Below are 69,666 nucleotides of genomic sequence, written 5' to 3'. Positions count from 1 at the left end.
GGCTTTCGGGAGAAACATTTGACCCTGTATGTGTTTCCAGCTAACCTGGAGGGGCAAGGGTCGGGCTGGCCACAGATGCAAATGTGCCCACATGCCTGGGGGAGCGCATGTGGCATTGACAAGGATGCTAGCAAGTAGGGAAATCACAGGGACAGGGCATCCCCTCGGGGAAGTAAGAGCAGGTGAGGGGCCATTACCATCCAGGGTCCTCATGGGGCAGGCAGGCAGTACCTGGAACCGGGAAACAGCTGAGTGGAAAGGGGTTCCTTCAAAGCCATGACCTGCTCCCAAGGGACACAGCCAATCTACATAGACCCCAGGGGAGGGCCCCTCCTCCTCTCTCCCTGTGATTTCCTTCTGGGACTCCCCAAAGTCCAAAACTGACCAGAGGCCCAAGGAAGGTGGAGGGTGCCTATGATCCCCGGTGGGGCAGGTGGGGGTCCTGCTGGAGGAGCCCAGGAGCACAGCCCCCTGTGAAGGCCTGAGCCCAGCACAGCTAATGACAAAAAGATGCGGCCACGGGCAAGATAACTCTCATCAGCTGGGGAAGTCAGGGCTGAGCCCGGGCCTCAGGAGGAGAAATGGGAGCCAGAGAGGAGCACAGGTGAAAAAGGAGGTATGTTGGGGGGAGGCTGTAAGGAGAGGCTGCAGGTAGGCTGGGACTGGAGGAGAGAGGGCTGGCTGGCTAACTGGGAGTACTGGGAGGGGCCTGGTCACCCCAAGACTCAGTGTCACAGTGCAAGGGCGGCATTTAGGGCAGCCTGGCCACTGGACCAGGAACTGAGCCCTTGCCAGGGCCATCCACTTTACAGTGATCCTGTGTGACGTCATTTATCTTAGCAGGAGAAGGTAGAGCCATGAGGCATGGCTGGAGGAAGAAGGACCTCCAGGGGATCCCCCTTCCCGCCTGCGAGGAGGCTTCGTGGGGTCACTGCCACCTTGACCAAGCCCATGGCCAACTTGAAAATCCCTCCAACAAACAGGCCATCAACCCTCACCATGAAAACCCTGGAACATTTTAGAGACGGGCCAGAGGTATGGAATTAGAAACACCCCGTCTTCTGCCCCTTCCCACTAGGAAAACAAACACCACACACCAGAGCGTATGCTCATTTGCTAGGGATCCTATGAAACCTTACAGGGCACTGTGAATTTCAATGACTTCCTGGACAGTCCCGACTTGGCAAACACCCCGAGTCAGAAAGCAGGCTCTGTTAACAGGTGCTGGGTGGGTTGGGGGGTGAGGCGACACGGGACATGCCCCAGAGAATTGCTTCATCAATCTACTCAGAGACTGGCATGGTGAGCTAAGATAAAGCAGAAGTCTTCTGGGAAAGCTGCTGCTTCTTACAGAGGGTATAGGTCGTGTTCTTCTGTGTTTCCCCCCAGTCCCTGATGCAGCTTCTAGCTCCAGTTGCAGACCTGGAGCTGTGGCCAGTGTTTCTAGAGCAAAACGCCAACATTTAAAGATGGTGAAGGGGTAGGGAGAAGATGCTGGGCCCCCATGGGCACCCTGAGCACTTCTCCAGCCCTGTCATCTTCTGATGGGAGATCCCTGTTTATTTAAGTGACTGTTGACTGGGTTCTGTTACTTGCAGCCCAAAGCATTTCCAACTGATCAGCTGGGCTTGGAATCCGGACAGGGCTGCAACCTAGGCCCTAGGTGTGACTTGGTGTGGCCCCTACGCCTCTCAGAGAGGGCTTCCCCTGTGCAGTGGGAAAGTTATCCCCTCCTCACAGGCTGCCTCAGTCAGCTCTGGTTGCTGTAACAAAATCCTGTAGGTTGGGTGACTCAGACAACAGACATGTACTTCTCAAAGCTCTGGAGGCTGGGAATCCAAGATCAAGATGCCGACAGTTTCAATATCTGGTGAGAACTCTCTTCCTGGCTGGCAGACAACCAGTTTCTTGCTGTGTCCTTACTGGGTGGAGAAAAGAAGCTCTGGTGTCTCTTCTACTCCTGATAAGGGCACTAATCCCATCATGGGGGCCCTACTCATGACCTCCTCTAAACCTAATTACCTCCCATCTCTTAATACATTGGGGGTTGGAGCTCCAACAAATGGATTGAGGGAGACACAAATATTCAGCCCATACCATGGGGCCATGGTGGGGACCAGAGAATAGTGCTTGGTGTCATCCGTGAGTGGACAAATGTAGACTACTGATTTCTTCCAGACATAATCCCCTTCCTTCTGGAAGGCAGTTTGAGGGAGGGGATGGGTGTTCTTCTCTATCTTTATAAGAAGGAGTGAGATGGTGACCAGGTGGGGACAAGGCTACAGATGGCTAGGGGCCTGAGGGCAGCCCTGTGGCTTGAGATAGTCCAGGTCTACAGTCTAAAGCCTTGGTCTAAAGACCAAGCCGCTTAAAGGCAGGAAAACCCATGGTTCCTTTGTCAGGGCTCAGCTCCATCCCTTCAGGGCCAGACCAGGATAGCAGGGGGACAGTGAGATATCCTGGTCCCTGGTGACTCCCTCGCCACCCCCCACCCAGCGTCAAGGTGGGCAGGCTCCATAGAAATACCTAAGGTAGGGCGTGTTTGAGTGAAAGTGTGGCTTTCTCAGTTTGATTGATAAAGAAGAGATGTGTGGCTAGAAAAAGAGCTTAAAAGCCATTGCAAAAAACTTAAATATGGTTTGCATATTATGTAATTGTCATAAAAGGACGATGAACCTCTTAGATGCAATTATGGCTTTGTGGCTTCTCAAGGAGCAAGTCCTCATTTTTGGAAATATTTAGGAGTAAGGTGTCATGATGTTAACAACATACTTTCAAACAATTCAGGAAAAAATAGATACAGAAAGATATATGGAAAGAGAAATAAAGGGAAGCATGGCAAAAACTCAACAACTGGTGAATCTGCATAAAGGGTGTTCAATGCATTCCTCTTTCAGGGTGAAAACTTTCAAAGTAAAGTGTTGGGGAGAAAAGCAAGAGCTGTTTGACCCTCTGTGGTGCCCCCGAGTTTGAGGGTGTCCGGGACAGTCCAGGCGTGGTTCCACCCACACCCTGCCCTCCTGCCCCTTCTGCTACCACTGGTGGCTGTCTCCCATGGGTGGGGCATCATCTGAGCCCTTTCTAACACTGGGGTGTTTATCCTCTGATGGAGGAGGATGCGGACGCCAGGTGGTATAGGTGGTCCAGCTGGGTCTCCAAACCAGACCCCCCCTCCCCCTCTGCTGGCTGCATCACCCCTCTAGGAAGCCCCCTGGCTCCAGCTACACGCTTCTCCCCATGCTCCCCCTGCAGCAGGGTGGATCCAAGATACTCAGCGGGCCAGCTGCTCTGCTGACCAGGGCCCTCAGGAGGCCTGCTGTGTGAACCACCCACCAGCAGGACTGTCCCTCCATCCATCAGGCCTCCTCCTGGGGCTCTGTTCCCTGGAGACTCTGTGCACAGCAGGTGGAGAGAAGCAGCCGCAGTGCCCACAGAAGGAAGGACCCAGAGGACGGCCAGGCAGCTCTGCTGTCCACATGTCCCACTGTCGTGCTTCCCCAGGCCTTATCCCTCCTGGCCTTCCCACAGGAAGCCCCGGCACACACGGCGAGAGGAAGGTGACAAGGGTCCACCTCTCCCTGTCCTGGGGTTTCTGAGATGCCATATCTCCATGGGCCCCCTAAGATCCCACTGGTCCAAGTGGAGTCAGAGGCATGCCCAGCTCCAAGGGAGGCTGGGAAGACCAGAGATTAAATTTTCTCCTGTCTCTCCTGCAAAGGCCCTGGGAGACACATCCAGGGTGCAGCAGGGCTCTGTGGGGGGCATTCTCAGCATTCCCTCTGGGAAGTGGCCTTGGGTACCATCTCAGAACTCACCCTCGGACTGCTGGAGCCTCTCTCCCGCTGGGGCCAGATTCCACAGTGACCACAGTTTGAAGTGGAGACGTATCTCACCTTGACACATAAAATTATAGTTTATCTTTAAAAGAAAATAACACCTCTTTTTCTCAAAAAGAGCTTCGGTTTCCCGGGAGGAGGGAAGGGAGATAGGGCTGTGGCTTTTCAGGCCTCCCCAATGTCCTTATGAACTGCTGTAGAATTAGACACCATCCCACTTCTGCATGGAAAGGCCTCTGGCACCCTCACTCCCTATGGCAGGTTTTATTTCCTAAAGAATGCCACAGAAATACATCCCATCCCATACACTCCTCTAGAACCTTGCTACTCGCCCATCAAGAGGTGTCCTCCCTGAAGCAGGGAACCCTGTGACTGCCCCAGTCCAGAGAGTACTGTGGAAGTAAGTACTGCCATGTGACTTCTGGGTGCCAGGTTTTTAAAATGCTGGTGGTGCAGTGGTTGAGAGTCCGCCTGCCGATGCAGGGGACATGGGTTCGTGCCCCGGTCCGGGAAGATCCCACATGCCGTGGAGCAGCTGGGCCTGTGAGCCATGGCCGCTGAGCCTGCGCGTCCGGAGCCTGTGCTCCGCAACGGGAGAGGCCACAACAGTGAGAGGCCCGCGTACTGAAAAAAAAAAAAAAAAAAAAATGCTGTGCCCTTCCATCTCCATCTCTTGGGACACTTGCTCTTGGAAGCCAGCCCACCAGACCCACTTTGGAGAGGGTCCATGGGCCCAGCCCCACGGCCCTGTCTGAGAGCCCAGTGGATAGCCAGGACCGACTTGCCAGCCCTGTGAGTGAACCATGTTGAGGCAGATTCTCCAGCCCCCATTAGGCCTTTAGATCAGTGGTCCCCAAACATTTTGGCGCCAGGGACTGGTTTCATGGAAGACAATTTTTTCATGGATGGCGGGCGGCGGGGATGGTTCTGGAGGTAATGCGAGTCATGGGGAGTCATAGGGAGAGGCAGATGAAGCTTCGTTCACTCACCTGCCTCTCACATCCTACTGTGAAGCCCGGTTCCTCACAGGCCGTGGACCTGTACTTGTCTGTGGCCCGGGGTTTGGGGACCCCTGCTTTAGATGACTGTAGTCCCAGCTGACGTCAGGACTATGATCTTGTGAGAAAGACCCCCAAGCCAGAATCCCCCCAGCTTAGCCACTTCCAAATCCATAGAAACTGTGAGTGATAGTAAATGTTTATTGCTATCTTGAGCCACTGAGTTGTGGGGCACTTTGTTACGCAGCAGTAGCAGAGTAAGACAGGATACAATGAACGATGATTGTCACAATGAGTAAATAGAGAACACTGATCTCTAGATGGAAAAGATGACAGAAAAGAACAAAGAAGGGATTCATTTCCTGGAGAGAATGGAGATTAATAACAATTAATTACTTTTTAAGCTTTTGAATATTTTTCAAATTAAATAATGTTACAGTAAGGACGCTATTGAAGCCATTTTCCTGGTGGCACAGTCAAGCTCCCAATGCAGGGGGCCTGGGTTCAATCCCTGGTCAGGGAACTAGATCCCACATGCACGCTGCAACTAAGGAGCCTGCCGGCGGCAACCAAGTAAATAAATAAATAAAATAAATATTTTTTTAAAAAAGGATGCTTTTGAAGCGTGGAGTTTTAGAGAGTGTGTCAGAGGGGCTAGGCCTGGGACAGCCATAGTCCCAATCACCTTCCTGAAGACGAGGCTGCTGCAAAGACCCCAAACGGGTCATGTGCCAGATAGAGGTGTGCCATGGAGATGGGTCCACATAACAGCCTCCACCCAGCCTCTCAGAGGAGGGTCTGAGGGTCTCGCCACTTGGGGTCTCTCTCTGAGCCGTGAGGGGAGTCTCAAGTCAGTCTCTAAGTCAAACAGAATAGGTCAAGTTCCTTGAAAATCCCTCAGTTCACACGTAGAGTCCAGACCTCAGACCCAAGCCCACCATCTTGGTCTTTCCCTCCCCAGGATCAAAAGACATCCCTTTTCTTTGAACCAGACTAGGTCAGTCATTTCTTGGTTTAACCCTAGATGTAATAGCCTAGAGCAACAACCATTGTTCTGTGGATCAGGAATTTTGACGGGGCCCAGAAGGGATGGTCTGTTTCTGCTCCACCGATACTTGGGCCTCAGCTGGGAGGTCTGGAGGTGGCAAGACCTGAGAAACAGCTGCAAGATGCTTCTTCACCCACAGGCCGGCTTCCAGATCAGGGTGGTTGGAAGTCTTACATGGAAGCTCAGGGCTCCAAGAGGGAGCCTGTGATGGGTGCACTGCAGGACAGCCTGGGGAGGCTGCCGCCTTTTAGGACCAGAGGTCACGCCACTCCCCTTGCGCGGGGCTCTATGGGTTGAAGCAGTCGCCCATTGCCCAGAGTCAATGCGAGCGTTATCAAAAGGTTTGCAGCCATTTTTAAAAACTGCAACAATATTTTAAACTGCCTTGTGATATTGCAACAATTTCTGACTTGAAGAGTGAGCTCTCCTTTAGCTTGGCAGCCTCAGGGGATCCCCAGGTCCCTCCCATTTGCCACTGTGTCCCAGGCACGCTGAAACTGTAGGTAGAATTGTGTGCATCACTGGGATGGTTCAGATGAGCCTGGCTCCCTCCCTCTCCCCACCCAGGAGTCTGGGCTACAGTCTCTGAGTCAGGCCCTCCCAGCCTGGGAGTTACTGCTTCATAATGACACGTGGGTGGATAAAGGTCTTTAAGGGGAGACTTCAAGGACACGGCAGAATGTGTGGACCCATTCACTGAGGACCCATTTCCTGAGGGGCTGCATACCCCGAGGCACTGAATGTCACGGAGCACCGTCCAGTGGCTAGCCCAGAGCCAGGGGCATCCTTGTCCCCTCGGAGAGGAGCCTTTGGAGGGCTTGCCTCCTGGTGACCCACCAGAGCCAATGCAAACCACTCAAAGGGCCTCCGTCAGCCGTTGGCAGTGGGAACTATTTCTGGACTTTCAGGAAATGACTTCTGGTTAGAGATGGCAGCCTCTTGGCTGCTCTCAAGTTACCTGAAATGTGATTAAAACTAATTCATTTTCAACTTCTCCTTTCCTTTTCCTTGGGGGAAAACATTTCTTTTTTTTTTTTTTTCTCCCTGGAACATCAATAGCCCTGGTTGTGCAGTTCTCTGCTTTACATGCGAAAGAAGTTTCATACGAAAGACCAAATCCCAAGTCAGAAAGCTCCGGTTCAAAGAGCCTCGAGTAGAAAGAACCAACTCATACTACATTTGGAAAAAATTTTAAATCAACTAGTTGAACTGTAAAATCAGGTCTAATAGCTACTGACTCTCTCAATGTACCGTCCTACGTAGGAAGCCCAAGCCCAGAAAACCAAGTGAATGCACGAGGATGTGATCCGGAAGGTGACCACAGACCCCCGGTGCCCAAACTGAAGTACACACCTGACTGGGCATGACCCAGCCCCACTTTCTAACTCCCTTCATCACTAACAAAAAGAATACTGCTTCCCTTGTGTCCTGTCAATCATCCTTCAGTTCTTCACTAAGTCCTACATGCAAACAGCCAAGAATTAGAGTCTTTATCCTACATCGTTCATGGCAAATCCACCCATTCCCATTAACGGGAATACTTATTAGACAGGATTCCCATGAGAGCCCAGAATGGACTAACCTGGCTCTTATTTAACGGATCTGATAAATCCCCACATTAATTAGCTAGCTTCCCAGAGGCTGGGGATGCAGGCACCATGGTGAGGCCAAAGAACCTGTCCTCTGCATCTTGCCATGTATGGCCTTGGGGAATTCTCTCTGCCTGACTGAGGCTCGGTTTTCTCACCTGTAGAGTGGGAAGGAGTGGCCCCTTTCTTGTGCCTTTTCCACGTGTGTCAATGTGTCAGGGGAGCTATGAAGCGTTACCTGAAGGTTGGGACTTATAGTCCTTGACTGGTGCTGGGAAAGAATCTCAGAGTCAACTCAAAAGGATAAAATGCAACATCTGGCCCAGAGCATCCACCAGGGAGGGGATTACGAGTTACGAGTGGCAGACTACTAGGGGTTTATTGTCGGGGCAGAGAAGGCGGTTCACAAAAGAACAGACAATTACCATTGAGACCAGAGACCCTCCCAGGTCATCGTGAAGTAGGGGGGGGTCCCACGTCACTTGAGCTCAGGAGTGGGAGCCATCTGCTCCAGCAAGCCTGGAAGGGACTATCCATCATTTTAACATGCTTTCCTCATGCATTTGTTGCCGACCCTGTAAATATCTCTTCAGTCTTTCGATGGCTGGGTCTCAGAAGCATTTCTGGTTTTAATCTTTCCCCATGTAAACGTGCACCAGATGTGAAGCTGGCTTTCATCATTTGGGCCCTGATGAATTATTCTGCACTCCAGGACCACTGGGAGACAGGACGTGGAAAAGGTTTTCTGCTCCACCCCCATGTCATACAACAGAGAATGGCTTGTTCTCCTATTAGCATGGCAAGCCATCAGTGACTCCCTGGGAAGGAGGAAGGATGATGCCCAGAGCTGGCAACCCTGGCTGCCACCAGGAAGCCAGCCCCAGAGAAGAACACTATAGCACAAAGCACAGACCTCACTCCACATGCCACCAAGCCCTCTCCTCATATGCCTTCTTCTGTTGTTTTCCTTCCATCCCCTCCACTCCCTCCCACCTTTGTATTAGTGAAGGTAGGCTAAGCTGCAGTAACAGGTAGGCCCTGGATTATTATGGCTCAAACACAGTGACCATCTGCGAGCACCCTGAGCCAGATTTCCGGGTTCCAGCCTCCTCTATTTCGTGACTCTATCGTCCTCTAGGGCTTTGTTTACATAAGCATCCAGCAGGCAGAAAGGAAACGAGAAGATGCAGGAGAGAGATCTACTCTCTTAAAAGCCCACAGCCCCTCTGCTCATAGTCCTGTCCTGGGGACCTAATTACCTGGTCACACCTAACTGCACAGGTGTGTGGGAAGTATGGTTGCTCACTGCTGTGGAAAGAGGCGATGGATTTTGTTGATGTCTTAGTCCGTTTGGGCTGCTGTAACAGAATACCATAGACTGGGCGGCTTATAAACAGCAAATATTTATTTCTCACAGTTCTGGAGGCTGGAAGTCCAAGATCAAGGTACCAAGCATGTTCGATGTCTGATGAGGACCTGGTTCATAGGTGGCTGTCTTCTCACTATGTCCCCACACGCAGAAGGGCTGAGGGAGCTCTGTGGGGGTCTTTTATAGGGACACTAATCCCATTCATGAGGGTCCCACCCTTATGACCTAATCACCTCACAAAGGCTCACCTCCTAATAGCATCATTGAGGGTTAGGTTTCAACATATGAATCTGGGGAGGACACAAACATTCCATTGAAAGTAGTTGGGAGGCTGGTAGTCTCTGACATGATCTTTCAATTTTAGTTTTTCCTTACATCAAAGTTCTACATGCAGATAGCTTAAAGCTGCAAGGTTAGGAAACACAGCCGTCCCTAATCCCTTCCCTTCCCTCCTTCCTCCTCCCCAGGGACAATCCTACTTGCCTCTTTTACCTGATCGTTTCTACAACTCAAACAGTATATGCATTTGTTTCCTTTCGCTGCATAATAAATTGCCACAAGCTTAGCCGGAAACACACATTTATGACCTGCGGTTCTGTAGGTCAGAAGTCTGGGCATGGTGCAGCTGGGTTTTCTGTCTCAGGCCAAAACCGAGGTATTGCCTGAGCCCATGTTCTCCTCTGGGGCCTGAGGCCCTGTTCCAAGCTCAGGTGGCTGTGGCAGGATTCTGTTCTTTGTGGTTGTAGGACTGAGGTCCTCTGTTCCTGACAGTCTGCTGTCAGCTGGAGGCCATTTCCAGCCCCCCATGTTCCTTGCCATGAGGCCCTTCTACCTTCAAAGCCAGCAACAGAGAATCTCCCGTGCCTCAAACCCCACTCCTGCTTCCAATCTCCCTGACCTCCCTGTCTCCGACCCTAGACCCAGATGAAAGGGCTCATGTGATTGGGTCAGGCCCACTCAGAGAACCTTCCCCATCTTAAGGTCAACTCATGTGGCTCTTAATTCACATCTGCAAAAGCCCTTCACAGAAACACCTGGGCTGGTGTTGGGCTGACTGGGAGGAGGTGTGGACACCAGGGGTGGGGAGGTGGGGGGCCACGGTGGAATTCTGCCATCACACACAATCACACTGCCGCCTCCCAAGGTTTTGGTCTGGGGTGATGTTGGTTGATCTCTGAGATGTAGGTGTGGACTTGGCTCCCTTTCCTCCCGCCGCCTCTGCCCACGTGGGCATCTCTGGGGGCCTTGTTCCTCCATTAGATCAATGTTCCTTGTTTACAGTGATCATTACGGAAATCCTGTCTGCAACTGAACCAAGTGGTTAGTGACAATGGACTTTCTTTTGTTCTCTCTGGAGCTCTTGATTATCTTCCGTTTGCTTAGTTTTCTATCTCCTTACCGTTAATCCATCCCCAAACTCTTTGCCAGTTTTCTCAATAGCCTCTCAGGTCACATCAGGTTTTGTGGAAACCATTAACGCTTTCAGCACAGCTCAGCTCCTTGCCTTCTGGGGACATTGTGGGTCTGCCCCTGGCTCCCTGTGAGCAGAATGGTCCATGTGACTAGCTAAGAGCACAAGTGATGTGCGTCATTTCTGGGCCAAGCATTTAATTGCCAGACCTTCCTTCTTCCCTCTGCTGTGGTGACTGTCAGTGTTCCAGAGAGGGATTGCTCTGTCCATCTGGGTGCTGGGGTGGGACTGATCATGCCACAGAGCAGAGTGCTCAGCCAACCCCCCAGCTACTAAGAACTAAACTTATGGTATTTGAAGCCACTGAGTTTTGGAACTATTTGTTACTGAAGCATAACTTAGCTGCTCCTGACTGATACAGAAAACGGTAACCAGGAGTGGGGCAAGGCTGCAATAGAAAAAAAGGCGTGTGACATTGGCATAAAGGCTGGTCCAGTGGGCGGTGAGGACACTGATTGTGGAGGCTGCAAGGATGGCCATCACATAGCCAGCGGTAGAACGTGGGGTACATTGTCACCTGGGATAACTTAGAAGTTTCGGAGACTAAAGAGACTTGAGCGTGTTCCTCTACCATCAAAGACCAAGAGGCTGAAAAGAAGCTGCAATTCAGTTGAGACAAATGTGTCTTGTGAGGCCCTTGAGAGTGGCCATTGACAATGAAGCAAGCTGGAATCGAACAGATTAGGTAAGACATTAACTAGAGTGTTGAGGAACTAGTAGGGCAAAATAAACCATGTACAAGCACTAATACAGTTTGTGGCTGGAACTTAAGATGACCCTTCATCTCTAACCTTCTACAGGCTGAAAACGGGCTGGGGAAACTGCTCAGCCTCCAAGGAGGGCATATTCCCATTGCCCCTCTCCTGCAACATGCAGCCAAGGAGGATGATGGTGGAGGAGGAACCCCGCAAGGTGGAGCAGGGCCTGTAGAACAATTGGGTGGCTGGGACTCCCAGGGAGCGAGACCGGGACTATTCACCCAGTCACTCCAAGATGAGGGGCAAAATCTGCCCAGCAGGGTCTCAGTATTGCTAATGGACACTGTCTGCTGGGATCTCCCCCTCCTCCCCTTTCTGAATTGGGCTGTTTGTTGTGTCATTCTGTCCCTCTCCATCACTGAATGTTGAGATTGTGTATTGGAGCTGGGAGCGGGGTGGAGCCGCCTACAGAGGTCCTCGATCGAGCAGGATGCTACCTCCCTTGGCCTCGAATCCCTGTTTTCCTTCTCATCTCCGATTTCCCTCTCTCTGGCCCCTAGGTCAGGATTTAAAAGTTTTCCCACCTGGGGAGAGGGACAATGTATCTTGTGTGAAAGAAAGCATGAGGGACACCTCTGGGTCCCTCTACCATGGCGACCAGCATGTTCTAGACAGAGGCTGCTCCATCAACCTGGGCGTCCCCAGGCAACTCACGATGGACGTGTAGCACGGCCAGAAAAAAAAACCTTTTTTTTTTTGCGGTACGCAGGCCTCTCACTGCTGTGGCCTCTCCCGTTGCGGAGCACAGGCTCCGGACACGCAGGCTCAGCAGCCATGGCTCTCAGGCCCAGCCGCTCCACAGAATGTGGGATCTTCCCAGATCGGGGCACGAACCCATGTCCCCTGCATCGGCAGGCGGGTTCTCAACCACTGCACCACCAGGGAAGCCCAGAAAAAAACTTTGAGATTTGCAGGTGATTTGTACTTTGGGCCCAGCTTCTCCTGATGGATACAGGGATCCTGTCTATTTCACCTCCTGAAGAAGTGTCCATGGAGCATTTGACCTGCTCCAGCCTGGCCTGGTGGCCCTCTGCACCCCTCCCCTCACTTCTGCATTGAATGCCTCCTTCCTGGATCACATGCCTCCCTCTTTCTCCGTTGGCTTCTTTATTTTGGTGAAGAATTATCTCTGGTAGCATCCTACCATGAGAAAGAACCCATGGGTAAAATTTTTGAGATCTCATTCATCTCAAAGTACTTGGTTTATATTTTCACTGGGTAAAGACTGGAGAATAATTCTCCTTTAGATTCTCAAGGCTTTGCCTCTCGCCTTCTGGCTCCTGACCGTCTCTATGTGACCTACTTCTAATGTCAGGACACTTTGGTCCCCATTATTCTGAACTTCAACAGTGATGTGCCTTGGGGTAGAACTATTTTTTCCCGTTGAGCTCCCTGTGGGCCCTTTCAGTGCATGCCCCTGAGTTTTAGAGATTTTTTTAAGGATGAATTAAATGATGATTCCCCCCACTTCCACCCCCTGCCACCTGTGTTTCTCTGATCACTCTTTTGGGGTTCCTATTATTTGATCGATGGACTTTCTGGATGGTCCCCCTTTATTTTTTTCTCTCCTACTTCCCATTTTTGGGGTTCCTTTTGTTCTTCTTTCATAGAGATTTCCTCAACTTTATCTTCCAATCCCTCTCTGGAGGTTTTCTTTTTTTCATTTCTGCTACTTTAAATTTCCAAGAACACTTTTTGTTTGTTCTCCGAATGTTTCTCTATATGTGGCCTCGCTTCATGGGTTGCCATATTTTCTCTGATGACATTATTGATGACGACGTTGCCATGTACTTCTCTCTGCATAGTCTCTGTTTCCTCCAAGTTGCTTTAAAAAAATCCATTGGGGCTTTAGGTTTCATGACACAGGCTTTCCTGAGATGCTGGGTCAGCTTCGGCTGCCTGTGAAACCCCGATTAGAAGCTCTGCACACGTTGGGGCTCATTACTTGTGCCCTTCCCTCTAGGGTGGTCTGGCTGCTCCCTTGGGCAACCACAGGTGTCAGAAAGTTTAGGTGTTCCCCTCAGCCTGGTCTAATGCCCCAGGAAAGACCCTTTCAGCCTCCTGGCTGCGGGCATTCTGAAAACCCAGAAGAGGGGATGGGGCATGTTCTCAGCATCTAACACCTATAGGTTCATTTAACCCCTCTGTTCCTATTACGGCACCTCTGCCCTTAATTGTGAATGGTATCTCTCAGCCCAAGATGTGTCCTTTTACCTTCTTTAGATGACAGACGTCCAGTCTTTTATCAGGATGGGGAAGGCAGCACAGATCTGGTGAGAGGATCTGGGCGCTTCTTAAGCAGACTTTATGCCAGCTATTATCTTAGCCTCCATTCACACCCGCATCCAGAGGTGCCTAGTGCCATCCATTGGTGAACCTTCGGGGGACTCCAGAGTTTGTTCTTGGCTTTCCTTCCTGGCTACCATTTCAAGATTTCGTTTTCTCAGGCCTGCTGAGTATTTTAGCTTCAACAACCGTGTTGCAGTTACTTCTTCCCTTGCTTGTCCCATTCTTGCCAATTTCTGCCTTAGAGCAAGCAAACTTACTGCTGTGTCAGGAGGCTCCAAAAGTCAGAGTCAACACATACTGTCAATCCACCACCTCCAGCGGAAACCTCAGCCCCCTTTCCAGTCCAGCCTCTTCACTCCAGACACATCCCCATCCACTTTCTCTGGGCTGATCCTCCCTACCCTGCTTTTGTTTATCCTGTTCCTTCCATCTGACACTAGATCCCCACCCACCTCATACATACAGAAGCCACCTCTGTCAAAATCCTCTTAAGCAAGGAAAACACGGGCCTGTGGCTATGGTGAGATTTTCCTCTGGGGAAGACAACTATATGTATCTGGAAGATACTCCCATGTGGGATTGGGGTAGTCTGCTGGGCCCTGGGGCCTCCTTCCATAAACAATCATTTATTTATTTTACTTTGTAAAACATTTATTCATTTATTTGGTCGCACCGGGTCTTAGTTGCAGCAGGCGGGCTCCTTAGTTGCGGCATGCATGTGGGCTCTAGCTCCTTGACCAGATATGGAACCTGGGCCCCCTGCATTGGAAGCGTGGAGTCTTAACCACTGGACCACCAGAGAAGTCCCCATGAACAATCATTAAAGGCCTGAGAAATAAACCAAGGGGCTGAGTTTTGCCTCCAGAATGCCATGGGGGCACAGCCAAAATCCTCAGGGAGGCTGCGTCCATGCGGAGGCCTATGGGCTGTTTGGGGCTGTGGATGGGGGTGGGGTATGTGTCAGTGCAGATGACCCTTGACCCAGGCCTGCCTCCCCTCACCCAGGGCAGGTGTCTTGTCAACGGCCAAAGCCTCATGTCTAGAAGGGTGCCTACTCCTAGGTGTGTGCAGGCTGGGGTGTCCTGAGGGATCATGGAGAAAGTGGGGAGATGTGGTACCTCGAAGACTTGGGCAGAATACTGCTGGCTGGAGAGGGATGGGGAGGGGATGGGTGGCTGGTAAGTCAACGTAGGGCCAGCTCCATCCTTAATGAAGTGACTGATTGTGACATGTGGTGAGACTGCAGGAACATTCTGAATCATTATTTGGTCAGAACACAAATCTCTTAAATGTCATCAACACAATCTGCCTGGGAGAAGAATGACTACTTCCTGCCAACAGGAGACCATCTTAGAGGAACCTGACCCAGCTGGCTGGTACAGAGACCCCCCTGAACAGCATGCTGTGTGGTCTTCCCGGGGCATGGACTCCACCAGGGAGAAGGAACTTTAGGGTTTTAGTCACAGATACCCAGGGCGCCCAAACGTCCACACCAGTTTACAGGTCACCATGACATGCAACGCAGAATGCCTGTCTCCGTTCCTCCTTAGTGACCTGACTACCCAGGCCCCAAATTAATTCTGCGACAATGGCTGCTATTAATTTTGTGCGCAGAATGACTTTGTCCCACCCACCCCTCTTCTCCGGTCCGCAGGGATCCAGTGCCTGGGCTGCCCTCCCTCTCCAGGCTCCCCGCGGGCAGCTGACATGTTTGAACGTCCATTAAGAGCTGCAGACGCCGGCCAGTCTCCCCGGGTCAGGGGCTTGCTGCGATCGGTTCCGGTCTCTACCCTCTATGGTGATGGCCTAGGCCTGTAGCAGAACGGCGGGGGGGCGGGGCCTAGAGAAGAGTGAGGGTGAGGGCGCCGGTGAGGGCCAAGGGCAAGTGGGCGGGGCGGGGCAGGGAGCATTTCCTCCGCCAGGCCCGACAGTGGGTGGGTGGGGCGCGGTGGGCGGGGTCCTCGCAGCCGGTGGCTTTTGAAGCCTCCCCGGCCGAGGTGGGAGAGGGGCAGCCGGGAGAAGTTGGCAGCGGGCCTGGGAAGGGGAGGCAGAGGAAGGGGCCCTGCGTTCCCTAAGCGGCGGCGCCGACGCCCCGGCACGTAGTTCACTCCTGCGAACAGAAGACGCGGTGGACACATCACCCGCGCTGCCAGGCTAACCACCAGCTTGCGGCCAGTCGGGCTCCGGATGACCCGGGCTCAAGGGCAGGGCGGCGCGGCTCGATCCCCGGCCGCCGGACGGTCGGGGAGCTCCGGGTCCCTCCGGCGGCAGTTGCCCCTCCCCTCCCGAGACCCCGCTCCCGGCCGGGCAGGGCCGAGCGCCGGACTCAGCAGGGGAGGAGCGTGCAGCGGGCAAGCGGTCTTTCTCGCGGCGAGGCCGCCCAAGAACCCGGCTTCGGCGGGGTGCGGCGGGGTTGTTCCGCGCCGGCTGGAGCGGACACGCCTCCTCGCCGGGCACCTCACTCCGGAGAGGAAAGGGAGAAGCGGAGGCGAGCCCCGCAGGGCGAGCTCTCCGCCGCGCCCAGCACAGGCGGGGCTAGAGGGACAAAGGGGCGCCCTTCAGAGCGCTCGTCTCCGCGCCGGGGTTCAAGGCTGTGACGGTACAAAAGCTCCGACAGGAAAATACCCCGCGGGGTCCCCGCCGCAGAAAGGAGGGGGCGCGGCCCCGCCCCAGCCCGCCGCCCTCGGACGTCGTGCGTCAGCGTGCCCGGCTCCGGGCTCCAATTTCCGCCCCTCCTCCCGCCGGCCAAGGGGGCACGCCCGTTGGCACGCGCACGCCCCGAGGCCGGGTGGGCGCCTCTCTCTGTACGGATTGGCCCTGCCGCGAACCTGAGGACCAATGGCGTCCACCCTTGTCCTCGGCCACGCCTCCTCCCCAGGAGTAGGCGCGTGACCGCTCCATCCCGCCGATGCGCGCTCCGGGATCCCCGCCCCCTCCGCGTGCGCAGCAGAGCCGCCGCCGCCGCCTGTAACCTGCGCCGCCAGGATGTGGCTGGGGGCTGACGTCGGGTCCAGATGTGGCCCCGGCCCCGCCCACCCCCGGGGCCGGGCCGCCCACACCGAGCCGCGGCGCGCGCGGCGGCTGTCCCGCCTGCCACAATGCGCGGCGAGGCTGCGGCCGCGACTTGGCGCGGTCGTCCCTAACGTCGCCACTCGGCATCCTTAGGGCAGGCCTCCCCTGACGCCCTGCGGGGACCCCACTCGCCCGCGCCCCCCATGCGCTCACTCTTCGGTGCCCAGCCAGGCGGGCGCCTCGCAGACGCGGAGCCGCGCGGGTGACGGCAGAGGCGGCTGCGCGCCCAGCCCAGCCCGCGGAGAGGGCGCGCCGCGCCCCCGCCCCCCGCCAGCTCTCCGGAGGCCGTGGGTGCGGATGCGCCGCTGACGACTCGCAGCGACCAGCAGTGCCGCCCGCCCGCCGGCCGGAGCCCGCAGCATGGCAGCCGCCGCCTATGTGGACCACTTCGCCGCCGAGTGCCTCGTGTCCATGTCGAGCCGCGCGGTCGTGCACGGGCCGCGGGAGGGGCCGCAGCCCGGACCCGAGGGCGCGGCCGCTGTCGCCGCCACGCTGCCCCGCGTCGAAGAGCGCCGCGACGGCAAGGACAGCGCCTCGCTCTTCGTAGTGGCGCGGATCCTGGCGGACCTTAACCAACAAGCGCCGGCGCCCGCCCCCGCGGAGCGCAGAGAGGGCGCCGCGGCCCGGAAGGCGAGGACCCCCTGCCGCCTGCCGCCCGCGCCACCACCCGCCCCCGAGCCCACCTCCCCCGGCGCCGGTGGCGCGGCGGCCGCGCCCCTCAGCCCGGCGTGGAGCGAGCCCGAGCCCGAGCCCGAGGCGGGGCTGGAGCCGGAGCGAGAGCCGGGGCCCACGGGGAGCGGCGAGCCCGGCCTCAGACAAAGGGGCCGGCGGGGTCGAAGTCGCGCCGACCTCGAGTCCCCGCAGAGAAAGCACAAGTGCCACTACGCGGGCTGCGAGAAAGTTTACGGGAAATCCTCGCACCTCAAGGCGCACCTGAGAACTCACACAGGTCAGTGGGGCGGCCCGGGGCCAGTGCGAGTTGCCCGGCCACGCCCCCGGAGCCGCCGGCGGGTAGCGAGGGGAGGTCGGGCCGGGAACGGTAGGGGCCTCGCCCCTGTCCGAGCCGCTTGGGGCTGCGGGCGACACCCTGCGCACCGCGCGAGGCGGGTCCCGGCGCTGGGAGCCGGCGCCCGCCCGGCGACCGCGCCCCCGCCGGGCACGCCCCCTCCCCGGGCGCGCTCGGGCGGGGCCGCGGGGGCGATTGTCGTCATCAGGGCCGGGGCCGGGGGCGGGGACGCCGCCCAGGCCGGGGGGCGCAAGGGCAGGTGCCGGCTAGCTGGGTGGGGGCCGCGGTTGCTTCCCGGGGAGGTGGGCGGCCCGGGAGCCGCGGGGGAGGGGTGTCCTCGCCCGGCCCCTCCCCCGCCGGCCGGGCGCGCGCTCGGGTGGGGAGGGGCCGGCCCGGGCGCGCGGCGGGCGGAGTTCACGCGGGGACAGGGCTGCCTCCAGCCACTCGACACATTCTTCGCTCTTCTCTTCCTGTAATTTTTCCAGCGCTCTAAGGTTTAATTTGTCGAAACCAGAGCCAGCGGCGGCCGACGCGGGGGGCGGTCCCGGGTCCTCTCTCGCGGCTCTTTGTGGGAGCCCCGCCCATCCGGCCGGCGGGGGCGCGCCGGACCCGAGGGGCTCCTGGGGCCCGCTGCGCTTTCTCCCGAAAGGAGCACCCTGCCTCCTGCCCGTGGGTCTGCGCCGCCTTCCTCCCCGCCGTGCTCTCACCTGCCGGGGCCGGATGCGGGCAAGCAGCACCTGCACGGGGGCGGGCGGGCGGCCGGAGCCGGCAGCCTGGGATCCGCGGACCGCCGCCCGCCCCCGACCCCAGGGCAGCATTTCCCTTCGCGCGAGTCCGGGACTTTGTCGTTGATTCCTCTGTGGTTGTTTTTTGTTTTTTAAACACAAAAGTGGAAACAACCTTTTAATGGGTAAACAACCTTTCTTTCCCAGTTTGGTTTAAAGAATCGTGTATTTCATCTGAGCTTACGCGAACTCTTCTGGACACTTAGGTCTTCCACCTTTGGGACAGTTTTTAAGCCTTTGTACTATTAACTTCGTGATCAAACGTTTCATCTTCTCATTTGTAAAATAACTCACAAACTGATTACATGACTGATTTAAAAACCGCAGTAGTCTTCAAGAACCTAGAGCTGAAAGGCTATTTCTCCCGGTACATTTGGAACTGAGTCGGCCCAAGGTCTGCGGGTGTCAGGTACCGTGGATCTCACGACCTCTTCCCCCACGAGGCTGTCCCCGCATTTCTGGTCCCACGCTGTGGCCGCTCAAACCACGTGGCAGGTGGTAGGGTCGCGGGTGAAGGCGGGCCGTTTCTAGGCTGTCTGAGTCAGAGTTCGGGCTGTGTGGACTCGTGAGGGGGGTGGGGACGTTACTGCAAGAGTGGGTGTGGTCGTGGGGGAGGGGCGAAGCTAGGTTTGGAGCCAGGTGGACCCCAAGTACCCGGGCGGGGCCAGCGTTTGGGGTGCGGCTGGGGTTGAGTACCTCGTTGAGGCGAGGCCAGTACTGGGTAGGGAACTTGACTGGAAAACCTTTCTGCAGCCTCTTTTACTGTGGCCTTCCACCCGGGAGCACCCGGTAGACAGCTTCGCGAATTGCGGAGGGACTGGCCCGGGGCGGGGCTCGCCCGGGCCTCCGCCGCCGGGGGATGCCTTCCGGGTTGCCTCAGCCCCCCTGATCCAGGGTCCATGTGCCCTGCGCAGCACAGGGCAGGATGGCTAGATGCTTGAGTCAGGGGCGCTGGGAACCCGCGCCTTCACAGTGGGGTGGAAGCCAGTCTCTCTGGGGTGCCTGTAAGCCCAAGGCAGCCAGAAGAGGATGGAGCCATACTTTGCCTGCAAAGTGCTGTGTCTGTTCTTAGAGCAGGAAGCCGGCCCCAACCTCCAGGTGTGCAGAAACCCTGGAGCTCCACCTCCAGAGCAGTTGTAGACCTCCAAGTCAGGAGTGCACAGGGTTCCCTTGGGGCCTTCAGAAATGCAGATTTCCAGGTACCAGATGTTGACTGCAGTTTAAGGGGTCCCCCAGGTGAATCTGCTATGAACCAAGAATCTACCTCTGGTCCAGGGTACCTCCAGGAAGCCCATTTCCAGGCTAAGCCCAGGTGGGTGTGCAGAGCATAAGTCACTGGTGTTCATAGAGGGGACAGAGGTAGCCCACAGAAGGGAGAGGAAAGGCAAGTTGGCTGCAGGGGGTGACCGAGAGGTGACCCTGGGAAGACCCGAGCAACAGACCCTGGTTTGTGGGCTCCCAGAGTGTTCTGTGGTGGGAGGGGTGGTCTCTGCAGGCAGTGGCTCAGGTCATGCCAGGCCTTTCATTAGGGACCCCCCTACTCCCATAGCGATTGTATGGTGGGGAGTGAATACCAAAATGACCTGTAGCCAAGGAGGCAGTTGGCACCTTGCTCTGCCTAGCTTTGTGACCAGGGACTGGTTCCCAGGTCTCCCTGCAGCTTGGTGATGTCTCCCTTGACCTCCTGGAAGGTTTGCAGGAAACGAGGATGTGTGTATGTGAAATTAGTTTGAGAGTTCCTAGGGTCATCTTTTTTTTTTTTTTTTTTTTTGATGTGGACCATTTTTAAAGTCTTTATTGAATTTGCTACAGTATTGCTTCTGTTCTATGTTTTGTTCTTTTGGCTGCAGAGCATGTGGGATCTTAGCTCCCCAACCAGGAATTGAACCCTCACCCCCTGCATTGGAAGATGGAGTCTTAATCTCTGGGCTGCTAGGGAAGTCCCGTAGGGGCATCTTTGACTCTGGGGGAACCTGGGCTTCCTGGCTCTGCTCTGATCTCCCACCCCCACCCCTAACCGACTGCACACAAAGAGCTGCTGCTTGTCCTGGTTAGCTCTGTGGCCGTGTGGTCCCCCAATGGTCATCCTAGGAACTCATGACCCTCTGTCACATTTAGGTAACTGTTGATGTTATAGCAAGCTCATGATAAAACAAAACAGAGACACAAACGTCTTTGCAACTTGAGCCCCTGGTTATTTGCTTGTTTGTAGCTTCCCAGCCCAGACCTGGGAGGTTTGCTAAGACTCGCTTTGGGGACTGCCTAGACCAGGAACAGATTTTCTTGGAGGCTGAAGGGCTTTGATTTGAAAATTCAAGGACTTAGAGAAGGAAAGCTCTGGACCCCTCTGAGGGCAGACTCCCCGCCCGCCCCCCGCAGCTGTCCAGGTCGCACATATTGGAGGAGGTTCCTGCCTGTTGCCCAGGATGGGGCGGGGGGCAGGGGGTGCTTGGTGAGCACCAAGCAGAGTGGCCGCAGTCTTTCTAGGCAGACATATCACAAATACATTCCTACCTATTTGTTCCCACAAAGGATTGTTTTCACGATGCCTCTGTGCCCTGTTTTCCCTCCGGCGCTAGTAGCTAAAACCTCTCCTTGCACCCTGGGCTGGGCCCGTCTCAGCAGCTCCGGGGGCCTGGCCAGGAAGGTGGGCACTGTGCTGGACACAGCCCCTCCCTCCTGCAGCCCCAGAGAGATGTTCCTAGCCACCTGGCCCTGTGTGGGGTGGGGTGGAAAGTAGAGTGAGACTTCACTGTCTCAGCCATTTCCTGTGATAATTGGGGGCAGGATTTGTTTGAAATTTACCCTGACCCACTGAAGGAGGGATTCGATCCCCAGTGAGATTACTGGGGCAAGGATTTAGGTCCCCTCCCCCAACCCGAACTCTGGCTTTAGAACATGGTTTCCAAGCACACTGCCCGCCCAGACCCCTGGCAGGTGCTCCCCTGGGCAGCTGCGTTGGAAAGGCAGCCTGTCAGAGTGGAGGGTGGCTGGCCAGGATCTCCTTCGCCCAGAGCAAACCAAGCTGGCACAGGGCCAGCACTTTGTCTAGGACATGGCCAGGCCAGCAGCTCCCGCCCCTGCTCACCCACAGTCGCAGGCTGCCAGTGGGCCTAGTTGTGAAACTCTTCAAACAGTGCAGAAGTGTGTAGACAGAATGTGCAACCCTCCCCTCCCCCAGCTAACCACTGTTGCCCTTTACTGGTGCATCCCTTTCCAGCCCCTTTTAATGGATTTTTGTGTATACACGCAAGCACATGCATCCATGGAGTAGGTGATTTAAAAACACACATGTAGGATCCACCAAACACATTCCACCGAGGCTTTTGTCCTGTGTATTTGCTCAGTGAGGCAGCTTCGTTCTTTTTCCTGGCTGCATAGTACTCCAGGGTGCGGCTGCGTGGCTGTAGTGTCACTTACCCAGTCTTTTACCTGCTGGAAGCACAGCTGCGCTGCTTTTCTTGTTTGTTTGCTGTTAGAAGCCGTGCAGCAGTAGACTCTGGTGCGTGTCCTGGTGTCCAGCTGGCATTCATGTGGGATTGAGACCTGGTGGTGGTAGTGACGGGGGCATAGGCAGCGTTTAAACGTGTGGTAGAGCTACTCTGTTGACTTAAAGGACACATTATGTTTTGAAAGGAAACAGGCTGACAGATCTTGGTCTCCCCGGTGCTAAGTTTCCTGCTGTGTCTCTGGCTGACTTTTTTTTTTTTTTTTTTAAACTTCTCCCAGTTCTCCTTTTGTACACGTGAAAGCATCATATTGAGAACATTTGCAACAAACTCAACAAAACCATTGTTACTCTTGCATCCCTCACGACCGGCTGTCCTGCCATCCTGACTCAGCTTACCCGGTGGCCCGCAGCCCCTGCCGCAGTCAGGTGTGCCCCCGGGGGCCTCCTGGCATGGCCTGCACTGGGCGGGTGTGGGGGGCACCGATGTGATGCTATTTGCTCCCCCCTCCCCTGGCTGAAAGCGGATTTGAGGCCCCCCCTCCTGTGTGAGCATCTGATTAGGACCACGCTTCACTTAGCCAGAGGCCCTGTGTGTGTGGCTTCAAGCCTCTGGAACCAGCAGGGTTGGGGGCTCTGCCCCTTCAGAGAAGGTGCTGCCGAGCCCACTCGTGGCGGCCCACACGCTTTTAGGGCCTGCCTGCTCTGACAGGCTGAATCCTGAATCCCGGTGGTTGTTTGATTCCTAGACGTGGCATATCAAAAGGGCAAGGGTAAGATACGTTGCTGGTGCCTAAAAGCAAGGGAGGAAGCAAACCAAAGGGTTATTCACACACACGCATGTGTGTTTAAATATATAACTTGAGAAACCCCACAAAACCCCACAGCACTAGAGCAGACCCAGGGCATCTGCAGAGGCTGCAAGGTCCTCCCTGCCGTGCCCGGGGCCTGCGCTCCGTGACACCTGACTTTCCCAACAGAGATCTGGAGCTCTCAGGGCACTGTGAAGGTGTGTCTGGTTTGTGCCCTAAGAAGGCAGTAAAAATAGTTTTTAAAATAAAAACTTGTAGGATGACACACTCAGTGCTCACGCTGTGTCCTGCACATCCACGCGGCTTGCCAGGGGCTGGGCCCTCCATTTGCAGTGCTTTCCAGTACACTGTTTCATCTCCACAAGGACCCTATGGAACAGGCAGTGTAATTATTACTGGTTTTTAGATAAGGACACTCAGGCTCAGATGGGTTAAGAAATATGCTGGAGGTTGCACAGCAGATGAGGGTGGAGCCTCCCCACTTTGGGGTGTGGGTGTGCCCGCGTGCCTGTCTCCACCGGGTTCCAGGGAACGGCGGATGAGCAGGGCCTCAGGGTGTTAGAAGCCCAGGTGCCCCTCGCACACCGTTTCCCCCACAAATTCTCATTACTTCTGAAACGTTAAGGGATTGTACGATGAACATTCAAATACTCTTCTCCTCGAGTCATTAGTTAATATTCTGTCACACTTTTAAAAAATCCTTTCTTCCCTTTTTCCCACCTTCCCTCTCTAAATATTATGTTTTCTCCCTCCCCTGCCTCTCATCTCTCTAAATATTACACGTTATCTAACATACAGTCCATATTCAGTTTCTCTAGTGACCCTCCCAGGTGGCCCATACAGGAGCCGGGATGCGGTTAATCACACATTGCATTTGGTTGTCCTAATTCTTGAGTGTCCCTCAGTCTGACACTAAGGGACACTAGTGTGCCCCCCCCCCCATCTTTTGGTCTTTGGTGCATTGGCATTTTAGGGATCCAAGCCAGTTGACTTACAGAACGATCCCACAATCTGCATTGGTCTCATTGTTTCCTCGTGATTAGATCCACTTTAAACAATCTTTGGTCAGAACTACAATGCAGGTGATGCTGGGCCCTCTGTGCACCACAGTGCTGGATCGCGGGTGAAGGGGTGTCTGCCAGGCCTCTCTGCTGTACAGGGCTGTTCTTTTTTGACAATAAGTGACACTCTGAGACCGTGGCTTTCCAGAGGGCCAGGGTAGGGTGCTGCTGGTCCTTCGCGGAGCCAGGTACCGTGCTGGGGTGCCGTCTGCTCACCTTTATTCAGCCCCTTCTGCCCAGTCCACCTGCCAGGCTTCCGTTCATCCTCCAGTGTCCTTGACTGGACAGGTGCTGGGTTTTTCAGCTTTGTTGTTGGAAGTCTTTTTAAAGTAAAAGTGCAGCTCAAGAGAGTCTTAGGAGCTCCTTCCCCCAAACAAACCGGATCCCCTGATTTTACGTTGAATCAGATGTTTCCAGGTGGTATTTGGAGCAGCTCAGGAGGTGTTCGTGGGCACGTTCTTCTCAGTCAGCCCACCCACACCTCGGCTCTGTGCCTGCTGGTGACCTGTCTCCCAGGCCTGGGCGGGTGGGGCCTGCAGCCGGTGACACACTTAATTTCCTGGTGGGTCTCAACCCGCTTTCCAGAAAAAACCCAAATACGGATCTAAGTCCACCTGAGCCTGTTTTCCTTTCCTTTCACAGCCCCAAATGGGATTATTTTCTTGAGAAGTCAATGTCCCGTCAAGATGGGAACAACCTTCTGAGTGTTCGCCTAGCCTGGCGGGTCAGAAGCAGCTGCTGCAGTGTGGCTGGGATGGGACAGTGGGGACAGAGGCCCCCAGAGCCGAGCACTGGGCTCAGAAGGCCTTGGCCACTGCCCTGGGCCAATACAATGGAGGCTGGAACTCTTAACTTTTTACCCTGCAGGCAGTGATTTGACACGAGGCACTTAACGTAGGACAGAAGGACTCCTCACCCAACCCCGAGTTCTGCCACACACACACACACACACACACACACACACACACACACACACACACACACGTGCGCGCGCGGTACCCTGTCTGTTATGGCTGACCTGAGCATCCCAGGCTAGAGCGTGTTTCTGTGGAACCTATGACTCCCAGTTCCATGGTCAGTTTTACACGTCGGGGCCCCCCCTCCCCCCCTCCCCCCCTCCCCCCCCTCCCCCCCCCCCCCCCCCCCCCCCCCCAGCGTAGAGGCCCTGCAGTGAGAGGGCTGCGTCCCCTCGCTCCTGTGGTGGCTGGGCTCTGCCGTGTCCTCCACCTGCTCCCTGTCCCCTGCCGAGCCAGGTGGGCTGGGGCATCCTCCCCATTTGCCATGGGCCTCGTGTGTGGTGCAGGCGGCCTGGCCCAGAGCGGCGTCTGCGCTGACATTGTTCTGAACGCACAGCACAGGGCACGCTCCAGGTTTTTACTGTGATGTGTGTGCGGGGGGTGGAGGTGGGGATCTGTTTATTGTTCTCCTTTTTTGAAGTTCATCACGCAAAAAACACTTGCTAACCAGGAACTTGGCCGCACTCTGTGGCCATTGGCCAGTCTGTCCCAAGGTGACCTGTTCGGAAAAGTGCTGAGACTTGATGCCTCAGTTTCAATGTCCCTGCGCTCCTGCCACAGGGGCGTGGCCTGCCTGCACAGATGGGCGACCCGTGGTCCCAGAGCACAGGGCCCAGGCCTGGCTCCTGGAGCCAGAGCCCAGGGCGCGTGGTGGGAGAGCTTTGCTAGTTGGCAGTCACCCGCCAGAGAGCGCGTGGCTCTGCCTGTGTCAGGCTCCTGCCTCGGAAGGGGCTTCTGGCGCCGGCCTTTGTCCTGCAGACGTGGCCAGTGGGAAGGAAGCTCAGGTGTGGAAGAGGGTGAAGCGGTCTCAGGAGCTCAGGGGGCTTCCTGCCCCCACCCGGGGAGGGGCCCCAGCAGGGTGCTGGCTGGGCAGCCAGGGAGGGACCTGGGGCCCGGTATGGGGCTCCTCATGCCCTTGGGTTAAGTTGACCCAAGGTCATTCTCCTCCAGTAGGAGCAGTACAGGAATTTCCTCCTCCTGTAAATTCCTCCTCTGAGCTTTTCACGTGTTTTTAACTCACTTTTGTTGTATAAATGCTCACTAAAAAAAAAAAAAAAAAAAGATAGAGAACTTGTTTGGGGGCCAGAGGAAGAAGCTAAAGTTAATGACAGATCAAAAATAGAGGTTTTTGCAAGAAAGTGTTGGGAAAGAGAGGAACCAGAAAAGGCGCACACAAGCCTCAGCCCACTAGGAGGGGCGGAGCGCAGCCCCAGGGGCCCAGGCGTGTCCTTGGTGGGGAGTGGTGTTTTGCCTGGGCCTTTGGCTGGCTGAGTTGCTCAAAACCAAGTCTGAGGTCAGGGAGAGGGTCTGGGAGGTGGGGGGTTAGCACCGTGGGTGCTCCCTTATCAGCAACAAACCTCACAGGTTTTCACTGGAGGAGGGACAGTGAGTGTGAATGAGTCATGTAGTTGCCACTGATACTATCACTGCGTGATGGGCAGTCTGGCTACTTAGGAGCCCCACGTGCTTCCCTAACTTCTAACCATTGTCCTCCATCCCCAGCCGGCCACTCTGGTTTGCCCACTGGCTGTGGGTGGTCCTCTCCCACTGGGCATGCTGAGTGACATGGCAGGGTGGCGGGGCTCAGGCAGTGTAGACGCCATCCACAGGTCCCCTCCACCCATCACTGAGGTCTCACCGGAGTCCCACTCTGGAAGGATTTCCCCGTGTTTGTTCATCAGTTGCCATTTTTGTCACTGAGCACAGGCGTTGTGGTGTTAGGAGGCCCCCAGGGATTCCATCTCCTGCAGCCCTGGGTGCCAAGGGTGGTTCCCCAGGTTTCCTTGTCTTTTCCAGAGTGCCCTCTCTGGGCAGCTTGCACGGCAAATCCTGTTTTCAAAAGTTGCCTTGGGAATTCCCTGGCAGTCCAGTGGTTAGGGCTCTGCACTTCCATTGCAGGGGGCATGGGTTCGATCCCTGGTTGGGGAAGTAAGATCCCACATGCTGTGCGGCACAGCCAGAAAATTTTCAAAAATAAAGTTGCCTTGTTGCTTGGCCTAAGGCACTGGGGGTATTCCCCCGGGGAGAGTCTGAGGGCCTTTGCAGGATGCCATCTTTTATGATGATGAAATGTCTTTTAGCATTTTCTCCGAGCCCTCTTCAAGGTGGGGCCCCGAGCGTTCACAGCATAGGCTTCGTGATGTCGTATTGGCAATCAGGGTGGTTGTCCTAAGTTACTGTCAGGCCTCTGGGGTTTGCAGGAAATTCAGCCTTGGCTTCTTACAGGTGCTGATTTGAAGCTGTCCTTCCCTGTTACTGGGCTGGGTGTTCCGTGCTAGCATCCTGCTTTGGACAGGTTGCGTCAGTCTTAAGTTCACTCACTTTAGCCTTTGGAAAACGTCACCCTTTCTCTCCCTTTCCCTGCTCGTCTCCCTGACTTACGAACCAAGTGTTTTAACTCCTTCCCATATTCAGCTCCTCCCGTCACGTGGTCAGCACTGCACGGGGCCTCGGGAGGCAGACACGTGTGTGCACGTGTGTGTGTGTGAGCATGCGTACCAAAGCTCAGGACAGTTGTTTCTGTGGAAGGAAGCCCATCGGGAGGCCTCTGGCCAGGTGGCTCCTGCTGCGGCAGGCAGGGGGCTTGTCATGCCGAGGCTTGCCCTGCAGGAGCCAGGAGGAAGGCGCAGTGTGTGTCCAGCTGAGGCTATAGGGGCAGCGCTGGCCTTAGGGTGGAGCGGGCATCCTGGAGTCGAGCTGGAGGTTGTGAATTCCCGGGCCTCAGTGGGGTACTTGTTCTGGGGCCATTCTGCCCTCGATCGGGGCCAGCAGCCTGGCATGGGGGTCTGGCTGTGGCTGACCGGACGGACCCGAGCTGAGCTCTGTGGCTGCCCAGTGAAGGGTGCAGCCTGGTCCTCACATTTCCTCCTCCCCTTCTCCCTCCACCCCCCTCCCTCCTCCTCTCCTCACACCTGGGGTCTAAGCACATTTTTAACCTGCCCTCAGGGGTTTCCAGTCCTTGGCACAGGGGAGGGTCGGTGTGCTGGGGAGCAGGGCCCAGGAGGCTGGGGAGGCCTAGAGACGCCTCTCCTTTGTTCTGTGGCCTGGCTCAACCCCGGAGACCGATGGGCAGAGGTCTGGGGTGGGGCTGTGGCTTCCTCCTCCATCGTCTGAGCCCCTGGGGACACCCTGGCGGCCCTTCCTGTGGGGTGTTAGAGGCAGTGGCCTAGCTGTTCCTGGTAGGTCAGCATACTCCTACACAGCAGAGGGAGAGGTAAACACTGGGTCCCCTTGGCAACCGGCTGAGCCGCGGCTCAAAGTACTTGTGGCAAGAGAAGCTCTCCTTGTCTCATGTTCCTAGGATGGGCTTCTATTTTGATATTTTTTTTTCTTTAATTAGCTGGAGTGACTAAGATACCAAGATTCCTGACCTGGTTCCTAGAATTTCTTAATAAACATTTATATTCCCTTTACACGAGGCATGTTTCTTGCAGTGATTCATGGGCATTTTCTTTTAAGCTGTGGAGAAGCCCTGGCATGGCAGGGCGGGGGTGGCACAAAGGGCCCCCACTGCTGACAGCTGGCACGGTCGCAGGCCGGGGCGCTGGCAGGGTCCCGGCCCGGGAGTGCTTGCGTAAACACTGCCCCAGGATTGTGTGGACTTGGAGGTTGATGACGCTCCATCGAGAGTTTTGGGGAGATGCCTCTCTCATCTCAGGATGTTCAGAGCCCCATAGCAAGCGTCCAGAAGTCTGTCTGAGCCCAAGCAACGCTCTCCCCACCACATGCCAGGCTCTCCTGGGAGGCCGAGGTATGAACTAGTTTACACCTTGGTACAAGGTGACACTTTGGTGTTTGATGTTAAGCTGTAACTGCTCTTGTCGGTGGCTGGGCTGGATGTCCCATCTCAGTGGGAGTGCCTGAGAGGGTCCGGGCCAGGACGGGGGCACCTCTCTGTGGGTGAGACTTGGCGGCAGGCCTTGCCCTTTACCTGGGGCTGCCTTGGGCTGCCCTACTCCATCCACCTGTGAGTTAGCTCCTGCAGAGGCGCCTGCCCCCACCAAGGAGGTGCCAGGTGAGTCTGCAAGAAAGCTGACCTCACCGATTTTACCATGAGTGGAGCCGACCCAGGAGGCCGTCGGCAGAGGCATGGCAGGTTTGTGTCCAGGGGCCCATCTTCACGGGGGGTGTGCAGGCCCCTTGGCTCCCTACCCTCGGTACAGACAGGGCTGCCCCCTGGGCCCCCACTCCGGCCTCCCTGTCGACTCCACGCGTGTAGCTGCGTGGGAAGCAGCTCCCTGCGGAGGGGTCTGTTGGGATCACCAGGGGCAGGGTGTCAGGGGTTCTGCCTGGCGCCTGATGCCCTGTGCCCTTTGTAAGTCCTGACCGTCTGGACTTTGGACTTGGAGTCCCGGGCTCACAGAAGCTTGACTCCACGTGTGCTGTGTCTTAGTAACCTTGGTCAGGAGTCTCTCAGTGTTTTGTTTTGATCAGAGAAGGGCCTTTTTGTCTGATTGTGCACGGTCATTTGAACAGAGGCAAAGTGCAGTATTGCTGAGGACGCCTGGCCTTGGAGGGAGAACAGACGGAGCCTGGCTCCAGGTTCTCAGCTGTGAAGCAGGCTGGGCACGCTGACCTCTGTCCTCTGAGACTGTGTGTAAGGCACCCATTGGGAGGTGTGTGTTTGTGTGTGGTGTATGTGTGTATATGAGAGTGTGTGTGTCTGTTTAACCTGTGGGAGCAGAATTTCAGAATGGACAGACAGTTCTGCTGACTTCTCTTTTGGAAAGAAACAGATGATCCAGAACTACTTTTTTGAAGCAGGTGCCAGCTCATGTCTCAGGGCCTCCTGGAGCTGCCCTGTGGCTCTGCATGTGGGTGAGCTGTGTCCCAGCCTCAGCTCCCGCCTGTCAAGTGCCGGTCTATCCTGGGCCACAGAAAGGCAGTGCAGACAGTGTGGCTCCCGAGGCCTGTTGCTATGGAAACCTGCTGCCCAGAGGCTGTGCTTAAGCTAGGGAGTGGTGCCCATGCAGGTGAGCCTCATTTGTTACCAGGTACCAGCCGCTTGGCCCTGGCCACACTCTTTATTTCTTTTTTTTTTTTTTTTTTTTTTTTTTTTTGCGGTACGTGGGCCTCTCACTGTTGTGGCCTCTCCCGTTGCAGAGCACAGGCTCCGGACACACAGGCTCAGCAGCCATGGCTCATGGGCCCAGCCGCTCAGCATGTGGGATCTTCCCGGACCGGGGCGCGAACCCGTGTCCCCTGCATCGGCAGGCGGACTCTCAACCACTGCGCCACCAGGGAAGCCCTGGCCACACTCTTTAAAGACAGAAGCCGCTGAACTGGAACCTTTTTTTTTTTAATAAATTAATTAATTTTTGGCTGCGTTGGTTCTTCGTTGCTGTGCGCGGGCTTTGCTTAGTTGCGGCGAACAGGGGCTACTCTTCATTGCAGTGCATGGGCTTCTCATTGTGGTGGCTTCTCTTGTTGTGGAGCACAGGCTCTAGGTGCGTGGGCTTCAGTAGTTGTGGTACGTGGGCTCAGTAGTTGTGGTTCACGGGCTCTAGAGCACAGGCTCAGTAGTTGTGGCGCACGGGCTTAGTTGCTCCGTGGCATGTGGGATCTTCCCAGACCAGGGCTTGAACCCATGTCCCCTGTGTTGGCAGGAGGATTCTTAACCACTGTGCCGCCAGGGAAGTCCCTGAACTGGAACCTTGAGGTGACAGCCCGGGCCCCTATCCCCAGAGCAGCTCTGGGTGTGCCCGCGGCCTGGGGTAGAAGTAGGGGTGGCGCCCTCCACCTCCTCTCTGCTGGGCGTCACTGGTCTCTACCGTCTCATGGTGATGAGTGGCTATGCCATTCCTGCCAGATGACTCCACCCGGATGGATGGGGCACTCTGGGTGGGGCTTCCAGAAGCCGGCCGTCGTTGGGAGGGGTGCCCACCTCGGGGAGGCTTTCGTGACTGGCAGCTTCTTCAGTCGGAAGGCTAGAGATCTTGTTTGCAGTGGAAGCGGCCCCTTCAGGTAGAGGGCACCGTCCCCGGGGCCAGGGGATCCTGCTCAGGACTGACAGTCGCTGTTTGACGGCCTCCTGGGCTGCTGGTCTCAGTAGCATCCCACCTCTTGTTTGCAGGGGTAGTTGCTCTCAGGAGCTTCGGGCCGTCTGTGGATTTATTCCCCCTTTCTTCTCTCTTTTTTGGGCCACAGCTTTATGTTTTCAGATACGAGACTTGTTTCCTAGAGGGAAGCATGAAAGCGCTCTTGAGGCTGGCTTTTCAGCTGTGGAACCACAGTTCGTGCCCCTTTCCTGCTAGGTTTTCACCCTCGCGTAAGTGCGTTTGGCATTAAGATGCTTCCTGTGTGGTCTGAGGGGACGACATTGAAGGAGTAGGAGAGCTGTATCCTGAGGTGACACCTGGGCACCAGCGTGGCCGTCCTTCCTCTGTCCTGGCATCTCGTTTCAGAGGACATTTGTGAGTGCCCCAGCGGGGCAGGGGCTGTTCCAGGGGTTTGTTCGGACGGAGGAGGGTGCTGAGGACCTGTGTTCCTCCCCTGCTCGTGTGGGCTGGAGTGACCCAGCCCTCGGTGTGGAGAGACCCCTGAGCCCGGCGCACCCAGCACTCCCGTAGCTTTGTACCTGCCAGACCTCCCCCTGCCCGGCCACGCCCAGCAACACCTGAGCTGCTCCCCACTCCTGCCCTCAGGAGGCTCACCTGCTTGGGCAGGCAAGGAGGCGCGAATGGGGTCCAGCCTTGTGTGGGGACCACAGCAGGAAGGCGCTTCTGCCCTCACATGTGCCCACCTGTGCCGGCAGCACTCTGGGCCGCAGTGATGCCGACCGGGATTCATGTGTTAGGGTACGATTTCCAAGCACAGGAAATGACCAGGGAGGGTTTTTTGCTCACATGGCCCAGAGCTGGTAAGAGCCGGCCAGCCAGGTCATGGGATGCTCTCTGGCTTGCAGGCTCCAGCGGTGGCCCCTGCTGACCCCTTGGAGGATGGAGTCTCGCAAAGCCTGGGGCGGATGGCCCGAGGGCGCCTTGGTTCCCAGGCCGGGACTGGCATCTCTTGGTCCAGATTCCGTCTGCTTTTCCATCTTCCTTGGGGGCAGAGTTGTCCCTCAGGGGCCCCTCCCTGCCCACTGTGCTTGGTGCCTGCGAGGTCAGGTGGGAGCCTGTTACTCCTGCCCCAGAGGCAGGCCTCGCGCCCCTCCCTCCTGTGCAAACGGGGAACCCGGTTTGTCCTGACATCTGGTCCAAACCCCCCCTCCCCGACTCCTGCCCCGGGGCTGGGGGTCAGCAGAGTGGTTTCCTGAGCGTCTTCTTCACTGCCCTCGCCCCCATTTTCAGGCCGGGGCCGTAGCACAGACGTGTCCCGTAAGTCCAGCTGGGCTGCTGGGAGCAGGCTGGGAACTGGCCGCCCCTGGGTGCTCGGTATTTGGCGTGGCCTGCCCCTGCCCCACCCATGTGGGCCTGGCTCATGGGGGGTTACCCCCTGCTCCGGAGCCTGGCCTGAGGGGCCTGTTTCCACCCGTGAGAAGGGAGAGCTCCGGGAGGCCTGGGCTGTCCTTCGACACTCCTCCTTGAGGCCAAACGCGGGGGTCACAGGATCTGTCCTAAGAATGTGGAGAATGAGTCCTGGTTCTGAGGCTTACAGATTTTTTTTCCCTAAACGCAGTAGAACCTTTCTGTCAGCACATCTCAGTGGATTCCAGGGCAGTAAGGAGCCGGAAGGATGGCCGGCAGGGGTGGGGCGGGAGGGGCTGTGGTCAGGGCCCCTCTGCGCTCCTGGAGGATAGTGCCGGCTGCCCCAAGGCTGGCAGGGTCCTGCCTCTACACGGTGGGCCGAGGTTCAGCGCCCGAGGCCGCAGGCTGGGTGCCCTGACGCTTGGGGCCGGGCCGGGGAGTTGGGGCCTGTGGTCTGGTGCAGGTGCTTCCTCTTGGGCCTTTCACAGGCTTGTGGTCGAGGAGGCAGTGATGGGACCCGGGCCACACCAGGGGGCAGGGTCGGCCAGCCAGGAGGCACGTGAAGCCACACGCTCCCGGGCATTGAGGTCCCAGCCCCCCGCTGCAGCCCGGCCCGGAGGAGGAGAGAGAAGGGCTGCGGGTCAAGGTGACAGGGCCAGGGCTGGGGGCTGGCCTGGCCAGTGGCCCACACGGACCCACGTGTGCAGCTGTGTTTGTGGGGTGCCTGGACAGTGCTGGGGCAGGGGGCAGTGGGGGGGTTCTTCACGGTCCCCTGAGTGCCGCCGAGACCCTGCCTGTGGCTGGCATTTCTGTCCCTAGAGGACTTGGTGTTGCACGGCCAGCGCCATGCGGCCCTGTCCCTGTGAGCTGCCCTGGGCCTGGGAGGCCTGCGCCTCTCCCACCGTGGGGCCCTGTGCACAGCGTGTGGTGAGGGCACCCTGGGGTGAAAGGAGGCACTGAGTGAGGGTGAGGAGTGGGTGGGGTCTCGAAAGGCGGAGAGCTGAGCCGCTCCTGCTGCCCCGGCCCCTTCACCGGCAACAGTGGGGGGCCTGATGTCCCTGCTGGGCAGCACCCGCTTGGTCTGGGGTTGTTGCTGCCGTGAGGCCGAGCTGAGTCCCCGCAGCAGGTGCGGGTGGGTGCCTCCCAACACAGGACACTGCTGACCCAGGGCACCCGCTCAGCTGGCTGGTGGCAGGTCTCCGTGTTTTATCCGCACCTTCCCATGTATGACCAGGAGCCCTCCTGGGTGGGCCTCAGCCCCCACTGGCTCGTCGCCTCTCCTACCCCGTGGGTGAGGTCAGTGGTCACCGACTCTGATCCCAGTTCTAGGGGAAGGGCGTCGGAGGACAGGCTTTCCTCGTACCGTCCTGAGCACCCGAGTGTGCCCACGAGCCCCAGTCCTGGCAAAGGCCCCCGCCGCCCAGCACCCGGGTGAGCCTCCAGCCTGTGTGTCCCCACAGGAACCCGACCTTCCACACAGGACACCAGGTCGATGAGCTGGGGCTCCACTGCTTCTGGGAAGATCACCCATCTGTGGTTGCAGAAAGTATCCTCTTCCTTTTCCTGACCTCTCCACCCCACCCCACCCGCCGCCACACACACACACACACACACACATACTCTCTCTCTCTCTCTCTCTCTCTCTCTCTCTCTCTCTCTCTCTCTCTCTCTCTCTCTCTCTCTCTCTCTCCCCCCTCCCTCCCTCCCTCCCTCTCTCCCCCTCTCTCTCTCCCTCCCTCTCTCAGCTCAGAGCGCCTCCTTAGCACCAGCTGCCTTTCCTCCCGGGCTGGTCCCCATCGCCTTGGTGAGAAGTAAGACGGATGTGCTCAGGACTCCTCCCCATGCCACCGTCCACATTCGGTCACCCCTGGGCCACCTTCCCCAGCTGCAGCCTGGCTCCACTCATCTCCCCGGGCACAGTCCTGCTGGAGCCCCACTGCCACCTCTTCCTTCTCCCTCTTCCTACCTGGACCTCGGCCTCTCGGCCTCGGGGGCTTCCAGGCCAGGGGTGAGCCCTGCCACCCTCACCCCAGCCTCTGCTCTAGGGAGGGGCTCCCATGAGGTGATGCCCACATTGTCACAGTGGCTCACTTCCATGCCTCCTCTTTCAAAGGCATCACCTGTTCTCCGAACCTTTCAGTTTCCAGACATGGATGGCCCGGGCCCCCGGTCGTCGGCCCATGTGGTCAGTCCATAGGTGGGCTGGTGGCCCTGCGGCGCCGGCTTCCCCGCCCACCGCGCCACAGCCCCTGCCATCGGGGAGGTACCTACAGGAGCAGTGGGTTGGGTGGCCGGCAGGGGAGGGGCTTGGTGGGGGGGGTGGGGGGCACAGGGGCCCTGCCCGTTGGCCTTCAGCCAGGGCTGTGGTGGGCCAGGTCTGTGATGGGGCCACACTCAGGAGGTGGGAGTGCCCGGGGGCTAAGAAACCGCTCAGAGAGGCACAGAGCTGGGGCTCAGTGTCTCCCCGGCATCACAGGCATCCCCCCAGAGCTTCTCTGGCAGCACCAAGGCTCCCGAGGAGAAGGCTCCTGCAGCCGAGCCTGGGGACCACTTGGGAGACCAGGGTCACCAGAGTGCTGGCTCCTGTGCCGAGGCCACGCTGGACTGGCGGAGGTTTGAGAAGCGCCGTTCTTGGTGCTTGTGGGTGGGGAGAGGGGAAGAGGGGAGGTCTTTCCAAAGCTATGAGCCAGTTTCCTGTAAGGGAGGGGGGCTTGGGGTGGACTCTAGGGGGTGTGGGAGCAGAGAGGCACCGCCCAGCCACTGGGGGGTGGGGGGCAAAGGGCAAGTCAGAGGGGCTCCTCCGGAGGCAGGTCTGGGCTGGAGGGGTGTTGCCTTGGTGATGAGAGCCAGGCCCAGACTGTGGGCATCCAGGGGTCGTGAGAGATGGTGGGAAGGGGAGTCCTGTGCGGGCTCTTTACCAGCAGGGTCTGGCTGGGGGCACCAAGGGAGGGGAGAGAAGTGGGGGCGGAGCGGCATGACTCAGGAGGCCAGGGGAAGAAGAAAGGAGAAGTGGGTGTCACGGTGCTCTTCGTGTCCCCCGGCTTCTGGGCCTCAGGACTGCATGTGTGCCCCTCCCCTCCGTGGGCATCTTTGGGGGAATGCACAGCCCCCGCCCAGGAGGAGGGAAGGTGTGTTCCTAGCAGCCCTTCTCACGCTCGAGTGCTTGCAGCCCGGCTTTCCTGACGGCTCCCCGCGGTCAGCCTCAGCTCTGGTGGCTTCCTCCTCCTCTTGCTGGGCACCCCTTGTCTACTTCTGAAGGCAAGACCCAAACCCTGGGTTTCTCTTCTGGTGAGGAAAGTGAAAAAAAGCGCACAGGACTTGGCAGGATGTCAGGCTGCCCACGCGAGGGAAGAGAAGAGGATTCGGCGAAGCACACCGGAGTGCCTGGTGGCCCTTGCTACCCTCTCCGACTTGGTTTTGCGCTAAAGTGACAGCAGAACCCAAGGGTCTGGCTGTGTCAGCCCAGCCCTAGTGCTCTCTGGGAGGAGGAGGGCCACGCATGGCACACGTGCACACACGTTCTTATTGAAAATAATACGTTAACTGTAAATGATTTGGGAAATTTCAGAAAAGCTCAAAAAAGAGAGATTATGTGGTACCCAGTTGTACCTCCCAGAGCAGTTGCTTGGCCCTGTCCTCACCCTTGGGGGACAGTTCACCAGTGTTCAGCCCCGGAAGCCCTCCCGGCACCCGGGCCTGGCCGCAAGGTCACAGCCACCTGCCCAGACACGACTGCTCGCCAGCCTCCACGCCTTGGGCTCTGCTTTGCAGCCGTGGTGGCCGCCGTGGTGGCCACCGTGTGCTGTTTGTGGAGGCCTGTGTTCTGTCTGGAACTGAAGTGCAGCTGTTGGGGGGGAGTGGGGGCCTACCGCCCACCCACAGGGGCTTTGGAGCATCACAGTGTGTGACTGTCATTCCACTGGGGGCGTCCCGGGACCCATGGAAGTGCTGCTGCCCCGAGCTCTCCAGGGACCCGCCCACGGTCTTGACCCAGGCACTTTGTTCCCAGAGCAGCTCCTGCCCGGCCCCCGTGGGAAGTGTGTGCCTGTGGGGCTGCGGTGGGAGGAGTTGCCCTCCGGTCCGTTGAGCGGCTGTCGTCCAGGGGGCCGGGGATTTCGCGTGTGCTTGCCCAGCCCTGGACCCCCGTCTCTGGGCCTGGCCGGTGTCAGCCTGTCAGCCCTGGTTGGCCACCTCCCCTCTGATGCTTGCCCTGGCCTCTTGCCGCGTGAGCCTGCGGGGGTGCCCACCAGGTGGCTGAGGAGGAGATGGGGGCCCAGCGGGAGGATGGGAGTCAGAAGCGCGGGTGGCAGGAGGGGGTTTCAGTCCCTCCAGGCTGCTTCCCAACCCTGTCTTGGGCCTGTGGGGCTCTCTGCGGGTCACAGCTTCCGGCGCCTCTCAGCCAGTGTGACTTTGGGTGTGAATTAACTAAAGCAGACAAGGTCGAGCGTCCCTAGAATTGCATAAAGCCGGCGGCAGAATCAGCAGTCGGCCGTGTGTCCTTGGCTGAACCAGGAGCACTAGGAGAGTTGCCGAAGCCACCAAGTCCTGGGAGAAGCCGTCACGGGAGTTGTGGCCATTCCTCTGGATGGTGTGGCTCTTCCCTACTGTGTGAGGCCCTTCAGAGGGTCCCAGAGTCCCCGAGCTTTCAGAGCGGTCTGGCCTGTGGCCTCTGTTTTGAAGCCAGTATGCAAGTTGTAGGCCAGAGGGGAAGGGTCTGCCTGAGTCACAGCGGGGAGTGGGCATGGGGACCCAGGGATCCTGGTGTGGGGGAGGGTCATCCCATAGGTGGCCCAGGCTCCTCCACGCGTGGACAGCTGTCCTCAGTGGCCTGGGGACGTCTGTGAGCTTCATTTCATTACAGGTCTCGGGGGACGTATGTGAGGTTTCAGGCAGGGTGCCCCCCTTAGGTCCTGTCTTCACCCACTCGTGTTTAGAGAAAGCAGTTGGGCGTGTAAAGAAGCCTCCTGGCTGACTTCAAGGGGTCCACAGGGTGGCTTTGGTGTGGGGACAGCCTTCTAGGAGGGCCTCAGGGGTGGTCAGGGCCAGTGCAACAGGCGAGGCCCACCAGGTTCTGAGATGCCCCGCAAGCCGGGCCAGAAGCCAGGGTGCTGGTGGGGCTGCAGCAGTTTTGAACTTGGGAGGAGCCCAGCTTTGAGGACCTTTCTGCAAGAACATGATAGTGATGGCAAGACTAAGGACACCAGGAGGGTGGACAGCCACGCGGAGAGCTCCATAGTGTCCCTGGCAATGACATGCCTTTTCAGATGACCCAAATCCACCATCCCTGGACCGGATGGCAGCTTCTGAGTTGGGTCCCATCAACAGTTGGAAAATGTGTGCTCCACCCATGTTATGACTCGCTCTTGGTGCTCTGGGACCAGGTTAGATGTGAGTGTTCCTATTTCTCGTAAGGAGTTGACTTTACTGGAAGACTGCAATTTCAGTGCATTGCATTTGTTTTTATTTCTGGTTTAAAAAGTCAAGCATGTTCGTGAAAGAGGATTTGGGAGACAGGAAAGTATTGAGAGAAAACTTAACAAGGAGGAAAAGCAATAACTTTAATCTCACGAGCTACTACGTTAACAGGTCAGCCTGTGTCTATTTTAACATTAAACGTGGTATCGTCCCACACGGTCATTTTCCGTTTGGCCCTTTCCCACTCACTGTAACATTCTGTCATGGTCACATCTCCAAAGTGCCTGCTGGCTCTTGGACCTGGCCTTTCACGGTTGCCCAGCGCATCCTCATCTGTTCGTCCCTGGTGTCCTAACCGGGCCCTGGGTTGAGGAGCTGTGACACCTCCTGTGACTTGCTCTTCTGTCACCCAGGTTGGGCTTGTCCTTGTGATTGTCCTGGGAGCCAGCAAGGGAATGTGCATTTAGGGGCAAATTGCCTTCTAGAAAGGAAGAATGTGTGTGAGAGCACCCAGCTGGCACCCTGGCAGGAAGGGTGTTGTTAGGTGTCCAGGGTGATATGGAATGGAATAGTTATAAATGGAATATTTCCTGCCATATCAATAAACAAAGGATGTCACAGTCACCAGTGGCTGCAACCCTCCAAGGAGAGCCGGTGAGCCCTGAGAAAACTCAGGGTTGAAAAGAATACCTGCCTTCTAGCAGTCATCAGACTGCAGCCACTCCCTGCGGTGAGCCCTGAGGAAACTCAGGATGTGAAAATACAGGCCCCAGATAGCTGAGGTGCACATCAAAGGAATGATTTCAGTGAGCCCAGCATCTTCCCACACACAGAAAAGCGCTAAATGCCTTAACTTGAGATATCTGGTTTTCTTTATTTAACAAAACTTTTTGACGTTCCCAATTACCTGCTCTTTGTTGCAAAATTCCTATGTATCCTGGCCCCTCCTCTCCCCTCCCCTCCCCTCCCCTCCCCTCCTCTCCCCTCCTCGGAGCAGTTTCTCAGAGCTATCTGAAACGCTTGTCCCCTGGGCTGCAGTCTTCATTTTGCCCCAAATACAACTTAACCCGGAGCTCTCGCGTTGCGCATATATATATTTTTTAAGTCGACAAAGGGCTTTGCAGGACTTGGCTGGCTGGGAAGGCCCCAGACCCACTCTTTACCCCAGGACGCTCAGACTGCCCTGTCGTACACCCCACCTCCCGGCCCTCAGGGCTGGAGGGCGTGTGGTTTGGCCTTAGACGCCACTGTCTCTTGGCCCTGGGAAGGCGGCCGCAGAATCTTTGCTCATCTCTGGGGCTCAGGCCACGCCCAGAGCTTTCCATCTCTCTTCAGCGCTGGCGTCCGCCGGGGACTCTCTGCCTGGACTCCGATTCCACCCCTCAAGACCCCCTCTGCTCTGAACACATGGCTCTGGTGGCCAGGGCGGTGGCCGGCCAGGCCCTGGTCAGCGCTTCTGGAGATGTAAATGCAGCCTTGGCTGGCCCCCCCCCCCGCCTCCCGGGGGAGTGTGGGTCTGGGCCCTCCTGGCTAGGTGTGGGCTGGCATGCACCCTGCGGCAGCTTCGGTGACTGAGATGAGTGCCACATACGGTGGCTCCAGCTCCTGGCCCTGGGCTGGCCCCGTGTAAGGGTCTCTGGCAGTCGCTGTGTCTTGGGGACAAAGCCCCATCCTCGGGGCCAGGGCCTCCCCATGGCCTCTGCGTTCCAGGCCCCTGGGGGCTTTAGCAAAGGCTGTGCATCGAAGGGCCAAGCCGAGTGCCCTTAGAAGGAAGGGCTTCCAGGTCCCAGGACCGCTGGGTGCGACCTCTAGGGGAGTGCAGCTCCCTGACCGCCTAGTGCCGATGAGGCTGGCTGCCCTCCCTTTGTCCATCTGCGGCCACCGTGCGGCCGGCCCCCCTGGGGGCGGTCGGGAGTCAAAGCGCCCGCCTCCTAGCCACGCCCTGTGTGCTCAGGGCCTCTGCCTCCCCCCCTCCCCCCTCCCACTCCGCCGTGTGACCTGGCGAGACCCTCGTTGGACCTGATTTCCGGGTCTGTCCCCAGACAGTTTTACTGGGTCAGGTGAAAAGGCGAGTCCCCGTGGAACTAGGCAGGAGCTCAGAGGCCTGGCTTCACGGCACAACCACGGGGGGTTTACAACCGCTGAGGCCCGCCGCCCCCGCTCCCCCCCCCCCCACCCGCGCCTCCACGGAGAAGAAGTCAGCCAGGCTAGTGCCAGGGAAGTCACCATGGCCATGGGGGAGAAGGCCCGCTCGAAGGGCGGCAGCAGGAAGTCCCCGTGGGAGGGAGGAGGGGAGCCCCGGGAGGGGCCCTGCTGGGCAGAGTCCCTGCCATCTGGCTGGCCCACCCCGAGCTGCCCCGTGTCTGGCCTGGTCCTGGCAGGGGTTGGGCAGCTTCCAGATTTGTTTTCATTTTCAATTCCCTTTATTGCTCAAACCACCTCAGGGCCACAGAAAACAAATCGTTATCCTCAGCCGACCTCAGATTCCTGGCCTCAATTGTTTGCCGTTTGCTAATTTTAGCTTCTGATCATTTCCACCCTCGTCCTCCCCCCAAAGGGAGACACACACCAAGAATAGCGCCAGGAAGGGGGGCGGCGGTGTCTGTGGCCAGAGTTCCCACAGCCATCTGGCCGGGAGTGGGGGCGGCCCGGGGCCTGCCGTGGGGACCCCCAGGCCCTCTCAGAGGGGACCCTACACCCTTGGGGCACGGACGTGAGGAAGAGAAGAAGGACTCTTCTGTTTCTCCTTTTAAACAGAAACCAGGCTGTTTCTGGGAACGCTCCCACTCCCCCATGGCCCTTCCTGGCTCTCGGACCCCTGGAGGCTGCAACTCCCCAGCCTCCCAGCCTCCAACTCCCCAGCCTCCCAGCCTCCAGGGTCAAGGAGACGTGGAGAGTCTGGGGTCCAACGTGGCGCTTGGCTCGGCCAGGCCCGCTCCCCAACCGGGGCCCAGGGCCCCAGCCCGGCCTGCAGGCCACCACCCTGGCCTCAAGAGGGCGGGCCCGGAGCCACTGACCAAAGCCCAGCTGGGGGCACAGCGAGTGGGCCTCGGGGACTGGGGGAAGGGTAAGGTCCAGCGAGCAGGGTGGCCTCCTGGCCAGGCCTGCTGGCCAAGAGAGCAGAGCTTGCGAACAGCACCCCGCAGCCCCGCCGCACTCCGTTCTCTGCAGGGGACGCCGGGCACCCCCTAACGTGTCAGAGCGCCCCCATTCGGAAACCAAAGTCTAACGTGTCTCAGGCTAGAGTAGCGCCGAGTAACGTGGAATAAAGACAGTCGAAGCCCAAAGCACGCTCCCCCCCCTATCGGTGACCACGGAGCTGGGGAGCCCCGCCTGTCCCTATGCCCACCCACCGTCAGAGCCGCATCACGGGGAGCAGGCAGCTCCCAGGACACAGCCACCTGACTCCTGACCTCGGTACCTGATGTGCTCCTCTCTCCTTGGAACTGTGGGCGCGGTCTCAAATCGGGGCTGCCTGGCCCAGGTTCCGGTCCTGAATATGGCCTCGTTATTGCCCGCCCTGGATGACGGCCCACCTCTGTGTCCTTGGGCTCTCTGGGCTCCTTTACCTGGATCCTTCCATTTTCTTACTTTTGCTCTCTTGTCATCCGTTCATTTGTCTTTAGCTCTTTTTCTGTGAGACTTTCTCAGTGTTCTCTTTGCAACCCTGAGATTGAGATTTGAGTCTCTGCCGTAACCCCCTGCTGTGTCCTTGCTTTCAGACTCAGTTTCTGGGTCTCCTCTCTTTAAGGAGCATCCTGTTCTTGCTTCACAGACACCATATCTTACCTCTGAGCATGAGTGACAGCTCTGGAAGTTTCATCTCCGCCCCTCTGCATCCCCTGGGCTGCCTCTTCCTGCTGGCCTGTTTGGCGCTCTGGCCCGCCCGCCCACGTCAGAGGCTCTTCTCAGATGTCTGATGGTCGGTGGTGACTCGGAGTGCTGCCCAGAAGCCGGGAGCTGCCTGGGGGTGTACCTGCCGCAGCGCTGGGAGGGAAAGTCCCTTCCCATCGCAGGTGCCACTGCTGCCTCTCGGGCTGTGTTGTCCAGCCCACCAGCCAGGGCCCTCCTTTTGTCTTTGTCTAGAGATGTTATCCAGGAATGACAGCCAGAGCCCCACCCAGCCAACAGTCTTCTCAGGGCAAACAAGAAGGCAGCTTTGTGGGGAGAGGAGAGGGCTGCCCCAGAGGGTGGTGATGGCATGACTCTGCTGGTCCTGCAACGTTGGAACTCACTCCGGGCTGGGAGGACTCACCTAGGCAGGGGGGACTGGCTCTGGGTGGGGAGGACATGCCCTGAGGAAGCATGAAAAGCAGAGTTGATATAGCCCCCCTCTATCATGAAAATACACCTAGTGGTTCATCCAGAACTCATTGGCCAGAATCCGTTTTCAAGGCCCATCATAGCTGCAAGGGAGTCGGGCAGGAAGCATTTTAACCTGGTGCAATGCTGCTGCAAAAGCTAAAGTCATGTTGTCTGGAAAGAGAAGACTCTAAAATACAAAAAAAAAAAGAAAAAGAAGACCCGGACAGTGGATGCTGGGCCAGTGGGCACTTAGCTGTTTCTGCCACAGTCACCAAGCAGCTCCTACACATTTGTCCTTGGAATGGGCAAGTGTTGAGCAGGGAAGTGTCTGGCTGGCAAAGGTGGCCACTGTGCGAGCCAGTGCTAACACATCTGAACCTCGGAAATCACTTACTTTCACCAGCATTTGTGTTTTTACCCAAGTGGCACTGCACTAGCCCTTTGCAGTAGCTGAGAGGTACTGACTTATTGCTCAGAAATAAGCCACATAGTCGCTGCTGTCATGATCACAAAATGTGAGTGCAGTGGGTTTTCCATAGTTCACTATTTGAACTATAGCTGTCAGCTCTCTTTAGGCTTCTCTTGGCTGGGACAGGTTCCCAGACTTTCCTGTTTCCCCTGACCTTGACACTTGTGAGAGATGGTAGCCAGGGATTGTGTAGAATGTCCCTCAATTTGTATTTGTCTTGTGTTTGTCTTGGGGTGAGACTGGGTTTATGGTTTTGGGGGGAAACTACCACAGAGGTGAAGTGCTCTTCTCATCACTTCATATCAGTAGGAGAACGGTACCCACGTGACTTACTGCTGATACTTATTTTGTTGCTCAAACGTTCCAGCCTTGGGCAGGGACTGGGTCAGTTTAGCTCCCGTGTCCCTTGGAGCTGCCCCCCACATGTTGGCTTCTGTGCACTTCCTCACTTTCTGGCCTCACGAGCTGCTTCAGGCTCGTCTTGTGTGTTTCCCGCTCTAGTCCTAGAATGAGCCATTCCTCCACAGATCCCTGTTTCCTTTTACTGGAAAGTGGTATTTAGAAACCAAGATCTGGGTGCTGTGGTGCTCCTTGCTCCCAGGGTGTTGCTGCTTCTAGCCCTTCCCGGTGGACAGAGCCAGGAAACATGGATGAGTCGTAGCCTTTATACCGTTACTCATTTATCCCTCTGTGTGCACTCGGGTCTAAGCATGGGTTCACACTGTCTCATGAGTTCATGACATCTCAGACACCAGGGCAGCCCCACAGGAAGGGCTCACTGGCCTCCCCCTGGTTCAGCTATAACCACCCTCTCGAACAGCGAGACACAGGCTCCCACCACCCACCATACATTCACCTGTTTGTTCAGCCCCAGCATACGTGTGAAGCATTTCGGGGATGGTCTACCCTGGATTCTCTCGTGAGAAGCTAGAGCTTTGTTCAAGTGCAGTTCCTCCTGACGGCTCCTTGTCCCTGCCCAATCCCCCACCCCCAGAGGCCATGCCATGTGTTTGTAATAGGGCCAGAGTCTGCTGTCCCAGTCTGCCTTCCATCCTGGGATCCCCAGCCGCCTTTACAGACTAAACATTTGCAAATATTCAGGCGCATTCATGGTGAAGTACGGTTTATGGGTTTTGACAAATGCAGAGTCTTGTATCCACCATCCCAGCACCAGGCACAACAGTTCCATTGCCCTAAAAATGCCCCTGTGTAGTCAACCACTTCCCAATCCTTCAACCCCTAGAACCCCTGGTGTGTGTTCTGTCCTTAGTTTTTACCTTTGGTGTAAGGTCATCTGAATAATCATACAAGGTATAGATTTTGGGGTCTAGCTTTTTTGACTTAGCAAGACGCATTTAAGATGCATCCGTTTGTGTGTGTATGAATCAGTGGTTCCTTTCTTTTTATGGTTGAATTGTGCTCCACTGTGTGGATGCAGCTCGTGTTCATCCACTCACCTGCAGAAAATGCTGACTTCCAGTGTTGGCCGATTGTGAATAAAGGGTCTTTTCCCGTGGCGAATGCCTAGGGTGGGATTGCTGCCTTGTCTAGTGAGTCTGTGTTTACCCTCATGAGAAGCTGTCAAACCGTCTTATAAAATGACTGTCCCACATTGCATTGTCGCCAGCAGCAAATGAGAGTTTCAGCTACTCCACCAGCGTTCAGCACAGTCAGGGTTTTGGATTCTAGCCACTCTCACCTGTGTGTGGTGCCATTTCATGGTTTTACCTGCATTTCCTTGATGGTAGATGATATTGAGCGTTTTTCACATGGTGTTTGCCATCTGTACATCTTCTTCAGTTGAGTTTGGGTCTTTTGTTCAGTGCTACAATCAAATGTTCACTTATTGTTGAGATTTAAGAGTTCTTTATATATTTTCGATACGAGGTCCCTTTGCTTTTGATCAGCCTCACGTGAAGAACATTTTTATCAAGTAAATAAACCTGGATCTTTAGTTTTGGATTCCAAACTCACGTCCTTGCCTTTCTGGGGTGTTTGAGAAAATCTCTGATGAGATCGCCTGAAAGGCCTGAAATGTCCCTCCCAGGCTGTCAGCAGCTGCCAGGGCTAGTGTGCAAGCAGATCAGAGATTCCCGGGCAGGGGATGTCCCCCCAAGACTGCAGTCGGGGGGGCCGGGGCCTTGACCGAGTTGCTCCCCTCAGCTCGGGGAAGATGCTCGCAACTTCTCTCCGGAGGCAGTTAGTGAAGTGACCGTCAAACAGAGAGGAAAGAAGTGGAAACATCTGTGTCTGTTCTTTGGGTTCAGCTCACGAGTCGCTCAGGGCATTCAATCACCTGGAGAAAGTCCCTTGTGGGTAGTAGTCTGGGATCTGGAAGCTTTTGGGGTGGGAGCCAATATGCCTCTCCCTGCATGTCCCTTTAGGAGAAACATGGGGTTGTGAGCCAGTCGTGTGTGTGTGTGTGTGTGCGTGTGTGTGTGTGAGAGAGAGAGAGAGAGAGAGAGAGAGAGACACAGAGCCAGACTCCAGAGCCCTTTTCTGGAGTGGCTGCTGGCCACCTGCTGGCAGAAACCATTGGTATTTTATTATTGCCATTTGAAAGGGGACCTTGGGAACGGAAATTTTCCAATGTGTTTTGTAACCCTTAGCAAGCACAGGGAAAACACCTTTCTGAAATTCCTGGCATGTGGTCCTTTTGACCTTTGCAGGCATGTGCGCCCGTGCGTGTAAATGAGCGCTGCTCCCTCAGCAGAGGCCAGGGGTGCTGGCTTCCATGGAAGCAGGCCCATTCAGCTGAGCTGGAGTTTAGTGAGACTGTTATTCTGTAACAGAAGTCTGTAATATCTGTATACGTATATAGATATGTATGGATGCGTATGTGTACGTCACTGGTGCATTGCATTCTTTCTGACTGCAAAAAGCAGTGCAGTTGAAAACTATAGGAATTCAGAAAGGACGTGTGTGAGTCCCGTCTTCCCTAGATCACCCAAGATAACTGTGCGCCCTTCCTGCAGTTACAGCTCTGCAGCACGTGTGTCTCCCATGTGCACAGGACAGTGGGGCGCAGCCGCTCTGTGGTCCGTGTTCCTGGTTGGCCCGTGGGAATGGAACTGCCTGTGTAAGTGGACCCCAGCCTGTGGTTTGCGAGAACATCAGAGAGACAGCCGGCCGGCACCATGCTCACCCGCCCCACCCAGCACGTGAAACCTGGTTCCGGTGACCTTGGGGGCGACTCCAAGGAGCACCATCTTGGGGTCCCGGGGGGAGGAGGAAGCTTTCACTGGCCCTCCCTAGGCATTAGTCCCCTGCGAACCTGTAGAGGAAGGGGTCGCTCCAACCCTGAGGTTTCTGGGGGCACTGCAGGGGTGGGGATTTCAGAATGGCTTCTGCTTTCCTTCCTGGCCCGTGTCCCCAGGGTCAGCTCCCCTGGACATCTGCTTCAGGCTGGGCCGGAGGAGGGCATAAGCACAGGTGGAGGGCCAGGTAGGATGTGAGGAGAAGGGCAGGCCCTAGCCAGGCCTGTGACAGGGGAGGGGCCGGCCTTTGTCCCCTGATCTGGAAGGCCCCCAAGAGTGCTGTTCTCCCCCGTCAAAGTGGGCAGTGCGGATCTCTTCAGGTGGGGAGAGGGCGGGGCGGTGGGTGGCCCCCCCTGCGCCGTGTGTGAAGCCCGGGATGCACGGAACAGCACCCAGGTTTGCTGCAGGGCAAGGCCTCCGGCCGACTGCTCCAGCATCTGCTCTCCACAAACAGAACTGGGTATAAACTGCTCCAAGTGGCTGAGGCTAGCCGGGCACTGGTGGGTCTGGTGACCTGGGCTGCTGAGGGTGGGGCCCGGGAGCTTTCCTGGGCTCCTTCCTGGGTGTCTGGGGTAGGTCTTCTGCATCTTCAACTGTTGTAGCAAAAGTAGGTCAGTGACTGAGGTTTTGTTTTTTGCATCAGCTCCCTCAAAAACCAAAGGCATTTTAGGACTACAGTATAATGGCTTATTTATTTTTATTCTGATTTATTTGCTTTATGAAGTCAACTCTGAAAAGCCCATTGTTTGGCTCTGTTTTGTTTGAGCCTCGTGACTCTTCCCTGAGGGAAACAGGGCCTGCTTCTTGCACCTGGAACAGGCCAGGTGTAGGTGCTGGGCCTGGAGGCGGGGTGCCGGGCTCTAGTTTTGAGGGTGCTGCCTCTGGGCGCCCAGTCCTTGCAGACAGGCCAGCCTCTCAGGAGAGAGCCGCCCGGCACTTCGCACACGTTGGGTGCAGGCAGGGACACCCCTGCCCAGGCTTGGGGGCTGCTGGCTCCTCCCTGGGGAGCCGAGGGGGGGAGTTCTGGGATGAGTGGGGAGGGTGGTCTCGGCGGCAGGTGCCGGCCTCTGGGCCCCATCTGGGTGATGGGCCAGTGGCCTCCAGGGTTCCTCTCCTGCTCTCACCTGGGACGTTGTGGCCGAGGTCAGCATGGGCAGCTGGCCACAGCCGAGCCCGGTCCACGGTGGGAAAGGAGGAAAGCTGGACGCGGGCCAGCACGCCTTGTGTGAGCTGGGGGAGGTCACTCTGACTTTCGACCTCAGTTCCCGTCTCTGAGATGGTCCGTCCTGACCCCTGCCTGCGTCTTGGGGTGGGTGAGATCCCAAGTAGCGCACCTCGAGAGTACACGCCTGTGTGCCGTGGGGTCCCTGCCATCCAGGCCTACCCGGCAGGCACAGCGCGGAGGAACTGAGGGCTGGGGGAGGGGGCCCAGGAAGAGGAAGTGGGGCCAGAGTGGTTGCACAGGCTGTGTGGAGAAGCGGGTGAGAGCAGGGCGCTGCTGTGTCCGTGGTGAGTGGCACAGGAAGGGGGTCGCGTGGCCCACCGGACCAGGCCCTCTCCCAGGGGCCCCGGCTGACCTTGAAGAGTTGGCTCCTTTGGGGCGGGGGTGGCCAGGTTGGCCAGGGGCTTGGCCTGCGGTCTGGCTCCAGTGTGAGTCTCTTCGGACCTCTCCGTGTGGCCGCCGGTGACTATGCCACCCCCGATGTCCCAGTCCCACAAGGCCCCAGAGGCTCTTCCACGCTGTGCCCTCTCCCCCTGCCCCGCGCACACCCTGCCCTCATCCTGGCTTTTTATGGTCCGAGAGGAAACCCTTTCCCAGTAGCCTGAACAGGACCCCCAGTTCCTACCTCTTCACCGAGCTCTGGCAGAGGACACCGGTTCTCCTGCCTGGAATTTGGGGTCTGCGTCCTGACAGTGGGGTGAATTCGCCTGGGCTGCAAGGGGAGGAAGGGTGGCAGCCGGCGCCTGCCCCGTCCACCTGGGCTGGTTCCAAAGGGTCAGTCAGTCGTGGGAGGGTGAACAGAGCGACTTTTATGACAGGAGCCTGGGGGACCTCCAGCGCATGATCACAGCCCTGGGTCTGCTGCTGTTAGAATGCGTCACCGTGGTCTTTTAAGTCAGGCTAGGTCTGTCAAACTCTTTATAAGGGAATGCCTTCCAACCCCATTTGCAGTGGGACCAGGGGCTCTGGAGCCCTGGGGTCCTGCCCTGGGAACTCCTTCTAGAAAAGCAGATTGGACTTAATTGCCGTTCCTGAGTTTGTCATGCTCTCAGGCCCACCCCCCTGCCAGGTTCTAAGGGGAGCCCTTGGACTGGCATCAGTGGCGGTGGGATTTGGGATGTGCTGTGGAAACAGCCTGGCCAGGAATGCGAGCGTTGTTCATTTAACACCCGCTTTTCAATTTGTGTTATTTGTGGCTACTGTTTCCTAGTTTGCTACAGATTTGTTTTTAATTTTTTGAATAGGTAAATGCACCGTGTGTTTCAAAATCCGGGGGTTTAAGTCGTCTCCCAAGGAAAGTTCTCCAAGTCCCCCTTGCCCTCTGTGCGCTCAGCTCTCTGCCCCCACCATCCGCGGCTCCAGGTTCTCAGGTGCCCGCCCAGAGCACCTCTGCAGACACAGGCAGACGCGCATGGGTGTGCACACAGTACTCAGCCTCCTGACCGCGCGTTCTGCTCAGGACCTTGCTTTTCTCACTCAGCGCTGTCCCTCGGAGACCTTTCCGTCTCAGTTCGGAACGTGTTCCACTGCTTCTTCACAGGATTCTGCCTTACGGGTGTCTGTTGAATTTAGGTAACGGGCCCTGGAAGGGCATGAGTTGTTTTGAGGCTTTTGCTGCACCTCACCGCGTAGTCGGGCACACATCCCGTCCTGCAGGCCTGCAGGTGTGTCTGTAGGACAGCTCCCCCACGTTGTGAGTTCAGAGGATACGCACGTCTGTCACTTGGATGGCTATTGCCAAGTCGGCCTCCGTAGAGATTGTGGCAGTTTGTACTTCCATCAGCAAAGTGTGGGAGTACCTGTTCCCACCGTCTCAGCGCCCTGATAGGTGAAGAGTCAGGTGTCTCTGGGGGTTCATTTATATTTGTCTCCTGATGGGTGATGTTGAGCATCTTTTCAGATGTTCAGGAGTCATTGTACCTCCTGTTTATGAACTGTCAGCCACAGCCCTTGCCTATTTTTCTATCGAGTATTATGTTTTCCTTTTAATTTCTGTGAACTCTTCCTGTATTGGAGATTAGCCCTTTGTAACAAGAGCTGCAGATATATTTTTCTCAGTTTATTTATTTTTTTGCCTTTCCTTGTGACTTTCTCTGTGGAGACATATTTTATACTTTGTTGTCGAATTTATCAATCTTTTCACTTATGGGTTTTAGACTTTGATTCATAGAAAGAGCTTCTATCTTAGCATTTTAAAGGAATGTTCTCAGGTTTTCCCCTAGAACATCTGTGGTTTCACTTTTCCCATTTTAAATCTTTGACCCCTTCAGAACTTAGCCTGGTTTAAGGTGTGAAGCATGGACTGGTTGTTACCTAGTCGTCCTAAGACATTTTTGGACACTGCCCTTCTGCCTTGCCCTAGGTGTCACTGCTTTCTGCTACACAGTTCCTATGATCTTAGAATCTGGTCCAGGCATTTCCGCTGTGCTCCACTGCCGGTCAGCAGCTTGTGCAACGGCATGTTGTATCTGGTGGTCCAGTCCCCCCACCTCATTCTTCTTTTTCAGCATTTTTCTGGCTGTTTCTATGTGTTTATTTTTCTGAATGAATTTTAGGATCAAGTTATCCTATTCCAAAGCAAAGCAAGGCAAAGCAACAACCCAAAACGTCTGCTTTTAAAAATGCACCTGCATCCATTGTACAAACGTGGAGACACACGCAACTGCGGAGGGCGGATCTTCTTGTTTAACCCGTGCCCCCAGGCTGTGTGTAGCAGTCTCCAGCCAGCTGCCACCTCCTTTCATGTCCTGCCAGCCCTGGCATGTGCGAGAGTACACAGGGGCGTGTGATGAGCCACACGCGTGCACCACAGCAGCGGTGGAGGAGAGCACCCAGGGCAGGGGCAAGGCCAGGGCCAGGCTGTTTCAGCAGAGATGAGTACTGGCTGGTGTCTGGCTGGGGACGCTCCCAGGAGCCCCACCAGTGATAACAGCATATCTCCTCTGAGCACCTGTGTGTTCCCCCACTTAACCCTCACAGTTACTGTGAGATGCGGCCATGACAAATGAGTAGGAGTGCTGGAGTCGGGGAGTGCTGGAGTCGGGGAGGGGCAGGCGCTGACCCCTGCAGAGGCTGCTTCCATGCCGAAATCGCCTCTTCTGCCTGCTGAGTCCTAGGGTGAGGGGGACCCCACTGAGTGGCAACTCTCTTTCCTGGGCCTCACCTCCCTCACCTGTACAATGGTGGGTAAGAGCTTGCAGCCTGGACTTCCCAGGAGACGGGGCATCTGTGTGTCAGCCCATGTGGGTCTATAAACCACCGGCAGAGTAGTCGAATGTCCTCCTAAAGAAAATAGGAAAGTCAGCCTCCCCCTCAGAGGACAGGCCTTTCCGCTGACCCCAACCAGCTTGGCTTTCCTTAGAGGCTGGTGGTTGATCGGCCCCAGTGGTCGGCCATCTGCCGAGATGCCTCAGAGTGGGAGGGAGAGCGGGCCTCCCAGGAGTGAAGAACGTGGCCGTTTTGAGGTTGGGAGCTGGAAGCAGCCCTATGCGGGCGACCACAGATTGGAGCTATCTATTGATGAATGACAGGCCTCTTGCTAGCAGCGAGTAGCTGGGGCCTGGGAGCCCGGGAGCAGCTGTTTCTCTGTGGAGGCCTCTCCCCGTGCCACCCTCTGACTCTCTGGACCAGCCCTGCCTCTCACCATCATCCCCCCAGACACACACCTGCACAGATGCCTTGTGCTCACTGAGTTCTGCTCTTGCAGGCCTGGGTACCCCTGCATCATCTGCTTTTCTGTCCCAGGGCCCCTGGTCAGAGATGCCTCTCCCCCCTTCTCCCTTCCACGGAGGGAAGCTCAGCCAGGCTTCCCCGAGCCCGGGCCAGTAGAGCCCGGCACTCACTGCCCAGAAGGGGCCCTGTTCGGCAGATGTTGCTCTGGTCCTGGCTCAGGGCACACACACACCCCAACTCCCCGCCCCTGACTGCCCACCAGAGGCTCACAGACAGAAAAGAGCCACGCCGGTCTTTTTTGTAGGTGCTGTTGGAGGCAGCACCTCCCTTCACCCTCTGGAGCCTGGCAGTTTGGCCGAGGCTGGATGGGGCGAGGGAGGTCATGGGGAACGCGCCCTTGACGGAGGGCGAGCAGGAGGCGGTCTGAACCGGAGCATGCGCACTAGTGAGCCCAGCTGCACCTGCGGGGGGCGGGCCTGGGGCGGGGCCAAGGGGGGGTGGCTCCGCGAGGAGCCTCTTGTGGCTTCTCGGAGAGAACATACTGTTCCCGCCCAGGCTTGCGGCTTGGGCAAGAGTGTGGGACGCCCTGTTCCCTGATAAGATGAGGCAACTGCTCTCGGCGCCTCGCAGGGTGCCAGGGAACATTTATGTAACCCCCGCCCTGCCTGCCCCCGGCCCGCCCGCACGACCCGCTACCTGCCTGCGCCCGCCCCCAACTATCCACCTCCCGCCACTGCATACCCCCAGGCCCGGCGCCCCAGCTCCTCCCCACACTGCGACCCCAACGACCAGCACCAGCAGGTCCTCGACCTGCCCCCACCGTTACCCACACCCCTCAGTCCTGGCTCCTTGGGGCCTAGTACCCACCCTCCAGCCCCTGGGTCCCCAGCGCCCCCTACAGTGACCCTGGCCCTCCCTCCTCCCTGTGCATCCAGCCCCCTTCCTCCTTCCCTCACTAGGCCCTTTCGCCATCCTGTCCCAGTGCCCCCTACGCCCACACACCTGCCGCCCTCCTGGCTTCTGAAGCGGGGGGAGGGGGGGGCCGGGAAGAGCGACCTGTGCGCACCCCAGGCTTAGGCTCCAGGGAGGCTGCAGGAGGCCTGGGCCCCCTTCAGGGGTCTGGGGTCTGGGTCCCTTGTGCGCTGGGCCTAGCGCCCTCCGGTGGCAGCCCCGCGGTACCGCTGCTGTTTCCCGGTCGCATCCCAGGAGAAGGCAGGTGCGGAACTTGAGCCTGGCCAGGAAGAGGCTCGGCATTGTTTGGTGCACGGGTGCACGCCCCGCCGGTCCCGGACCTGCTGGCCCCTGCCCCGCTCTGGGTGCAACCGCCCTCCCCAAGCTTAGCTCAGCCACGTGCCACCTGGGGTGAGTCCCTGAGCGGCAGTGGCGGTTTTCAAAGTGAGGCCCAGAGACACCTGCAGGGACTCCAGACCCTCCAGTTGAGGTCAGAACTATTTTCTCAACAATAGCATTATTTGTCCTTTATTTTCTCAAAAGAATACAGTGGAATGTTCCAGAGGCTTCATGATGTGTGATGACATCATCCTTCTGACAGCTACTGGAATATGTGCTTGAGTTTAAATGTTTTTGTTTTAACTTCTATGATAAATGTCAATGGACATAACCCAGGTGAACAAAAGCTCCCCGGGTTCCTTACTAAAAGGGTGAGCAGTGCTGTTGTGGAGGTCTCTGGTCTCTGTCCCCCTGTACAGGCTGCCTTTGCCCCATCCGTTCGCAGTTCTCCCGCTGCCCCGGTCAGCCTCCCCGGTGCCGCTTGAATGTCAGCCTCCCCGGGCCACTCAGAGGCCAGCCAAGCGAAACCCGGTGGTGCTTCTCGCCAGCCTGCATCATAACTTCTGAATGGTTTATCCGTCTGTCTGTGGAGCAGCTTATTGGCCACCTGGAACGGGCTGACAGAAGAATAGAGGACGGACCAGGGAGAGCCCTGTCTGTCGACATCACACCCACGTTCCCAGGGCGGGGCACTGCTTTTGTGCTCCATAAAAGTGTCGTGCTGCTGATGCCCCAGTAGGCCAAGGGCTGCGTGCTGGCCGAGTAGTGATGCTGGGCTTTCCCCACCTTCTGCCACCGGGCTGCCGGGCACCAACATCCCATCCTGTTGGATGCTGCCTTTCGCTGCCGCCCTGGGGTCATGCATCCCGTCTCTAATTATATACATCTAAAGCGCCTCCCAGGGTTGCAGCAGAAGGACCCTGAAAAGGACAAGCCTCCAAGTGAGGACACAGGGTTTATCAGGAAGCAAGGCTGAGTGTGGCTTTGGGTTGGTTCTGTGCCCAGCACCCCCACCCCCTGCCCCTCCCGGCAGGCCCAAATCTGAGGAGACCTAGTTGACAAGAATAATAGATAAGAGCAAAAATAACATCTCGAGAGTAAGCACTGGGCCTGTACCAGGCACAGTGCCAAGGGCTGGTTGTGTGCAACCCTGTAGAATCCCCACGTGGACCCCACTGTGAGGATGGGGCACTGTGTTCATTTCCTGTGGCTTTTGTAACCAATTAACCACAAACTGGGTGGCTTAGAACAACAGAAGTATGCTCTCTCACTGTTTTGGAGCGCTGAAGTGTGAAGTCAAAGTGTTGGCAGCGTTAGTCCCCCCTTCCAGTGTCTGGTGGCTGCCCCAGACTCCGAGTCCCCTGGCTTACCGGTACATCACTCCCTGGAGTCCTTCCCCCTTTTCTTCTAATGTTTGTGATCTCATCTCATGATCCCTACCTTAATTGTATCTGCAAAGACCTTTTTCCCAAATAAGGTCACATTGACAGGTTCCAGGGGTCAGGACTTGAACGTATCTTTGGTGGGGCCACTATTTACCACCCCCACCCCACCCCCGCAGGCAGTGAGGCCTTTGTCTGAGGCCACGCATCAGTACCCCATGGAGAGAGGAGCTGAGCCTCATCTGTTGGACCTGGTGCACCAAAGTCTTGAGTGCAGCGCCGGTCACGTGAAAGGACGCCACTGTATTTCGTGCTGGACCTTTCCAAACACTTAAATGATAACTGTGCACTGTTAACCTCCTAGGGTGGGGATTAGTGTGCGGTATTTCTCAAACTTTGTATTGATTCTTCCCCCCCCCGCCCCCAGAACCGATTTTTAAAATTCTGATTGGTGTTGGGCTAGATATTTAAAGAATTACTTTTCAGCATTCCTTTTTATTGTTATCAAAGACATAAATGCATACGATTTTTTTTAAAAGACACATAACACAAAAGAGTTTGCAGCAGCAAAAAAATCCTCTTCCCAGTCCAGCCTTATTCTCTAGAGGTCAATACTGCTCTGATTTTAGTTGTCTTGGTGGTTACTGCCATAAATAAAACTATGATTTTATTACTGTTTCTCATTTTATCAACTTCAGAGGCCATCTGTTACCTCCCTACCCTGAAATTTAAGGAATTACCTCATTCCTACCCCTCCCCCACCTCCTCCCGAATTGATGTTTTTAATTCTTTTGTTGATTATCCTTATAGCTTTTAACCTCATTTAGAGATTTCCTTTGACTGCACATGGGTGTATTCCTACCTTTCCCTTAAACCCACATTCTCTCCTGGGGCCACGAATCAGTGGTATGGGCTTTGTCTATAAGATCGATTCTAAACACTGACAGGTAGTGCTGGGGTCACATGATCACGACTGTGTGAATATTGCTTCCGTATGCCAGGGCCTCTGTTTGGAACCGCACTCGCTTCTGCCACCTCATGGGGTGGTTGTGAAGGATAAATAATACACAAAAAGCCCCTAAAACAGTGTTCGGCTCGGAGCTCTTCCTTCATTGCTCAAAATCATGTGGCATTTTAGTGTGCTTCTAATTTAGACAGTTTTCTTACATGTCTTCTATTTTTCCTGGAGTTACTAATTGCCTCTCTTTTTTTCCCTTTAACCAAAGAATAGCATGTGCCTTGGCCGTGTCCTGAAATGTATTCAGCCTCTTGATCATGCTCTATGGTACATGGAACTCCCTTTCTTCTTGTAACCCTCCCTCTGTGATTCCTGGCCCACGGCTCCAGTGGCCCACCAAGTCTCCCTCACTCTTGTCCTGGGATGACCCTTCATCGTCCGCTTACTTCCCTGGCTTCTCAGTTTTTTCTTATTTTTGCTAGAGTGTGCCAGGTAAACTTGGGAGGCTGTGTTTCTCTGTCATCTAGCAGCTAGCGTAACTTAACGAGAAGTCTGGTGTGTGTCCCAGCCTTGCTCCCTCCCGGACGACCTGCTTCTCCCCTTTCTCTCCAGTAAGTTTTGGGATCTCTTGTTACCTAGTGTTCTGACGCTGCAGATATTCTCACAGCTGGAGCCTTTCCTCACTCCTCGGCCCACCTCTGTGCTAATAACCCTTTCCATGTTAGTTTCCTGTCTCCTTTTTTTACTCTGACAGATACTGTTCTATTGTTTCTTTGGTAATTTCCTCTTCTCCATTTTTTTGTTCTTTTCCTCAGTGTCTTCTGTTAGTTAGATGTCTTACCCACGGATTGATTCCGTGACGCTGAACTTCTTACTGTTAGTAACAGATGGGAAGTGATGGTTTGCTCTCTTGCTTGATTGTGAAACCACCCCGCCCCACCCTGCCCCCCCCCCCATAACAGAAAATCAATAAGGAGAGCAAACAGAGCCACACACAGCTCTCAGCTTCAGCATTGCTAGGAGACAGAGAACACTGCAGCATTCACATTTTCTAGAGCTGTTTTTTTTGTTCTCTTTTTCTGGGATATTTCCTTGAGTACGTTTCCAGCTTTTCTATGGAATTTTTGTTTGGGCAGCAATACTCCCAACTTCTAAACTATTTTTTGTTCTCTGAACTTCCTTTTTATCCTGTTTGCTTTATGCATAAAATTTTATCTGAAATTTCTTTGAGAATGCTAATTAGAATTTTTAGCTTAATGTTCTCTTCTGTTTCCCGGCTTTACTCTTTTTTCCTCTGGAGTCAGTGGTTTTGTTGCTCTTGGCCTTTCCCTTTCGTGCCACTGGTTTTCCTTGGATGTCTGGCCATCTTTGGGTGTCTTTATATTTAAGGTCGACGGGCTCACTTGGAGTGGGCGGCGTAGATTTCCTCTGCTGAGCACTGGTGGACCAGCTTCAGGGCCAGAGTCCGGGAGGGAGGGGGAGAAACGGGGCAGGAAAGGGTACTCTGTGGCCACCCCCAGTGCCAGAGGGCTGCATTCTGAGGTGCTAGAACCCCCTGCTGGTTCTCCCTGTGCAATTGATGTCTTGTGTGTGTGTGTGCGCGAGTGGTTCAGAGTTTGCCTGGGTAAAGGCTGGCCTGCCCCTTGCCCTGAGCAGGGGATGGGAGGGAGGGACGAGGTCCCGACTGTAGCCAGCCTTCCTTACCTCCCTCTGCTAGGTGTCACCCCACAGCCTCCTCCTGTGCTGCCTGTTGGTCATGTTGGAAGATCTCTGAGAGGAGGAGCTGCAGACTCTAGTTGGAGCCTGTTGCTGCGGTAACAGACATCTCAGTCACAGACTCTCAGGCCCTGGAAATAGTCCATCCTGACCCATTCATGTTACAGATGAGGAGACTGTGGACCGTCTGAATGGTGGCTGGGTGCTGGCGTCAGCACATTGTCTGCAGGCCCTGCAGGGCTTGGGGGCTCTGGAGTAGGGCTCCTGGTGGGGCCAGGGTGGTGTGGCCAAACTTGCAGGCCTGCGAGCTCTCCCTGACCCCTCCACCCTCTCCTCCTAGTTTCCCTCCTTAGAGCCCAGGGACCGGCCTGTGCTCCCCGCCACCGCCTAGGGACAGCTGACCCTGCAGAGAGTGCTGCGTGGCACGCCGTGCCGGGTACTTGGGCGGGGGGTGGGGGGGGGGTGGGCCGCAGCACCTGGCACGCTGCCATTTCCTCCCGGGAGATGTCTGCTTACATCCACCCTGTGGACAGGAGGGCGCTGGCACCCACACCTGTACCCTGAAGGATTTGTCGCCGAGGCCGTGGGAGACGGGGCACCGAGGGAGGTGCGCAGGGAGGGAGGGGCAGGCTTGGGGTGTGGGCTGTGACTGACCCTCCCTCTGCCGTGTCGCCCACAGGGGAGCGCCCCTTCGCCTGCAGCTGGCAGGACTGCAACAAGAAGTTCGCGCGCTCTGACGAGCTGGCGCGGCACTACCGCACGCACACGGGCGAGAAGAAGTTCAGCTGCCCCATCTGCGACAAGCGCTTCATGCGCAGCGACCACCTGACCAAGCACGCGCGCCGCCACGCCAACTTCCACCCAGGGATGCTGCAGCGGCGCGGCGGGGGCTCGCGGACCGGCTCACTCAGCGACTACAGCCGCTCGGACGCCAGCAGCCCCACCATCAGCCCGGCCAGCTCGCCCTGAGCGCCGGCGGCGGGGCGGGGCCCGCGGCAAGCCACGCCCTTCCTTGCCACGCCCACCCTAGGCCCCGCCCAGCCCCGCGGCCCTTCCTCCTTACCATAGCCATGAGCAGATGCTCTCACTTCCTCCCGTGATTCCGTGTCGTTTCCTTTTGTAATCAGAAGAGAGAGAACTTTATGAAGTCAATGACAACAAAAAAAAAGATTTTCTTCACCTCAGGTGTCAAATTTGTAAAAAAACAACGAAAAAATTCCAAAAAACACCATCCACGATTGCACAAGAGACATACCCACGAAGGTGATTCAGCGGTGTTGAACCCCCCTTTCTCAGGGATGGACATGTTCCACGAGGTCAGTGAGGACACCCCCTTCCTGCCGCCTTACTCTGTATATAGATTTGCACTCTGGAATTTCCTTTTAGGTTTGGGCACACATTGGGGGCAAGGCAGTGCAGGTGAAGCTCAGCGCAGGCGGCGGATAGGCCGGTCGGTTAGTTTGGAGCCGTGGTCACCGACCTTGTGCTTTCAGGGCAGACCCCTAAGCAGGGCCCGCGGCTCCCTCTTCCTGCCCCCTGCCCAGCTTCAGCCTCGCCCCAGCTGGCAGTGGGCTCAAGAATGCAGACGGCTCAGAGGGACGCCTTAAGCCGTGATGGGTAAGGGGAGCACTCCCCAGGGAGACTGTAGGGGTCCTCGCCTCCGGGACCCTGCCCAGGTCCCCGTCGGAGCGCCGGAAGCAGAGATGCAAACCCGTGTTGGGCAGCCGGCCGCACCATCTGATGTCCACATGGCCAGGGCCCCCGCCCGCTGCTGTATCCCCACAGGAGGCCCCAGGACCTTCCACTATTACACCACGTTCTCTGACTGGCCTCCTACAAGGGTGTCCGAAGGTGTCATTGGTGCGTCCAGTTCGCACGTTCTCCCCGACCGGCCCTGCTCTTGGGATGCCTTTGTTTGACACGATGGGTAAAGCGGGGCCACCCGGCCAGACGCTCTGTGTGTGTGGCTTGCTGTGGCCGCGCTCGGGACTTCACAGAGACTGTTCCGAAGCAAGAGACCGGAACATTGTGACTTGGAACGTTGGGGGGTGGCGAGGCGGATGTCATGGGAGATGCAGTCGGAGAACGTGCATTCTCTTTCCTCCCTGGGGAGCACCGGACGGAAGTTGTGGGAAATGCTTTTTTCAGACCCACCGTGTCCCCAGCTCAGAATTAGCGAACCCTCAGCTTCTCCATGAGCCCTGTGTCCCCTGGACTCCTCCCTTCCCCTCCTACCTGGGAGGCCCCGGCCTGTGGGGCACTAGGGTGCAGGGCCCCCACCGCCAGCCTTCCCGTGCTGACGGGGGCGGGCAGAAGCCGGGGACGTCTCTCCCGGAGCTCTGACCTGGGCAGGTGGGTCAGGCCGGGCTCCAGCGCACTCCTCAGTGGAGAGCTGAAGCCACCACCTGCCCAGCACCTCCCTTCCCTTCCTCCAGGGAGTCGGGGCCTGTAAATACAAGTCCCCAGGACAGTGTGTGTGAGCGTGTGTGTGTGTGTGTGTGTGTGTGTGTGTGTGTGTGTTGGGGCAGGGAGTGTGGGTTTGGGAAGGACTTGGGGTATCTTGCAGAGACCTCTGTTCGTTTCGATGAGGAGGGATGATCCTTGGGACCTCAGAGGGCCGTAGAGGGGCTTCCCTGAGCCCAGAGTGCCTTGGTTGTGGTCATTCTGCTTCCACCCCGAGCCAGTCACGGCGAGGGATGCAGCACAGAGGAACCCCGGAGACCCAGGCCCAGCTGGTGCTCGTAGCCCCTGGGCGGCTCCAGAGCAGATGGGCACCCTCTGTCCCTAGAAGCCAGGGGCAGGCAGGCTGCTGTCTGCAGCGCTCTGGTTGCCATCTCTAACTCTGCTGTGTGTCAGCTGGGATCAGCCAGTGGTGTGGTGGTAGCTCCCGAGCTGGGCGGGAGCGTTGCTCTTGCTGTGGGTGGGAGCCAGGCGGGAATGGCGTGGGGTGAGGGGGTGGCCCCACCCTGGCTCTCGTTGGGTTGTGTGACAGCCCTGCTCGCATTTGGTCCAGGAGAGAGAACGGGACGTGCTGGCCACCTGGACGGAGCCGCGCCCTGAGCACCTGGGGTGAGAGCTCTTCACGCCCGGTTCCAAAGTGAGGCCCGGAAGGGCCCTCGGAGGTCCCTCCCAAAGTTGTTTCTGGGTGGGGCAGAGAACGCCACACTCCGAATACACTTCATGTCTCAGGAACTCACATTCCAGGTTCAGGAATTTTATTCCAAAGTCCTTTGGTGTGCTCGCCCCGCACGGGTCCCTGAAGGCAGGGAGAAGCCACGTGCCCCGAGGGGCCGCGCTTCCTGTGACCTGCCCGCAGCATCGCGGAGCAACAAGGGTTTCTGACCCCCCTGCTCTCTGCGTATAGGAAGGGGGCAAAAGGACTCTAAACCCAGTCATCGTGGAATAAAAGAAGAGTGGTTTGTTTTAGAGGCGGGGTGGGGGGGAGGGGGAGCGGGCGTTTGCTGTTTCCAAAGAGAGCACTTAATTTAATGTTTCCTCTAAGTGACCCAGGGCTGTTCCGTCTGATAGATGGAAGGGTGACATTGCCTTAAAACAGAAATATGCAGGCGTTGGCTATTTTCGGCAAATGAGTGTGTCTTCGTTCCCAAAGTAGTTCTCGTCTAATGGCAGGTTGCGGTCCTTCTGAAGTGGGCCTGGTCGGGAGACAGGCCACTGCTCTTCTGCCTCAGGGCACCTGGAGGGAACTCCCGCCCGGCAGCCCCAAGCACTCGGCCTGGGGTTCCAGGCAGCAGGCAACCTGACTCATCTGGGGCTAAAATTCATCTCACTTGACGGGTGGGAAAAATCCATGTATCTCAGGCTAAGTTCGAATGGGCTCTTGCTAGCATCTCATCATCGCGACACGTGGAGTGCGTGTGGAAGAGAAGCGTGCGGTGGCAGGCCCCGGAAGGCCGCACTCGCTCAGACCCCCACGGGAAGCAGTTACACGGTTGGCGACCCTGCTGAACAGCCCGTATTTTTTTCTAAGATGTAGAATTGTCTTCCCGGCCTGGGTTTGTTTCAGGGTCTTTCATTTTTCTGGTTTATGGCCATGCTTGCTGGCTTCAGTGTGACTGAGGAACCCCCAGGACTCCTAGAAACAGTAGTGAAAGCTCAAACCTTTCTTTTGTGGCCGACTCCAGTGCTTGCAAGGCCAAGGGGGGCAGAGATCTCAAAACAAAGGTTGCCTGAGTGAAGGGAGAGTTTCCCTCCAAAAAGGCCTACAAGTGACCCTGGACTCAACCAGGGGGCTGGTGTTCAGCCCATGTCCCAAACAAGGAAGCCCTCTTTGCGTCAGCCATATTAGGGTTGTCAGCTCCCCACACACCTACCCTATTCTACAGCCATCGGGAAAAACGCAGCCCCTTCCACAAAGGGCCCTGGGGTCCTCTCCTGTTGGGTGCTATGTAGGAATGGGCAGTGATGCCCTCGATGGGAATGTGGTCCTGGAGGTGCCCTACCTACATCCTGCTGCACCCCACCCACGGCACTCGGGGTGCACGACGATCCCCCTTTATTCTGAGGCCACGCATCCGGGCAGGTGCAGGATTCGCCAGGGTGCAGCCTCCAGGTGCAAACTTCAGCAGCACTGGGGTCCCCAGACCTCCCCATGCCCTGGGTCACAGCTCAAACCAGGGAAGGTGATTCGGAGGTGGGGACAGACAGCTGGGCCACAGGTGGCCCCCAGCCCTCTTCTGGGGACACACAGACAGGGCTGGTGTCTTTCTGGGGTCCAAGTGAAGTGCGGCAGAAGCGGGGTCTCCAAGTCTCCTCCCCTCCCCCCAGCCCAGTGTCTCCGGAAGACTGGCCGCTTTTCTTGCCAGAAGCAGGTGCTAAGGTGGCTGCCAGCGTCAAAGCACGCCCCAGGAACTCGCCCCAAGAGCTCAGCAAACGAGAGGGCCACCGAACAGGGAAGCGTGATCTGAGCAATAGCGTCCCCTCATTTCTCAACTCCTGGTTTCGGCTGTGTTTACAAGGCTACCTGATGTTTTTGACTTCTGACAGCTATCACTTTTTTTTTTTTTTTTTTTTTTTCAAACCCTTTTTCCAAAGTCATTTAAAGACTGAGTGCTGGAAGGTTTGAAGGGCCTGTTGTATCCATCACGTTGTAGCCGGTAAGAAATGCTTTGCAGGTCACCCACATCTTACTGTCCAAAGATTCCACGTGCGATTCTGGTGACCATATTTTCCAAAGCTAAAATCAAGGGTGTGGGCTGACCCTTTTTGAATTCAGGATCACCCTGGGAAAAGCCAGGTCCTGTAACTGATTTTCCCGATTCTGAGGCTGAGTTTTCAAAGGTTTGTTTGTCCCAGACACATCCCAGAGAATTTTGTACCAGAATTCGGATGCACAGTCCAGCTTACTACTGATTAATGCCTGAACACCGTTTAGGGAGAGGCCCTTCCCCCACCTGCTACTCTGTCTCTCATCAGAAGAGTTGGACTCGGTGGGAGGCGTGAGCCTGGGGCCACGCTTGGTTTCTACTGACCCCCATCGAGGTATTGGACTTGCAGTGTTCCCCCGACCCCACCCAGCCTCTCCCCTTCTCATGCAGCTTTAAAACCTTACTCCTTTTATTTAAAGATGAACAGGATGGGAGAAAGTGGCTTCCCCTGCCCTGCGCATCATGCATTCCCTGTGGGGGACACAGGATGCATGGGTGTCGGCGGGGCCGCGTAAGCAGCTTTCTCTCAGGGCTCGGGACGTCTTCCTAGCGACATGGCGACAGGCTGCTGCACGTGCTCGTTTGGAAACCAAGCTGAATGCCTGCCCGGCAGCCACAGGTCTGGGTGAAGGCCGTCTCTCCCACTCAGCCCAGGGCCGCGTGTCCGAGGCCAGATGCCTCCCTCCCCAGCCTGCCTTCCATGGAGCAGGGGGCCACTTCCCAGTGTGGCTCAGACCCCCCGGGGGGAGGCGTCCTTTCCTGGGTCAGGGTGCCTGTCCGGGTGTGGGTGGGAGGCTTTGCTCCCTCGCCTCACCTTGGAGAGTCCCTTGTGCCAAGTGCCGAGGACCCTGAGGGCTGGAGGCGTCGCTCTCCCGAGCAGCTGTGGGTTGTCGGGCGCAGGCCGCTGTGGCTCCCACGGGGCCGGGAATTGCTGTGTGGGTGGGCTGGGTGCACGCCGGGTCTCTCTGCACAAGGGGCCCCTCCTCCTCCCAAAGCCATCGATGGAGCTTCTCTGGAATTGTTTGCCAAAATCCCAAGGTAGAATCCAAGGGTCCAAGACCATTTCCATCGAGCACACGTTTTCCTTTTCCATAGGAACTTCTTTTGTTGTTTTTTTTAACCGGCACCACACCATGCTTCCGAAGGCCGTGTTCCGTCTTTCCTGGATCACTACAGTGAAGTATTGCAGTTGTACAGTTCCCAATCTGGCCTTGGCTTTGCTCGGATAAAACTTTGTATGTATTTTGTAAGGCATAGATTCTATATTGTAATGATGTCCTATGCAAAAAAAAAAAAAAATTAACTAAATTGTAAATTTTATTGTTTTAACGTGTATGCATGTTTAGTGACGTTTACATTTTGAAATAAAATTTATGATTCATTATTTGCCAGAGCTGGGCCTTTGATGGGCATGCCTTGGAGAGGCTCTGGGAGGGGAGGGGACTGAAATGACCCAGCTCAAGCAGTTGGATGTAGTTGGCTGAGGGGTGCACACCAGCCTGGAACTGGCAGGCCTTAACACGGGGAGAGGGAGAAAGCTTTGCAGGGGGTCAGTGCTCTTCTGGCTCTACCCCGGGGCCCTCAGATCATCACATTCCCCCTCCCACCCCACAGAAAGCTTATCAGCCTCAATCCGCAGGAGCACTGAAAAGAAAGGCAGGTTCCCGTGCAGGGCATAGCGCTTGTCCAGAAAATGCCCTAGATGCAGCCCACCTAGGTCCCCCAGGTCAGCCTTGGAGACTGACCCCGAACTACTCTGCCACGGGGGCTAGGCTCGCACTGTGGAGACAGGGCCAGGGGTCCCCGGGATCTGGGGGGAGGGACAGCATCTGTTGATGCCAGAGCCCACTTAAATCTCCCATATGGTCATGAACTGACCCAGCCGCTCTCCGAAGCAGGGCCTGTCCGAGACGGGCAGGGCAGGGAGAGGGCCTGGACCACGGCTGTGCTTCTGCCTCACAGTTGCAGCTCTACCAGGCACAGACCCAGGACTGTGATTCTTATCACCTCTTCATACGTAGGCTACGTGAAAACCATGAAGAAACGTAGAACAGCAACAACGGAAGGCCTTGCAGTGGACGAAAGATGCTTTTTCCTAAAGCTCCATCCACACCGGCAGGCGTTTCCTGATGAGAGCTTGCTTTCTGCGTTACAGACGAGGAGGAGGGGTGGGAAGGGAATGGCCCCCGGCACACACTGAACTGTCAGGGAAACAAGCATACGTTTTCAAACAAAAGTCTTTCTGGTGCCGAGACGTGTGGAGCCAGCCGGGTCTTGGTGGGAGCGTGTTCCCAGGACGGCCGTGATTGCGCCTTCTTGGAGGCGGTTCCTGGTTGCTCAGAACTCCCCGGACAGCAGCACGCGAGACGGAGCCGCTTCCATAAATAATTGTGTGCTGAGAGCCCAAAAGCTTCAAAAACATTGATGGGGAAAAAACAGCCATCCGTCCTGATGTCACGGCAAAGGTTTGAAAGAGGTCGAGGGCTCTGCTGGGGTTCCTTTCCAAAAGATGGGGGTGGTGCCTGGCGTTCAGGAAGCCTCCATTTCAGGAACCTGGGATCCGTAGAGACCCAGAGAGGCCCCCAGTGGTGTAGAAGGAAGAAAATAAACAATAGGTTTTCCCGGTGCTTGAAAAGCAGATTTACCCGTGCGTGTCCACAAACAGAGCACGTAAGCAGTGTGGGGGAGGGTCTGTGGGGACAGGACCTCAGCCCTGGGCAGTGACCAGCTGTCAGATTAAAAGGTCAAACTGAAGGCAGTTAGGTGCAGAGCTGAGAGCGTGGGGGGAGTTTGCACGGAGGCGTGGGGTGCACAAGGCGATGTATTGGTTAACCATTCAAAACAGCCAGCAGGCCAGCAGGATGATAGCAAGTCCCTGACCAGAGCTGACAGTGGGCATGTGCTGCTCCCGGCTGGGACAGACCCCTATCACCTAATAAGGGGGAGACCCCGCCGGTCCAGCCTGGCCTGCTTCAGGTCTCCCGTGATGGGGATGACCAGAGAGCTGCCTTTGCACAGGTAGTGGGGTGGCATCTGGTGTAGGGCGTGTCCTCCCAGAGGGCAGAGGCTGGCTGAGCATTTCCCATCACATGGCACTGGCCCGCAGGCCGTGAGCGCCCCCGCTGTGGGGGGCGGGGAGGGGGGGTGGCAAGGATCTGCATTCTGCAGGGGAGCCTGATCAGGAGGCAAAGGGGGGGCTGCAGTATTTTTCAGGGGGAAATCCGCAACTATCTCCCCATGGCCTTGGCAGTCCTGTTGGGGTGTGGGCTGGCCTTCGGTGAGCTGGGCTCGCGGCAGAGGGCCTTGAGTAACAGGTTAGACTGTGTAACTTATTCTGGGGACGTGGGTGGCTCAGTGCCCCCAGCCAAGCCCCCTGTATCTATGATAAACTTTCAGCCATTAGCACCACTCCGAAGGCTTTCCAAGTGGAAAGCATCTTGACCCAGTGACAGCACCCGGCTGCAGCCTCGTGGAACAGACAACCTGCAGCAGCGGCCCCAGGACCGGCAGGTGTTGATGGAGACGGTGCCGGAAGCACAGAGCCCATGTTAGTTTCACATCGTGGTCACCCTCATTCACAGGAGAGAGAGGCCCAGAGAAGCGGTGCTCTGGGCTTAGCCTGTAGCCCCTGCCCCCATCACAGTGTCTTCCATCCCCAGCATCAACAGCGGGGCGACGAGTTATTTGTGAATTCCACAGGAGTCCTGGGTGAGTACCAACAGTAAATACCAATATGATTTGCATAATCAACGGGCTTCCCCTTGGACCTCCTAGGAAGAGTTGTCAACCCATGCACAAGTCACACAAGGGCTACTACTGCTTAGTGATCCATTACTCCTTCGGGAAAATAGGTACTGAGCTCGGGCCCTGATGAGCGGAAGCTACTCCCCTCGCTTGTCCTGCTCTTTCTAACCATAAGCACGTTCCAGAGTGTTAACTGTGTGGACCCAGCCTGGAGGGTGGCTCATCCAGGGCTCCACAGCTCTCTCCCAGCCACAGTCTGGGGAATTTCTTATGTGAACCGTCCACTCTGGGAACAAAGCTGCTAGTGTGTGGCCTTTGACTGCAGTGGAAGTGCACCCCCCAAATTCTCGGCGGTGGGGTACACGGGCTGGGGAGGCACACACAGCAAGCGTCGGCCATGATGAGCCCTCACTGGGGTGGGGGTCGAAACTCACACTTCCATTATATATATTATGAATGCAGCAAATATTAAATAATAATAAATAACAATAATAAATAATAAATAAAAATGAATAATAAATAATAAAAAAGTTAAAGTTATCTGTTAAAATTACCAAAATGTTTAAAATAGTATCAATAGGAATAGGGGGTTAGTTAAATGAGCTATGTGATGTCCAATATGCCCAATATTCACTACATTATTAAGTGAAAAGGCAGGTTATAAAACAACATGCAAAATAAAACGACGGTTGTTTTTCTCTTTTTTTTTTTGGCTGCATCACTCGGCTTGTGGAATCTTAGTTCCCCGACTATGGACTGAACCGGGGCCCTCGGCAGTGAAAGCGTAGAGTCCTAACCACTGGACTGCCAGGGAATTCCACACATTTTAATTTTTAAAAATGTTCTCTAGGGCTTCCCTGTGGCGCAGTGGTTAAGAATCCACCTGCCAATGCAGGGGACACGGGTTCGAGCCCTGGTCCGGGAAGATCCCACATGCCGTGGAGCAACTAAGCCCGTACGCCACAACTACTGAGCCTGCGCTCTAGAGCCTAGGAGCCACAACTCCTGAAGCCCAGGCGCCTAGAGCCCGTGCTCCACAACAAGAGAAGCCACCGCAATAAGAAGCACACGCACCGCAACAAGCCCCCGCTCGCCGCAACTAGAGAAAGCCCGCGCGCAGCAACAAAGACCCAATGCAGCCAAAAATAAATTAATTAATTAAATAAATTTTTTAAAAAACTTAAAAAAAATGTTCTCTACAGCTATATAATTGTAATTACATATTTATATGCACAGAAAAAATACTGGTAAAAGACATAAAAGTCAAGCAGTTGTTATCTTTAGGTAGTGAAAAATAGATTCTTTTTGCCTACTTATTTTGGTTGATTCTCTGAATTTTCAAAACTCAGGTATAATGTTTGGAATTAAAATCACAATAGCACTTGTGTGAGGCTAAAAGCTTGCCCAAGCTAAGCTGGGGAGCATCCCATCCCCACCCCCAGGAGGTGTCCACCAGCATTCATGGCAGTGCCTTCGGGGAGAGCAAAACCCCGACACGCCCAAAGGCCCCCATGTGCGACCACATGAGAAGGGACATGCCCAGTGGCTGCCTGCACATCCGTGCAATGGCGCCATGCACAACTGAGGGCATTAACCTTACGATATCCAAAAACGGTGCTGCACAAAGAAAGCAAGCTGCAAACAGGAAGGCTTCCATAGCATCATGCTTGTAGAGCCGGGAAACACGTGGAGCAATGACCTTGTTCCTCGAGCATCGGTACCCACTGGCCAGGAGTACAGAGGATGCAGGGAGGACAGGGTGGGGTGGCTCAGAAACGCCCAAGAGGCTTTCACCAGTACCTTCAACATAGCATTTACTTAGGATTAGAACTAGGTAGTGGGACCTCTGGGGTCGTCTCTTTCTCCATATTTGCTTCAGGTGTGAAACGCTGGACAATTTTACATCGTCCAAGGATGGGGCTGGCGTAAATCATCTGGGCTCCTCCAGGCAGGCCTGCAGGCTGTCCCTGCACTGGGTAGATCTCTGCTCCCGAATTAGGGCCGCTGCCAAGGAGCCTGGCACCCAGAGCACAGTCACCGGCTGGGACATAAGCCATATGCAATGACCAGAAATAAAAATAGAACTGCTCTGGCTGGAGGGGAGGAGGGGGCCGAGCTCTTTGCTGGGAAGCCTCTGAAACAAGAGAAAGATTCATTGATCTGAGACTACAGAGGGTTGCGGCCCCGAGTGCAGCGAGGGGTCCCAGTTACCTGCTCTGGTACCTGGAAGCATCCACTTGGGGGGTAGGGGTGGGGAACTGTTATAATTATTGTTATTCTCCAGCCACCCACCCACCCTGCCCCCGCTGGCACTGTGCCCTTAGGTAAACATTTGAAACTGGTTTTTTTTCCCCTTCTTGTATACAATAGGGTAAAGGATGCACGCTCCGAATACATGGGTTGTAAAACTAATCGAGAAAGTGCCAATGAAAATACTTCACAAAGTAAAACAGCGAAACTGTGTTTACTATATGGATTGTCCAGTCATGAACTTTGTGGACTTTGGAAGTAATTTGATCACTGGTTTCATGTTTAACATTTACGAATTTTAATCAAAGTAATACGTATGAACAAGGTTAAACAACCAAATAATTCCCCCCGAAAGGCAGTGATAAAATGTCTCTTTCCTCCCCCTCCCACCCCTGACCTTCCCCCCCGCAAAGTTCCACCACTCCAGGGCTAGTCCTTTTTTTTTTTTTTTATCATTTCTGTTTTTAAATATCTTGCTGGTTATTCCCCGAAGCCTCAGTGGAATGCTTATCCGTCCTTGGGTCTTGTGATTAATGGACTTCCTGATATGAAGGCTAAGTCTTCTCTGTGAACCTACAGTCACCCTCACTTCGGACCACTCCAGGAAGATATTTTTAGCATCCAGGGCCAGTTGGGTGAACACACTCCCTCAGTAGCTTAAAATCCTATCTCATTTTAGTTTGCCTTACACTTGAAACTTCATTTGTAGTATACATGTTTTTCCCTGTAGCTTTTAAATACCTTTCTTCCTTCTTGTTAGTAAACTAATCAGGTGCCTCTCCCAGAGCCTCATTTCTTTGTTCCCAAAGCTTCTCCCCAGCCCGCTCCCTGCTCCCGCCTGCAGAGCTGTCAACCCTGGGACTCCCCTTAACCGCCCCCAGGAGGGTCATTCTAGAGTCCAAATAACATGTTTTTCTCTTAGTTTTCTTTCTCATTTTGCTGAAAAACATCAAGTAACTGACCAAGAAAGGATGCATGGGAGATGTGTGTTTTATTGAATCCTTGAAGGTGTGAAAATATCTTCATTCTGTCCCATACATGACTGATAATTTGGCCAAGTACAGGCAGACCTCGCTTTATTGCACCTCGAAGATATTTTGTCTTGTACAAGTTGAAGGTCTGTGGCAACATTGTGTTGCCAGAAGACAGCAGTTTTTAGCAATAAAGTATTTTTAACTAAGACAATGCTACCACACACTTAATAGACTACAGTATAAACGTAAGTTTTATATACATTGGGAAGCCCCAAAATTTGTGTGACTCACTTTATTGCAGTATTTGCTTTACTGCGGTGGTCTAGTCTGAACCCTCAGTCTCTCCGAGGTCTGCCTGTATGGAAAACTAGGTTCAAAATTACTGTCGTCGTAACACCCATTGCTACCCACAGGAAGTCTGGTGCCAGTGTGATTCTCACTCCTTTGCAGCGAACATTTTGCTTTGACCCTCTTTGGAATCTTTCAGCCTTTTCTTACACTGTTGTCCCGGACTTTCATGCAGATATTTCTAAGGGCAGGTCATTTTTCCTTCATCCTGCATTCCGTAGACCATTCCATCTGAAGACTCTTTAGGACTGGAAATGTTTTCTTCTTTTATTTTATTGCTAACTTTCCTCCCTCCATGTTCTCTCCTTTTTTGTTTCATACTAGTTGAAGGTAGACTTACTGAAGCAACCTTCTGTACCCCTGACGTCTCCTTACACTTTTTCTGTCCTTCTGCATTGTCCTTGGATTTATCTTCCCTTTCCTCCTGATCTGCTCCCTGAGCTGGAACAGCCTTCTTTACTCAAATCTCATGCTCCTCTGAGACCCCGGCCACACTGGGTGGTCTTCCAGCCTCTCCTGGCTTCCCTGTCCCCACGCAGTGCCCACGGCCCCTCAACCAGAAGCACCTGCCCTGACCCTTACCGGGCTGCTGAAACAGGCACGATGAGCCTTCTCTACCAGGTGGGGGCTTTGGGGGTTGCGGCGGCTGTGAAGGGGGTGGAGGGGCTCTGGGGCTGGGGAGATGGGACTATGGGGTGGGGCTGTGGAGGAACTCTATGGGGGGCTGTGCGGAGGGGGGCCGTGGGTCACTGCCCTGTCCAGGCCGGCAGGGGCTCCTAGAGGCAGGGACGGAGTGAGAAAAGGGCTGGGAGGGAGGGGCGGGGGGCCTCTCTCGCTTCCCAAGCCTTCAGGAAGTTCCTGGAATTCACGATCTGCTCCCAGAGGGGTTTTCTGGAGAAACCAGGAAGGCTCGGGATTCCCGCGTGTGCGGGCGGGTGTGGAACAGTCGGCACCGGTGACAGCAGGGCGCTCCCTGCGAGCCGGACCGCTGGTCTCCGCGTCAAGCTCCCGAGGCTCTGCGCTCGCAGCTCCGCGGGGCTCCCGGAGAGACGCCCCCCGCGCTGCGCCTCCACCGCCCACCGCATCCCCGCCCGCGCCCGGTGTCCCCTCCCACCCCGGAGCGCCCCGCCCCCGGCCTCCATCGCCCCGCCCACTTCCTGGACCGGGCGGGCGGCCTGGTCCCTCCGCCCCCAACCCCTCCGGACTACCCGCGGCTGCTCCTGCAGCTTGTATTTCTAACCCCCCCAATGTCTCTCAGCCTCTGGCTCTGAGGATATGTTGAAGCCACTCCAGAACACACACCACACACACACACACTAATTATATGATAGAAAAACGATGCCATAGTCTTGGGTAATAATGACGGTAATCCTCTCTTGCATTGTTCTTTGCACTTTGTAATTTCAAGGTGCTTTTGCTCACAGGAGCTCATCTAATGCTGAAGAGGATCCCCGAGAGAGGGAAGACCATCCTTCTCCCTTTCGGGGGCGGGAGAGGGGGTGGTTCTAAGGCTCAGCAGGCCACGTGACTGGCTG

The 69,666-nt window shown here is 56.2% G+C and overlaps 1 protein-coding gene across 1 annotated transcript; it reads left to right on the top strand.

Moving 5' to 3' along the window:
* Window positions 1-16,753: 16,753 nt before the first annotated feature.
* On the top strand, window positions 16,754-56,855 carry KLF13 (KLF transcription factor 13). The gene is made up of 2 exons (XM_065871884.1): window positions 16,754-17,379; window positions 56,330-56,855. The coding sequence occupies exons 1-2, from the start codon at window positions 16,791-16,793 to the stop codon at window positions 56,617-56,619; spliced, it is 879 nt and encodes a 292-aa protein (XP_065727956.1). The 5' UTR covers window positions 16,754-16,790; the 3' UTR covers window positions 56,620-56,855.
* Window positions 56,856-69,666: the final 12,811 nt, after the last annotated feature.

This window comes from Phocoena phocoena, chromosome 2 (assembly GCF_963924675.1).
Source record: "Phocoena phocoena chromosome 2, mPhoPho1.1, whole genome shotgun sequence".
Classification (NCBI taxonomy): domain Eukaryota; kingdom Metazoa; phylum Chordata; class Mammalia; order Artiodactyla; family Phocoenidae; genus Phocoena; species Phocoena phocoena.
Note: the sequence above shows the minus strand (reverse complement) of the source record. Positions and strands in the feature narration are given on the sequence as shown.

What these genes read in the sequence shown, in the direction of transcription:
- KLF13 (XM_065871884.1), top strand. Translation starts at nt 16,791, where the DNA reads ATGGCAGCCGCCGCCTATGTGGACCACTTCGCCGCCGAGTGCCTCGTG. An exon ending in GCACCTGAGAACTCACACAG is followed by an intron (nt 17,380 to 56,329) that starts GTCAGTGGGGCG and finishes TGTCGCCCACAG; the next exon opens with GGGAGCGCCCCTTCGCCTGC.